A 72,089-nucleotide genomic window follows, 5' to 3' on the forward strand; every position below is an offset into this window, starting at 1 on the left:
CTTGCTGAAGTTGGGTCGCCTCCGTTTCGAGTGAGCACCTGCCCAATATTTCATAAAAGAGGTAGCAAGGAAGATTAAGTCAACATGGATTTTTCATGGTTTTCTTCTCAAAGCGAGGAACTATTACGCGTTTTCCAAATTGCCCGAGCAAATAGCAGCAATGCCGGCAATTTGTACATTACGACTTGCACCTGGAAAACCGTGGCATCCACCGGAAGAATTGAGCAAAGGATCCAGGGCGAGTAGGAGCACCCACAGCCATCCCCACCAAACTCCACATGTATTGAGTCAGCAGGGCAAGAGAAGAAAAGGTGTAGAATAGATTCATTTGTGGAACAGAATTCACAAAGAGGGTCACCCTTCCAATTTCTTTTCACCAAATTATCCTTAGTGGCAATGGCATTATGCCAAATCAGCCAGAGCCAGATTTTAATTTTCAGTGGGATTTTGCTTTTCCAAAGATGTTTGAATGATCTGTCAATCCCATTTCTGCAGATCTGCTTGTACACACTTTTTACAGTGAATTGCCTACTTTTTGTCCATTTCCACTTTGGCTTATCCTCATTGTCAGATAGACCCCTCTGATTCAGAATGTTCACCAGGCCACACCATTGTCTCTGCAAGTCTTCAGATAACCACCTCCTGAATGAAAGTCTCCAGCCCACATGAGCAGCATCAGCTACAGAAATAGTTTGCTCATTACAAATATTGTATAGGTCAGGGAATTTGTCCATCAAGGGAGTATGACCACACCAAGCATCTTTCCAGAAGCTAGTTCTATAACCATTTCCCACTGCCATCCTTCTACCACAGAGATAAATATCCCTTACCTGCATCATGTCTTTCCACAGAGGAGAATCATTTTTTCTGTGCTTAGCCCATTGTATTCCTGTATCACCCAGGTACTTTTTTCTCATGAAATGTTGCCAAGGTCCTTCCTCATTCTCCAATTTCCACCACCACTTACACATCAAGCTTATATTAAACTTGTACAAGTCTTTCACACCCAAACCACCTTTACTTTTGGGTTTACATATCCATCTCCACTTAACAAAGTGGTACTTTCTTTTGTTTGCATCACCAGCCCAGAAAAAGGCCCTGATAGGTTTTTTGATTTCTTCAATGGTAGTCTTATGCAATAATCTCATGGACATTTGATAAACAGTACTATTGGACAAGCAGGAATCAATCTTTATTAACCTACCTCCAATAGACATAGCTCCACCCATCCATCCACCCATACTTTTCTTCATTTTTTCACCCATGAAGTGCATTTCTGCCACAGATAATCTCCTGGCACACACTGGAGTACCCAAGTATTGGAATGGCCACTCCCCTTTTTGGCAATTAAACAACTCCACATATCCATCCAGTTTCCCAGCATCTTCCAGTACCAACATTGTCTCACTCTTTTCAAAGTTTATTTTCAAGCCAGACATTGTCTCAAAAATGTACAAGAGTAATTTTAAGTTCCTTGCTCCCTCCATATCATCTTGCAGAAGAAGGATAGTATCATCAGCATACTGTAAAATGGCAACCCCATTCTCTACCAAATTATCATCCAGCCCTTTAATAAGCCCATTTTTTTGAGCAGAAACAATCATTTTTGATAAACTGTTGGCAGCCATGTTAAACAGGAAAGGAGCAAAAGGATCCCCCTGTCTAACACCTTTATAGCTGCCAAAATATGGACCCACCTTGTCATTTATCTTGACACTAAGAGTACCTCTGGTCACTGCTTCTTTAATCCAAACAATCCACTTGTTACTAAATCCTTTTTGCCTGCAACAATCAATCAAGAAATTCCAGTTGACCTTATCATAAGCTTTTTCAAAATCTATTTTTAACACCACACCCTGTTTTTTCCTGGCTTTGGATTCTCTCAACACTTCTTGCAAAAGCATCACCCCATCAGCAATAAATCTCCCTTTGATGAAAGCATTTTGACAAGGATGTATCAGTTTATTCATGACAGGTTCCACCCTGATAGTCATAGTTTTTGTGAAAATCTTGAACAGGACTTGCAACAGACAAATGGGTCTATACTTCTGAATTACTTCAGCATCATCACTTTTGGGAATAAGTGTGATAATCCCATAGTTAATTCTCTCCAGGGTGATCTGATGATTATGGAAATCATTAAACATTTTGATCAAGTCATTTTTTACTATACTCCAACAGTGTTGATAGAATTCAATAGGTATTCCATCAGGGCCAGCAGCTTTATTCTTCTCCATCTGATTTATAGCATGATAAATCTCTTCCTCTGTGAAAGGAGCATTCAAAATATTTCTATCATTTTCATCCAATTTCTCATTTTCCTCCCAGATATCATCATCTAATCTCACACCAGAGTCCACAACAGGGCCAAACAAATGTTTGTAAAATTCTGTAGCATGATCCATCAGGGCAGATGTCCCCTGGATGGTTCTATCCCCATCCTTCAGAGAAAACATTGTTCTTTTTCTCTTCCTTCCATTGGCAATTCTATGAAAAAAATTAGTATTATTATCTCCTTGCAACAACCACTTTTCTCTGGATCTTTGCTGCCAAAAGGCTTCTTCTTTCTCCAGTAGAGTCAACAACTCTACCTGAATCTGTGATTTCCTGCAAGCTTGTACATTGGAAATATACCCTTTTTCCTCCAGATCTTCTAACATATCCAGTTCTATGTGTAGATCTTGTTTTTTCTTCTTGTCTTTCCCTCTGATGTTTGCTCCCCAACCTTTCAAACAATTCTTCACTTTTTTCAGTTTAATTTGTACAATCTCCAAGGAGTTCTTTGCATGTACAGGTTGTTTCCAAATATCCTCTACCTTTTCCAGGAAACCATCTTCTTTGAGCCAACTTTTTTCAAACTTAAAATTTCTACTGATCTGCTCTCTGTTTTCCAAAGTATCTAGGATGATGGGGTTATGATCAGATATTTCCCTGGATATCTTATGAACAGTTACTAAAGGAAACATTTTCTCCCACTCATTAGTCATCAAGAATCTGTCCAGCTTTTCCAGAGTAGGACTTGCTTGATTATTGGACCAAGTATACTGACCACCAGACATCTCAATTTCTCTGAGCTCATAAGTATTGATGATTGCATTAAACAAATCAGTCCATTTGCTCTTTCTCATAGCTTTGTTTTTGTCAGAAGGGAACCTCAAAATATTAAAATCTCCCCCTATCAGCATAGGCAAATTCTGATTGCAACAAATATCACCAAGTTCCCTTAAAAAATCTTCCTTGTCAGCTTCCTGTGCTGCCCCATAAACCAGCACTAATTTCCACCTCTGTTGCAACTTCAGATCTTGCAAAGTCACACCTATGTAGAATCTTCCCAGCACTGTATCAAGAACATCAAATCTGGAATTTCTGAATCCACCCAAAATGCCACCAGTCCTTCCAACAGAAGGAATCCATTTCCAGGAAAATTGATTCCCAGGATCAATTCTCCTAAAAAAGGAAGAACTATATTTTTTCTTAATAGTCTCCTGCAACCCAATGAAGTCCAGTTGCTGCTCTCTAACAAAATCTGACAAGAAAATGCTCATACCTTTCTTCCCCACTCCTCTACAATTTAAGCTGGCACCTATCATAAATATTTAGGGTTTTTCCTCCTGATCCTGGATCCAGCCACAATGCCACACACAGGGTGATCATTAGTGACTTTCTCCTGGGCAGCACACAAACCTGATTGTGCTCCCACACCCACCCTCTTCTGTCTGTTCTTCTCCAGGGATCTTTGAATCTTACAAGCAGATTTCATTCTTTTCTTAGTTTTCTTTGACAAAAAAGGAGTATACCCTTCATCATCCATCTCTTCCTCACCAAATCCCAGAAACAAAGTATGTGTACCAGCAATCTCACCTTCAGCCTCCTTATCATTTGCCTGCCTACTTATTTTCTCAGCCAAATTATGTCTAGCTATTTCAAGGGCTTTAATATGATTTATTTTTTCAAGATTAAAAGAACCAGGAGCAACCCCCATTTCTAGAGCTCTAGCACAAATATCTTCATCATCTAAAACAGCAAAGGAATTTACTGAATTAAGATTTGTACCTGGGATAGATCCAGCTTGGTTATGGAGTCTTGTGCCATCTTCAGTCCTGTTGGTTGTGGCAGGCATCCCTGCAATTCTTGAGCTTGCTCTGATGGTCTGCTCCTCTTGCACCCTTGTATTTATAGCCATATGATCTTCCTGTGTCAAACTTTCCTGCATCTCCTCCTGCATCTGTTCAATTTCAGGTTGAGGACCCTCCATAGGAATGACTACAGCTGTCCTTTCATGCTCCAGTGAAGGGGCAGCTAGTCCCATGATCACACCTTGCACATATTCCCCTTCCTCTTCCTCACCCTGTTCAACAGCTTCATCCTCACTACTTCCATAATCCACCATGTCCAGATTATCATCATCACCTCCTTGATGTTCAGGTACAGGCATCTCTTGATCCTCAATTATTGGTTCCATAGCTTTCTGGTATGTCTTTTGGTGCATGTAGACCTTGTCACTACCATTTTTTGTCAAAGTGTTCAGGAATTTCTTGAAGGACTCATTGTTATCTGGCACAGGTATCTCAGAATTGATCACAGGTAATTCCTGCACAAGAGCATTTACAACCTCTCTGTGAACCTCTTGGAGTGGAATCCTATCAGAAGGAGTTGAAGTTCTGTCAACATTTGCAGAGGATGATGTAGCATTGCCATCCATACTGACAGTGATCCCCATTGCTCTATTCACTTTTGTAGCAAAGGATTCAGATAAATCATCAGAAATACTAGCAGAGCTGACTACCACATTCTTTCCTTTTTCAGCCACAGTATTGCAAGCTCTCTGTTGATTTGCCTGTGAATTTCCACCACCAATATTGCTATTGTTTTCATTCCCAACATTATCTGTAGCACCTCTCTCTTCTTCTCTTCCAGTCCTTTGTCTTTTCGGTGAACTTTGCTGTGTACCACCATCATTATTATCTACAGCTGCAGCATAGTAATTAGCAAGGGTAGAAGAGGGATCAATGACCTCTCTAGTGAATTGGAATTCATAAAACCCCTTCTTGATGATGCCAATTCTTGAACTAGGAACCAATGCAGGGTCCTGACAACCAATTTTAACTCTCACATATGCAAAGTTTCTGAGAAAATTCATATCCAGAGCCAAAGGCAGCCCAGCCATGCTCGCAACATAGTACACTGTGGATTTATTTCTATATTTCATAGGGATTCCTTTCACCCTGAACCAAGTTTCTTCCATGACAGCAAAGGGCTCAACATCACCAGCCCATTTTTCAATCTTAATGATAGCATCGGGCACTGTCTTCATGAAGAATTTCCCAAAATGTGAGAGCTCCTCAATACATTTGGCATTAGGAAACCTAGTCACAAACTGATTCTCAGCAGCCACTTTGACATAAAACCGCCATTTGTAGCCCATGGTATCAGACCAGACCTGAAATTCATGCTCCATATCCCTGAATGTAACATCACCTCGCACAACAGTTATCTGAGCATAATTCAATAATTCAAGAGATTGCACTTCAGCTTCCACTGCAGGAATCATGTAAAAACCTTGCCCAAAATCAGGACTCCCATAATATGGCGCGCGATATTCCCATGGATCCCTTTCCTGGCAAATACTAACGTGATGATTTTTCCCACAATTCAGACAACCCAGAAACTCTTCATTCCTAACATTCTGGAAGGGTAAAGAACTCACAGGAACCTCTCTGCTAGCAGCAACAGCCGACGGAGGTACACAGGACCCCATCGGAGCTGTACTGACTAAAGGAGCAACGGAAGCTGTGTTGACAGATCTTCCTGCATTCGACTCAAGCGGATCTGAGGGCCGGGTGGGGTTAACTGAACTTACCACTGTATTTTGCTGAGGAAGAATTGATGAAGGTGCAATGGCGAAGGAGTTCGCGGAGGTGTCTGCACGCGCCCCGGCCATCTCCTGCCGATGAGCCCATCGATCTCGGTTGTTCGTTGTCGCCATCTCCTCCTTCCTTTGGCGCTCCGCCAAGGCCCGCTCCCTTGCTGTCTTCTCAGTAATGCGGATAGTTTCCGCACGACGCTGTTCTTCCTCCGACCTTCGTTCCTCACTGCGGCGGCGTTCCTCAGATCTGTGCCTCTGCTCAGCTTCAATCCTTCTATCCTCCTCCAACCGGCGATCCATCTCCCTTCTCATGTCCTCATCCCGACGTCTCTCATCCTCCCATCTCCTTTCATCTTCACGCCTTTCTCCTGCCGATCTGAACCGAGGATTGTAGGCTGGCCGCTGATATCCACCTCGCATCCCCCTGCGCGGCGGAGAACGACGGGGCGGGCGTCGATCCATCTCGCTCACCACTTGCACAAAGGATCTTCTATCACCAGATCTCACCCCTTGCCAGATCCCTGGAGGAGAAAACGATGGTGCTCGATTTCGCGGTGGATCTACGGGTTTGACGAAGACGACGCCGCACGTCGCCCTCGATCTAGGGTTTGTGGATGGGAAGTTGTGAGAGATACGGTCGGTGGCTGGTCTGATTAACCCACGAACTGGGCTCGTAGGAACAGTATTGGGCTGAGGCCTTACAGAGCAAATTTCCGCCATGACTTCTGAACGGGTTTGAAGCCCAGGAACCAAATCTCCCGCGCGTACACAGGACGGCGAGATCAATGGCGATGAACTCTGTTCCATCATGATCCGCGGACCGATCAGAGCACGATGGTTCGGGAAATCCACTGATAATCCATTCACGATTCGACGATCTCCAATTATCCTCTCAATTTCCAATCCCGCATCGTCCAGCAGGATAGAAACCCCATGATCAGTTCGGAGGACTGAGCCATACCTCCGCTGACCTTCATCGAAGTAGATCGCCTTCCAATGCCAACTCCTCGCCGTCGCGATCTCCGGTGGGCGGGGATCCTCGGCGGCGGGGCGGCGCCAGAAGTCGCCAGCGTGTCGCTCCTGAGACGTGCGACACACGGAACGGTCCATCTGTTCTCCAAACTTTACTTTATTCTTGTGCTGTATGTCGCTAGTACTTTGGGATGTTGGCAGATCGCTGGATGTGACGTTATCCTTAATGCATTTGCTCCCATATATGTAATCCTGCCTAGCAAACATATTATTTTCTTGCAAGATATAAAACTCTGAAACTGCAAGTAAATTGATTGATGTCCTATATCTTGGCTATTCCATACGCTCTGATTGTGACAAGAATGTAATCAAATCTGTAGTCACTGCTAGAAGCAGCATTATCATTGGGATCAAACCAATCAAGCAGCATAGTGTCTTTACCCATTGCCCAAGGCTGCCTAGTGTAAACTGAAACGATATCTTGCTGGTGCTCCGCTTGTTTTTCATCATAAGAAACGGAGGGAGTTAGAGCGGCATGTCACAGAGTCTCCATAGAGGCCTTGCTCCATTCCGCCAAGTAGTTTTTTTTTTTTGAAACAGAGGCAAAAGCTTTGCCTCATTCTATTAAACGGAGGCAAGTAGTATTTTTTGTGTAATTGATTGCACTATTTACCCTCAAATAGTTTGGGTCACGGTAAAATAATACATACATTTATTAACTTCTCTGTCTAACTAGACAACAATAGAGTAGCTGCAGCTTAACTTGGCGTTCCTCCAAGTCTAGCATCAGACTTCACCGGCCCAAACTTGCCTTCCAGAATCTCACAGTGAAGTGTATCTTCATTCCCCAGAGTAGCTGCAGATTTACTTGAAGTTGTTCGAAATCTAGGGTCAGACTTCATCAGGCCAATCTTGTTTTCGTTCCCCTGAGTTGTTGTACTAAACCAAGCAACAAATTCAGCTAATGTCAGTGCTATTATCTTTATTTATTGATGTTATAATGCAATTGGAAGAAAAACAGGTATGTATCTACCTACATATGCACGTGTGGGATCAGTCTTTTTACTAATTGGCAAATCTTAGTCCCCCTTTGGATAGATTTTTACAGTGCCTTTAGTATATACACTAATTTTAAAACCCTATTGTATTCTCTGTCCTCATGAAACTGTTGTCCCCAAAGAGAATATTGAACATTCTGCTATATAGCCTAGAGGTAACAAGGCTATTAATTAAAGAAAACTTCAAGTAGACCATAAATATGTAGAACATACATACCCTAGCTAGTAAAAAAAATGGATACTTCATAGAGATCAAACTGTTAATAAAACATGTTAAGGTAGTTTGCTCTGAGATATGCATACCTTGGTGCTCCAGTCGCCAAGAAGTGTATGTAAATGGCAATATTGTACCAGAGGAAGGCAACCAAGGCCATCATCAATAGCAAATGGCACAAGACGGCAAGCATCTGGGATACAAAGCAGATTGCTATGAGAGAAAGCGGCATCCCTATGAGAAGAACAGGCAGTAACCATCCCACCGGCTCTTTGAGGGGAAACTGGTGCATGTACACCAGGGTGACGATGATTATCCAGAGGGCAACATGGATCCAACCGAAATTCGAGAGGATGATAAGGACGTACAGCTCGTCGGGCACGGGCGCTACGTTGACGACCAACACCATGAGCAAAGTCCATAGTAGCACTGTAAAGGGTGCTACATTATGAAGAGTAGCGTTGAATCCTCTGATACCATTCTTGGTAGGGTAGGAGGAACTAGGCACCGTTCGGATAGCCGTCTCGGTCCCCTCGTGCAGGCGGTGCAGGGCGAGGGAGTAGCCGAGGTTTCCAGAAGCCCATGCCATGCTGAAGAGGAGGACGAAGGTGGCGGTGGTAGTTGAACCTATCCCGTAGGCGGAGTAGAAGGCGGCCATGGGGCCGTAGGAGAGCCGGTAGAAGTCAGCAAAGAAGGACCGGTTACGGCGGATGAGGAGGAGGAAGAAGAAAACGTATGAGCAAATGTTGAGCGACAAGGTCCACACTTGGGGCATAGGGTGTCCCTGGAAGTGCACCAGCAGTAAGATAGTAACGGCCACGGCCACCACCGTGAGAACCAGCCCTATGGCGGCGCGTAGACTTCCACCTCCAGTGGGTGACGTCGGCCCCTTTTCTTCGCTTCTAGCGGGCCCTTCGACGGTGGTAGAGGAAGCAGCCATGGGGGTAGGGACGGCGGCAGCGGTAGAGATGACATCGGCGGCGGCCGTCTTTTCCCCAATCTCCTCTTGTCGGGGGCTCTGAGCGGGTGACGATGTCGGCCCCTTTTCTTCGCTTCCCGCCGCTCCTTCAACGGAGGCGGAGGAAGCAATGGGGACTGTGACAGCGCCGGCGCGAGCGCCGGCGGCGGTCCTTTCCCTAATCTCATTTTGTTGGAGGCTTTGAGCGGATGGCGCCGGCAACTTTTCTGAGCTTCCGGAGGCGCCTTTGTCGAAGGCAAAGGAAGCAGCTTTGGCGATGGGCACGGCGGCGGCCGCCGCCCTTCCCCCGATCGAGCGGGTAAAGTTGGCGCTTCTCCAAATTTTGTGGACTTTGTGGAAGCCCCCCAGTAATCGGATCGAGTCACTTTTCCCAATCTTCATCGTGGATGAGGCACGTTTGCCTTTACCTGAAGCAGAGGAGGGAGCCATGGGGAAGGGCATGGCGGTAGCGGCGGAGAAACTAGGGTTTGTATCTGGGGAACGAGTCAGGATGCAGGCGGACACGTCCGTGGCATCCGTTACATTAGCCGTATAAGCCGCATTAGCTAATTTACCTGTCCGCAGCGTCCGTGTAAACAAGTTCGTATTTCCGCGGACGGCCGCCGGTCACATGCGGACGTCGCACTAGGTAGTAGTTTATGTACACACTACTGTTTATCTTTGTACCGAGCTATTACCAACATGTCAACATCACCAAATAGCATATTGAGAGCAAACCGACCGATCAGCACGTATGAAACGCACAGCGTACTACTTGATCGATCAGCCGCCGTTGACGCCGGAGCAGAGCCGACTGCTCTGACGCTGACCTCGTCGTCGGAGCCTGTCTCGACGCCAAAGCTGGTGGCTGGTGAGCCTTGCGAACAAGCCGACTCAGAGCATCTCCAGTCGCGTCCCCCAAACGGCGTTTGGGGGACGGCGGACAAGAAATGGGGAAAAAAGCTGTCCAGTCGCGTCCCCCAAAGCTAATTAGAGCCTCATTTTGTGTCCGACGTCCCCGGTAGAGACTCTATGTATATAGAGTCTCTACCGGGACGCCGGACACAAAATGAGAGCCTACATGCATGCATGCAGCCTCCTGGTCCCCACATGGTAGTCTCTTTCCTCGGACTTTCTCTCACCTACTTTTCCCACATGGGGTGGTCCACTTTATTAAAATGCATGCATCCGGACGCTGTTTGAGGAACGCGGCTGGAAAGGGCCTCTTTTTTGTACAGATTTTTGGTCTCTTTTTATCCGGCGCGGTCTCAAACGTGCCCCAAATCATTTATGCCGGACGCTTTTTGAGGGACGCGACTCGAGATGCTCTCAGCTGCAAAAAAAACCGCTCCTGGTTCTATGCGGAGGCATCCACCATGGCCTACGTCGTGGCGTTCTGCACCAGCACGTCGTTGAGGCCTGCGCTATCGTGAACTGTTTCTTTCCTGCAAGCTATCGACGGACGTCGCCGGACTAAACAAGCTATGTCCGTGAGTCCGTTTAGCTTAAGCGGCCGGTCCATGATACCGTTTAGGCTATTTATACGGCTCGGACACACGGACTCCGCGGAAATCCGCGTCCATTTGCATCCTGAGGAACGAGTCTGGTCATATGCCGTAGACTGTTATTCTACGATCCGCCTCCCATGAACGACGCAATCTCCCGCTATGTTGACGCTGGTGGCCCAAACTGCATTGCGCATCACGCTTCTTGGCCATAAAGTGCACGCAGTTCAACATTGAACACTACACGCACGCGAACACTTTCCTATTTTTTTCCAAAAAATCCACCGATCTAATAATAACCAATAAATAGGAGTATAAACATTCTAAAAAATAATAGAAATTATAAATAGATTTTTGTACCACCTAGCGATGGCTACAGATAGTAGTGCGAGCCGAAGGCGTGCCGCCATCCTTGCCTCTCCATCACCTGAGCTGGGCAAAGCTTGTCGTAGTAGAGTTTGTGATAGTAGACGGAGGGAAAATTATCGTGCTAAGGTCTCTGAGAAACAACGCACCAGAGCAACAACCATCGCTAACGAACATGAAAACAGACTGAATCGTCCTTTGTCATTGCTAGACGCAACGAGGATAGGGCGGGAGGACCTTATCCCGACTTCAAAATATAGCCATCATCTCGCCATCCTAAAAAAGACACCGAAAACAACCTAAATAAAATAGGAAACCCTCCTGCCGACGAGGGCCATGGTCCGCCACACCTTCAAGGTCCAAAGCCACCGAAGGCGGAGTGGACCGGCGGTATCAACGACGAGAGAGACGAAACCCTAGGTAGGTTTTAGTGGCCGCCTCTAGATCATCTTCTCCATCTGGTGTGCCATCACGGGGAACCCTTTCTTTGATGGCTTACCTTGTGAGGTAGCAATGTCGCGCACGTAACACCGACAGTGCCCAAACCCCAAGGTTACACAAGAGGATGCCTTAGACTACTACCTCAAAGATGTCAAAGGAGGACGGTGTCGGGCTGCTGGAGGAGGCCACGCCGGTGCCGGTTCACCATGGCCAGCGACAAGATTCGTTGTGTCGAGCTTGGAGAGGTTTTTCTTCGGACATCGACGAAAATTTGGAGAAAGTGGTTTTCTTCAATCGCAAGGGAGCTTTCATAATTCGTACAACGGCCTTGCTTGGGAGCATAATATGCGGAAGAAAACATCGGATCGGAGCGGAGCACAGTGGCCTTGCTTGGGAGCGTAATATGCGGAAGAAACTTTGCTTCATGGAAGAACCTTGAGACAAGTTCAGAAACTTGCCCATATACAGCTACCTGGACTGTACCATCCCTGTTCCTAATACACAACAACTTGCTTTTGAATTGTTGGTCAGATCAAACAAGCAGTACCTTATGTGACCCGGAAATTATGTGCTCCTCTTTTGGCTGAGTGGTCTTGAGCAAGATAAGTGATTTTCAGTGTACATTGCAATGCAAGCAGCCCTCTCTTTTCCACCTGCGTCCTCTCTCTCTCTTCTGGTCCTCCTCTTGAGAGCGCCATTCCCATCCCTGGCTCCTCTCCCCCTCCCATTCGGAGGCCTAGCCGGCTGGAGGCGACGGGGGAGAGGAGGCCGGCCCTCTGTACATAGTAGTTGTTGTTTAGGTGTGTATATATACCCATGTGGAATTTGCCCCTATGTCGTATGGAAGCTTCTTTTTGGCATCTGAGAGCGATGCTGGAAGACGGCGAGGTTCCTCTTCGTGCAAATATAGACTAGATATATACCCAAATATATGAATCTAGTAAAACCTAAAACAACTTACATTAGTGAACGGAGAGAGTATTAAGTACTGAAGATCCTTCGTCAAAGAGGCTATGTTTGATAAGGAAAAATAGGGAGTCGAACCGGGATGCACATTAACTTGTAAAGGCACCTGTTTCCCTGCATGTATTTAGATACGCCTGATGTTACCCGTTGAACTTGATGAATGAATAAAAAAAACTTCCTTTTCCTCCTCAAAACAGCAACAAAAAAAAGCATGGACTAATTATATGGCTATGCAGTCATGCAGATAACCGTCCATATCAAGCAATAACTCCACGTATATGGCAGTTACAAAAGTTTGGTGAACACACTGCCTTTTATTCTGAGCATCCTTCCACGATTCATATCTCCAAGAAATGAAGCGCTCAATCACCTGGCAACAAAAGTAAAAACATAATGTGAAGGTCTCCCAATATCCAGAGAAAAAACATGCCATCTGTGGAAGTGCAGGGGCTATTGTTTGATCTATTTTAGACTGAAATCACATAAAATGTTTCGCCTGAATAAGCGATTTCTGAGTCCTGACTACCAGACAAAATAACCAGAAGTTTTAAGTTAAGATGCAGCAAGAGCAGCAAGCCACATAATCCATGGAACACCTTAAACAGGAGACTTTTTCCTTGATGTAGTCATACTTTACAATTTAAATCACAAAGTAAATACGACGTGAGCCTAGTCAACACATGTATATCACTACATATAAAGTGTTTATTTTTATTTTAAAAGAAGTATGTGCACTTTTACCTTTTAGACATACTAAACATATTCAATCTCAAAATACAGGAAAACCTATCTAGACTTTATTCATCACCCAGGTACCATGAAAATATTTACATATCCGTAACAATGTTTCAGATAATTTGAGAAACAAAAAGTAGAGCAACAGTTCTTTAGGCGTAATTCAGAAAGAATAAAAGAAAGCAACAGTTTTCAGAAAGAAGTTATGAAGATCTTTATCATGATATTGAAAAGTGAGGGCAAATAAAGATTTATTCAGAACTATTACAAACCTGCTGGCTAAGGAGTACTGCGATATGTTCTTCTTGTAGGTGGAGAGAACTGAACACGTACATATTCTTCCTTGTAGCTAACACTTTTATCACATGATTCTCGACATGTGTACACAACTATTGTTGCCCAGTCAACGGGGTCTAGTTCATTTTCCACATGGAAGTAATAGAGCAGTTGAGAGATTAGCTGCACATGTAGTGGAAATATATTTGAATAGGGCAAAACCAAAAGCAAAATTATGTATAACTGTGTCTGTGTGCCAAGTAACAAAAACCAATTTGGTAGCGATAAAACTGTGATGTTGCCTTTTCCTTTACCAAAAGAAAGGTATTTTTTTAGGAAGTCTTAGTGTGTTCATATGTAGGAACTATGTAATCATTTGTCGTCAAACGAAAAGCAAATACGTCTATCCTAAAAAAATATCTATCTTTTGGTGCCACCAACTGTGCTAGAACTGCAGGATGGGATATTTTTCAAATACCAGATGCAGCCCAGATAGGGATCATTAGCCACAGAATCAAGTTAATGTTGATCTGGTAGGAAGGTCTGCAAGCTGCTAAATCCTCAATGGAGTATCTGCAGGAGTTTCAGGACGAAATTCCCACGTTCCAACTCAAGAATGAGACAATGAAAAGGAAGGGAGGATTCCTCTATGGAATCCCGTATAAGCAGCATCATATGACAATCCATTGAAGGAGCCAAACAAGTATATCCTGTCGCGTATAATTAGGCAAGTTCTTGACCAACTACGAGTCGAGTAATGTTATTAGGAATAAATAATACGTTAAATATAATGAATCATGCTGGGATAAAATTGTTATATTGGGATGAAGGGACTCATTCCTATTAGAGAAGAGCTGTGCATAGTCAATGTTTCTTTCCGACGTTGTAACTCCTATACAAAAGATGAAAGGCAAGCAACAGTAGAATATCTAGAGCAAGTCTCCCATGGTCTTATATCCATGTCACTCAGCACCTCATAGGTGTTTCCTAAGTGTGCACCATAGCACCAGACTGGAGAACCTTCAAGAAGATTAAGACACTGGACATGACATGGCACCTAGGCTGATTTTTGGAACACTACTCTTCCAATGGATCCTCGAGAAGTAACAGAGTGACTTTCCAAACTCCTTATGATTTGCAAAGTCATTTGCAAGGACAGTTTCCTGTCACCCGCCGAGGAACTCGCATCAATGGCAATTCAGTAATTATATACAAGAGTTACAAGGATCTAACTTCCAAAAATCAGCTTGGCGAAAAAAACAATGTAGGTTTTCCAGGGGTAGAATAAATACACCAGTAGAGATACTAAAAATGCGTATCAACACATAAATGTACTAATGAATTCAAGGAGTAGAGATGTGTTTTGATTGAAGACTTGGTATTTTTATACTATATCAATACTGATGAGAGAATGCATTTCCAAGATTTGTTCAGGATTTACTGCTTCTATATGCATCCTTACACATGTAAGGAAGAAATCAGAAGCGATGATCCTATCATGACTCCAATGTATAAGTTCTAGTCACTAGAATCTAGTGTGTTCCTCATTTCAAGGAGGTATAATATAGGAGTCTGATAATCTGGATGATAGTGAAATGACAGCAGTTACGCAAGCCTAAAATAGCAACGTCGAATGTAGATGGAGGGTGGATATTGGAGGAATGACAGGTTCTTACTTGCCCCTGGTAAGTTAGGTATGCACTATGCACAAAGGTAACTAAGCATCCAAGAATAATGTGCTTTGAGTAACACATAATTGAATCACATGACAAAAAGGTTCATAAGACATGAATATCAACATTTTTTTCTTGGACAGAAAATAATAAAATGGAATAAATCATAGAAATTGAAACCTGTCCCACCTGAAATTCATAGCCAAGCGGGCCATTACAATATATGCACAAAGGGGTATCAGTCAGAGACCCAGTTGATACTGCCCAAAGAGGTTTTGCCCCTTTTTCCGCACAGTACCTGCATGACAAAAAAAAATATTGCTATTTTTTTAGCAATGAGTGCTCAACCTAATCGTAGCCAGATCTAAGCACGAGTTTTGGCTGCATGTTAAATAACAAATCAAAATTAGAAACGTTAAATATCATCACATCAAACGCATGCTTTTTGTATAGCACAACCCGAGTCCAACGTCTCAAGGGGCAGTGTGATCTATTCTTTGAAGACTGCTTTCTCCAGTCCACACATCTCTATCTCCCCTCTCCTGTAAAAGAAAATCTCTCTATCTCAATTCCCAAGTGGTCCTTCACGTACGCATGCTGCATATTCACATTTCTCTATCTATCTCTCCACCATATACTGCTGACCCATCTCAACGTCACCAGACCAATTTCCTCACGCATCTTGTTGCACTCGGACAATGCTCCTCCTACTGGGAAGCCTCTTTTCCGGTAGTAGAGCTTGGCCCAGCCAAAAATCCCCCCAGAGTGAACCGAGGCATAGCCCGGTGGCTGGGCAGTGCTGATACTACTCGGCCCGCCCGAGTTCGAGACTCCGTTCTCGCAGCTCGGTGCGTACGCACCTCCTCTATTAAAAAGACCTGGGGCTTCTTCCCCCATGGCGTCCTTTTTAAAAAAAAATCCCCCCAGACTCAGAGGGCAACGAATGGCCGTGGGCTTGGGAGGAGGCAACGTTGGATCTCATTGAAGGACACTGAAAATACTTACAGTTATGAAGCAGTGGCGAATAGGGAGCTGTGGAGCCAACATAGCATTAGTGGTGAAGCTTTAATAAGGATTAAGGGCATCCCAATTTCATCTCATTGTGTACTAATTGTACGAGTGAAAGAGCTAATTTACAACTTTATGAGTACCTATTGGATGACAAATAGTAAATTATGAATGTTTTTTATTTGGAAACGTAGCTCCGGAAGCGTGTAGCACCTCACCATGGCCATGGAGGAGACACAAGCCACAAGGGGAATAAAGCTATGCATGAGGATGGGGATATTGACGAATAAGATTTTCTATTGCTGAGTACATAGATTTTTATTGTTGCAATAGTTTTATTTTGTTTTTGTTGCACATATTGCAAAGCCGTAGAAGTGTATTGGCATTGCAATTTCAGGAAAGAAATGTTATGAGAATCTATGGTTCTTGCGAAAGGACATCTTATTTTTCTATACATTTTTAATTCATTTATTGCACACATTTAACACACTCGTGGAAACCGCGCAAAAGTTATTGCATAATCGTACTTTTTTTATTGCAATCGCCTAGAAATCTTCTTGCAATACTAAATGGATGAAAAAAATTATGATTAGGGGGATTTTAGCACAAAATTAAGACCCAACTCTAGATTTCTCAATACAAAAGGGAAAACACAATTTATGCAAACAAAATTTTAGACTTGTTCACACTCGAACTCAAAAAAACAGAAACAAAAATTGATACTCATTCACACTCACCTCAAGACTTGAGGCTGTCTCTCAACACGGTCTGCAAAAGATGCCCAGCATGTATTGTCATCATCAGCCTGCACACAAATTGTGGAATTGCACTAAATAAACAGTAGCATTTCATTACAATTATGGAAGCATAGGCCATGCATAGCACGAAGAAAACCTCAAACTGATCCATGAATAACTGCACCACAGCATCTGGTTCGACTTCTCCTTCTACCCCAATCAGTTTTGAATTATCCTTGACAGAACTAGTCAAACATGGAAGCTCAGGTTCATGATCAATCACATATTCAGGCCACACGTGGCCAGGAAATACTGCAAATAGTCCAAACGGCAACAAATTACATGGGAGGTAAGACGAAGACCTAAACAACACTGAAATAGGCAACAACCTTTCCCTGCATCTGGCAGAATAGAAGCATCGGGTGAACCTGGTATTTGACAGCAATCATTCTCGTGACTAGTGTGCCAATGCAATTCCTGAATAACATGTTAACATTACAGAGAGAATCCCCAACAGAAATATTTCAGTACTCAAGCAGGAGAGGTAAATCGATATGGTGAGAACCTGTTTGGTACCTGATGCTTCCTAGAACAGTAGCTTGCTTCCCTACAGTGGCTGCACAAAATTTTACCTTCCCATGTACCACACCAATCACAAAGCCGAGCACGGAATGCTAACAGAAAAATACACGACTCAGTGCCTTGCTTAACATACGGTACGCCAATTCAACGACACAAGCAAATAGGTGCATAATAAAAGTAAAGAGCGTTGCGATCAAAGGCGTAATGAAGTTTGGAGGGGAAGTTGTCAGTCAATAATATTAAGGAAAACTTGGGCATACTCAGTAGCTGTCTGCACAACTTCAAAAGCTAGTTTTGTAATGTAGTTGAAACAAGGAGAATTGCAGCTCAACTGCACAGACATGTAGAACTAAAGCAAGGGAAGCTACCTCCTGAACATTGTGACCCCATGCACCCCTTAGGCTCTTCGGCTGTATAAAATGCATTAATCCTGGGCAGCTGGCACCTGAAGACCTTCACACTGCAGCACAATTCAGCATAAGCGATCATGACAAGAAATGTGAAAATTTTGGCTGACACGCTAGACAATCAAGAGCTATGCTACCGATACCTCCTTCTAGGATTTTCTGCCCTGTCCTTCCCCTGCTCACGCTGGTCTAGTTGTAAGCATGACATGGATGGACACATAAACACAAAGAATGCACGGTGGTAAGTCGTCTCCTTCCACCCATCTGGTACGTAGACCTGCACAGGGTGTGACCAAATTTTTGTTGGCAATCGTAGACATAAACAACCAGGTAGAGTTAAGCTTTAGGAATGATGAAGCAAACCTGCAAGACAAAACGCAGCGGGTCACCACAGAAGTCGCAGCAACTGGATTTTCCTGATGGTAGATTGACAGGATCAAGCCAAGCCTGAAAAAAAGCAATATGTTTCTCACAATTAGAAAAACAGTTTCAATGGTATGTGAGGCACGTGTGAAGCAAAAGGTATAGTCGTATGCACCCACCGGGGCACCGCCAGCTTTACTGGGGAAGTGTTGGGGGAGGAGAGAATGCCGTTCCTTTGGTTTCTCCAAGAAACCTATGGTTACTTCAGGCTCCAGGTCCTCATCATCATCTAGATAGTCCCCTTCAAATATGGCATCGGGGTCTGTTTCCACCTTGGTGCCGTCGTCCATCTTTCCGGGCACATCTGAGGTTATGTTGAGATTTTGAAGCTTGTCTTCCATGTTTCCTGCACTTGGCGGGTAGGGCACCAAAGTAGCTGATAAAAGAAGAAGAAAAAGGAGAATAAGAGAAAGATCACACAGCAAAAGACCAGGGCAAGTAAATCTGGAAGTTGACACTAAAGATTTTGTAGAATAAATTCCGGCCCCGCCCTGGGTTGTTCTCTAACCTATGCAGATCTCGGGTAAGTCACGGGAAAATAACGATTTTGGCTTATTGCTTATATATACAGCAAAGAAAGTTCCAACTGGAGAGAATTCACTATTGAACAATGGCAGCAAGCAAGCTACGGTTTCCTTACCAGCGAGAACGAGGTGGCTCCGTTCTTGCTTGTGTGCTTCAGCGAGGGGCGGCGGCGCTGATCGGGCGAAGAGGGGAGCTGGTCATGGGCATCCCGAATTCCTGCATTTGGCCCGCTTAGCCATATGTTGGGCCTAGTCCATCACCGTCGCAGGCCGCACAGACCTTTCCTCTTCGCAAGCGAGGACGTACATCCTCTCCTCCTCCACGCGCGCCGCCGGCCGCCGGCCACCGCGCCGCCGTGCAAATACAAAATTTCCAGACTCTGTTCCACGCAGACGCCGCCGTCCTCCATTCCGCCCCGTCCACTCCAGACACCAACTCCACCACCCGCCATCACTGCCTCACGTTCCCAAGCCCCAAATGGTATCCCCCCACCTCCCACTCCGGCTCCGCCACCTCCGCCGCCTTCTCTCCACCGCGCCCTTGTCCTCTCTCTCCTCCGCATACTACTCGCACCCCTGCTCCCCGCCGCCGAACCGCACTCGAACCCCGCCCCCGCGGCCCCATCCCCGAGACATCCCGCCGGCGCGATGGTTCTCCTCCCCCGGGCACGTCCTCCTCCCCACCAACCTCCAGGAGCAGCACGTCGCGTCTCTCTCTGACAAGATCTACGACGCGGTGACGGAGACAGAGGAGGGCTCCAACGAGGGCACGGAGGCGGCCCTCGACGCGCTGGGCGCCTCCCTGACCACCCCGCTCGTGGCCGACGTCATGCACCGCCTCCGCTACGAGGAGAAGCTGGCCTTCCGGTTCTTCGCCTGGGCCTCGCAGCAGGACAACTACCAGCACGAGCAGCGCGCCTACAACGACATGATCGACATCCTCTCCGGCACGCGCTACAAGTCCCGCCAGTTCGGCGTGCTCTGCGACGTGCTCGACCACATGAAGCGCCACGGCACCAGGTCCGTCCCGGTCGAGGACCTGCTGGCCATCCTCCGCGCGTACACGGAGAAGCACCTCGCCAACCTCAGGAAGCTGGCCAAGAAGCGCCGGGCGCGGATGCGCACGCCGCCGGAGACCGACGCGCTCAACATCCTGCTCGACTCCTTCTGCAAGTGCGGGATGGTCAGGGAGGCGGAGACGGTGTTTGGCCGCGTGAAGAGGAAGCTGCAGGGGAACGCCGAGACGTACAGCATCCTCTTCTTCGGGTGGTGCCGCGCGAGGGACCCCAAGAAGGCCATGAAGGTGCTCGAGGAAATGATCCAGATGCAGCACACCCCGGAGAACTTCACCTACATTGCTGCTATCGACTCCTTCTGCAGCGCTGGTTTGGTCTCGGAGGCAAGGGAGCTGTTTGAGTTCATGAGGACCGAGGGATCCAAGATATCGTCCCCCACTGCTAAGGCCTACTCTATTATGATTGTGGCGCTGGCAAAGGCTGATCAGATGGACGAGTGCTTCGAGCTGATTTCAGATATGACGAAACGTGGCTGCATGCCTGATGTATCAACCTTTAAAGACTTGATTGAAGGCATGTGTTTGGTGGGCAAAGTCGATGCTGCTTACTGTGTTTTGGAGGAGATGGGGAAGGCTGGGTTTCCTCCTGACATTGTCACTTACAATTGCTTTCTTGAGGTGCTTTGTAGTCTTCAAAAGCCTGATGACGCGCTCAAACTCTGTGAGAGGATGATAGAAGCACGCTGTGAGCCCAGCGTTCATACTTACAATATGCTGATGATGATGTTCTTCACGATGAGAGAGCCACATAGGGCGCTCGATATTTGGATTGAGATGGACAAAAGAGGATGTCGACGTGCTGTTGATACCTATGAAATCATGATTGATGGGCTGTTTGATTGTGGGAGAGCAGAAGATGCAACCGCTCTTCTGGATGAAGTAATAAACCATGACATGAAACTGTCGTACAAGAAGTTCGATGCTATCATGTTACAATTATCAGCTGTTGGCAACCTCGGTGCAATACATCGGCTTTCGGAGCATATGAGAAAATTTTACAATGTTGCAATGTCAAGACGTTTTTCCATCACACAGAAGAAGAAGAGCATTGGTATTAGAAGGAGATGAGTTCTGCAAGATTTATTGTTAGCACAGATAATCAATAGGTTATATGAGGTAAACTTTTCCGTGGTTTTACTTCCAGCTTTTAGTTTCATTGTACTAGAAGTGTGCTGCATTCTATACAGTTTTGGTCGTCACTACTTATTTTGCCTACTTTTCTGGGAGCGAGGAGTATCTAAGTTTTAAACAGGCGCTAATCAGGTGGAAACCATTTTACCGAAGAGCAGCCAAGAGCAAAACAGTAGTACATTAATATGATATGTGTAGTTCTACGTATAGCAAACTTAAACATTAGATTCCAAATGGTTGCTTCGATAGCAGATTAATTTTTGTAGGGAATAAATTTTTCTAGCTAACACGTGTTTTGTATATTGTTTCAATCTCTCGTATGTCTTAGAACTTGTTGGCTACCCACCCTTTTTTGAAAATCAGTTTATTGCTTGAGATAAATGCAGTTTAACCTTTGCACCACCAGTACACTGTAGATGGACCAATGTAAGCGATAAACCAGCATAGATCAGCCAACTTCAGTTTTATCCTTATATCACACCTTCATTTGCTGGTATAACTTGTTCTGCATTCCTACCCTACCCTGCTCGGAAATCAGTTCATTGCCTGACAGAAATGCAGAGAAACATATGCGACAATAGAGATAGACTAATACAAATGGCTGGGTTTTTTCTTGTTGTATTATGCTGTGGTGTAAATATTCTGGTCCTTGACCAAATTTTTTAATTTTACTTATTGAAATAGGAAAATTCATTACTTGCTTGCTGCTACTATATTAATTATTGAACACTGTCTCTTGTAAAGCCCTGAAGTTTTCTTTTACTTGTGCAAAGTGAATTGGACTTAGTTTTGAATGTAAGTTTGCTGAATGACAGGTAGCCAGCTAAACCAATCTACTGATGATTCAGTCAAAATACTGATGTCTTTTCTGTCTGCTGTAGAAAATTACAATTACGATTAATGATAATGCACTAACTCTCACTCAGTAAAATTAAAGAAATACTGATTCTTGAAAAACTTGCATACTTGAGGGCATATAAAACTAAATATCATGAAATAATTGGCATATATATCCTGTAGCTTGTTTAGAAATCCTTTTTAACCAAGAGAATGTAGGACAAGATGTCTGGTTGTAGCAGGTTTGAACAGATATAAATAACTGTAGCCTATTATCCCCATCTTGGCTGTCAGCATTATGGAGATAAGAAGTTGAGTGTTAAAAGTGATGGTCTAGTTGAAGAAGGTGTGTTAAACAGGAGAGTGCTAAGGCAGTAACTAGTTTCGTTAATGATGTCTACGATTTTCTAGTTAGCATTTAGCTCATCCATTCTGAAATTCAAGTATGGGTGGTATATGCGCTTCTGTGAGATATTCATGTTCATTTCAATGACAGCATAATATTAGCTGAACATCATTAGTTTTTTGACAAGTTCATCGATTACACTAACCAAGGACATATCACATAACTTGTAATTTATGGCCTTTACTTTGTGATTTGATTTATGGTAAGCAAGTAATCTATTTTTTAAAGTCATTTTTTACAGGGTGGTTGATACCTGCCTGCACATTTTGTCAGAGCAGTTTCCAGTGGAAGAAGCAGCATATGAACTGAAATACTTTGCAGAAAGAAACAGGTGATGTGAGTATCGTTTTATTTGCTTTACACATAGTATGTATTATACACCCTATGAAGCATTTCGATAGTCCTCCTGTGGAACCCTTTTCTTTTTTTCCTCTATGAAATGAAACACAAAGGCCCAAGACTGAATTTCTTGTCATCAAGCGTGCAGTTCCACAGAACTTTTCTCAACTCCAAGTGACATGTCTAACCAAAATCGATTCCAGATTCTCTTGAGTCTTCAGATAACAGCTTCTGTAGGAGTATGTTACTGGCAGGATTATTGCATGTAGAAATGTACTGATCTAGTTCCCAGCTTCTCTGGGAGTATGTTACTAGCAGACTTGTTTGCGAACAGAATTGTATTGACCAGTTTTTAGAACTGAAATTGGGGGATTCCAGTTTTAAAATATAAGAGGGGAATGCCAGATGCATTTATTTTCAGCAAAACATCTGCACTTCTGCCCGTGTTATTTGTACACTACAAATTATAAGAAATACCGGCACATGGCCAACTATCATATATTTTAGTAAACCAAACGACTGACGAAGAAAATGTGTTCACTTAACACTTATGTGTACGTGAAATTATTACTAACTAAATGTGCCAGGAACTACAAATGTAGCTCGGGCTACATGTAGGCCTTTTTTGAAAAAATATGAAAATTTTGAAAACAACATTTTTAGAGTTCCAAAAAAAATCTGAAAAAAAATCTAGATGTTGATAATGAGGCATTCTACCAACGTGTAAAATCTTAACTCATAAGAGCTTGTATTTTGGGCCGCACAAAAATGACAAAATCTGACAATTTTTGGAGGTTTCAAAATTTGCACTGTTCACTACTTCGGATTCCACTTTTGTTATTTTTGCACAGCCTAGAATACAAGGTATTTCAAGTTGAAATTTTGCACATTTATAGAATACATCATTACCTACATCCAGGATTTTTTTTTCAGAAATTTTTGGAACTCTAAAATGCCATTCTCAAAATTTTCAAACAAACGGCCTACATGTAGCTCGAGCTACAAAACACCGCACTCCTAAATGTGCCCCTTTCTAAAAGTTGTTAACCATCTTTGACGACTGGAGCCAGCGATAGATCAGGAACCATCTTCTCCTGGAGCATGTTTACTACCAGGCTTATCACAAATAGAATCGTACTGGTCCAGTTTTTAGAAATGAAATGAGGTGGATTCCAGTTTAAGAAATAACAGGTGAATGCCCGATGCACTTATTTTCTGCAGACCATCAGCATTTCTGCCCCTGTTATTGGTTTTTCGAGAAAACGCAGAGACTTGTGTTTCATTGCTTGAACCGAAGGCTGGGGTATGTCGAACACACACAAGTTGCTGCTATCGACTGCTTTTGCAGCAGTGGCTTGCCTACTTTTCTCGGAGCTTCTGTGAGATATTCATGTTCACTTTAATGATGGCATAATATTACCTGAACATCATTAGTTTTTGGACAAGTTCATCGATTAAACTAACCAAGGTCATAACATGCAGTCTATTACCTTCACTTTCTGATTTGATTTATAGTAAGCGAGTTATCTGTTCGTAAGACATTTTTTCCATTTCACAGGGTGGTTGATACATGCCTTCACATTTTGTCGGCACAATTTGTAGTGGAAGGAGCATATCTGAACTGAAAGTCTGAAATAGTTTGCAAAAAGAAACAGGTAATGTGAGTATCTTCTCATTTGCTTTATACATCATGTGTGCACTCCATGAAGCATTTTCCATAGTCCTCTTCTGGAACCCTTTTCTTTTGTTCCTCTCTCTCAAATGAAACACAAAGGCCCAGGAGTGAATTTCCTGTCATTAAGCATGCAGTCCACACAGCTTTCCTCAACGCCACGTGACCTGTGTAACCAAAATCAATTTCAGATTCTCTTGAGTCTCTAGATCCCAGCTTCTCTGGAGCATGTTACTAGCAGGCTTATCGCAAATAGAATCGTACTGGTCCAGTTTTTAGAACTGAAATGAGGTGGATTAGTTTAAGAAATAAGAGGTGAATGCCAGATGCACTTATTTTCTGTAGAACATCCGCATTTCTGCCCGTGTTATTCGTACACTACAAAAACAGGAAATGCCGGCACATGGCTTAACTATCGCATATTAGAGTAAACCAAACGACTGGCGAAAAAAATGTGTCACACGTAACACTTAAGTGTAGGTTGAAATTGAAATTATTACTAACTAGTGCCCCTTTTTAAAGTTGTTTACCAAGCTTTGATGATTGGAGCCAGCGACAGATCAGGTTTATGTTGCTGTCTGTCTGCTTGCTGAGGGCCTGTGGTATCTCTTATTAATGATTATACTGATCAATCTATTGGATTGACTAGCTATAGTTTGCTGTTGGAGCGGTTGATACATTCTTTTCGGTTGTCCAGCTGACGAACTTATCCATGTTTTCGAAAAATGGCAATATAGCTGCTAAATACCCCAGCTGAGGCAGCACGTTTACATTAAGCTCATATGTGAACAAAGTTTCCATCAAGCTTTACTAACAGCTATGTACTGTTTGATGCTTACAGGTGACAGCTATCGTTGAGAACACACCGGGACAAAGTTTCATGTCGGGCTTTGGCTTCCTAGCCCCATACCAGCAGTGGTGCTGTGTGACCTGTGAGCTAGTCAGCTAGGCCTAGGATGGCATAGCTGCATGTGGAGGAGCACCTGGACTGAAGTGCCCCACACGAAGTACCGGGACCGAAAGCTCGGTACACCATCGTGCAGTGCGGTGCAGACAGGGCCGGAGGACGGTGACTGCGAGCTCTCATGAGTCCCGAGGTAGCTGAATATGGGTATGGCTGGGTCTGACGGAAACGATGTCTCTGCCAAGTGATCTTCAGTTTCCATGCCATGCCCTGCGTGATTCCCTGGGTCATGTATGTGTCCTGTTTTTTTACAGTATTTGCTTTCATTTGGCTGGTTGTATTTTTTCAGACGATTTTTTGTCCGATGCGACACTTTTTGTTAGATTTTTTTTTGTATCAAGCTATCAGCAATAACCGGAGCAAGAGAATGTACCAATTGAAAAGGACGAGATCGACAAAAGAAAAATGTTGCTGCATCTTTTTAATCTGAAATGGGGCAAAAGTTTTGCAACAATCTATTAATTGTAAGAGAGTATTTGACAAGAAAACAAAAGGTGCTATTACAGCAAAGTTCTACTCTCCCTATTATTAAGTCACGGGTTGTATTTACACGTGTGGGCGTGGATGTTTCTATCACTTGTACTTAAATCGTCACTCGTACACTTGTACTTGAATCGTCACTCGTACACTCGTACTTAAATCACTCTTACACTCGTACTTAAATCACTCTTACACTCTGCGTTAGCTATGACCCAACTTTTCGCATGTTGTTTCATCTTAGCAATGTCGACTCATGTTTGTTGATGAAGACTCTGTTTCACTCCTTCCAAATTTCTCAAGAGATGAGAAGGATGAGGGGCGCAAGATCTTTTCCCCCTAGAGGGGCCGGAGATTGTCGCCAAGTGTGCCCGGGAGATTTGTTGTTCCTAAGGCTGCCATCGTGGTCGCCGCCCTCGTGCCGAGCGGCCTCGAATGGACCGGGGACGCACACTTGAGAGCCGCAGAGAGGTCGGCCTCGCCGATCGCGTGCTTCTCCAGTTGGCGCCTCGGTCGAAATTTGCTGGATTGGGAGTTGCGACCCGGCAAAGGGGAGGAGGAGGAGCGACAGCCATGGAAAAACATAGGTGAGAGACTAGGTTTGGACGGCGACAGGAGTGGAGTGGGGAGTTAAGGGAGACGGTGTGTATCCCGCGCTTCCCAATGCGTGCAAACTATCGGGCATGTTGTCTCACTAGCCAACTTTGGGTTGCTTTAAAACTCATCTTGTGCAGGAAATCCATGCGCCCAAGGCAACCAATGGCCTAACTTTTGGCCTAGTGTGTGCGGGAAATGGGCTTGCAAGCAACAAATCAGGCTGGGCTTAGCTATCGAGCTTCCGTCTTTTTCTATCCGGGGTTCGCTCGATTTGTGGAGGCCACCATTTCGGCGAGCAATTGTCTATTAGTCTAGCGACTTTAGTCCTCATCGTGGCCTAGGCCCAAAGAGTCAACAGACGAGACCACACGACCTAGGTTTCTTTTTCCTCTCTATGTGTGACTGCATGTGTTCGCAACACGATATCACGAAGCCGCGAACAGAAACAAAACCTAGTGCCACTGGTGAAGCGTACCCGCCCCCCCCCCCACCCAAATCGAGGTAGGGCAGCCGGTCGCCCGCTCTAACAGGTCCTCCGCCATTGCATTGGATTGAATTCGTTATAGTAGATATCCACCATAATTGTCTTGATACCTTAGTAAAGGAGAGAAAGGTTTGATAGTACCGTTTTGTGCCATACCGTTGCATGATTCCTTCTCGCACCTGTGTGCTGGCTCGCCCCATGCGCCTTGTCTATACATGACGCCTCTAACCCAGTTCTCTCATGCATACCATAGGCCCATCTCACCTGACTCCCACCCCCCATCCCGCCTTAGGTTATCATGCACCTCTCGCCTACCACGGTGTGATTGTGATACCATCGTCATCCCCGCTGTAAGAAATGTGTTCTAGAGGATGGTGGTGATGGACGTTGGTGAGGGAGGATGATGGTATCACCATCACACCAGAAGACACGTAGAGTTAGAAAGATCTTCGGATGATGCCCCCGTAGAACTAAGAGCCACCTCATAATCTTAGGTCATGCCACTTGAGAATTTTGAATTTTACTTGTGTGCTTATATTGCATCATGATAGTTTATTTTCTAGAAAAAAATTGCGATCAGAGTTACCAAAGATAATTGCCAACAAAGAGTAGCAAATGGGCATTTAAAAAAGAAGTGATCCCTGACTCAAGTTGCTGAAGTCCACACATGATACATGAATAATCCTCTATCATGAAACTTTTCCTCTGAAGCATTGCCCTGGTATTGAGTCTATTATGTGTTAGTAACCAGAAGATATAGGATATGGTATAGTAAATAGCATGCGGATATGGCTTATTCGATATTTAATTTGGATAACTCAAAGGTTTTTAACCAGATAATCCTATTATTGAGTGAAAAGCCAAGGCCAATTCACAAGGTTAGTAGTTATTGAGTTACCAAATTTATTTGGAGAGCATATGTTTACTCTAAATTCTATCAATTCTTGAGTTTTAGCGTAAAATGTGTCTATTTTTCCTTAATTACAGTTTGTACCATTTTGTGTTTTTGTGTACTTGTATGAGATATTGTGAAAGTAAATATATTTCGGAACTTCTTGTGCACCGTGTGAGAAGAGAGAACTCTTAATTAACATCTAAGCCTTTACCCTTTTTTTAGAACAGTTTTTTTAGGTTGCTTTTTTTAATAGCTAAGGCTTTACTTTTTTTAAGCATATCTAAGGTTTTACTTGAGCTAGCAACGTACGTTTCGTTGGGCCAGCCTGCCGATCTAACCTGAACTGCAAGGCCCGGCCCGAGCCATCAATTGGGCTGCAACCTCAGCTCATCTAAGAAGTCCATGGCGCTTGTCGAGCAGGGTCAGACCGACGACATTCCCGTCCTCCGTCCGCCGCCACCGTCCTCCGTCCTCGCTAGGCCTGAACATTTCGCGGCGCCGAGATAGTTCGCTGCCGGGAGTGTCGCCGTCCAGGAAGGTATTCACTGCACTAGTACCAATAAGACACCGGATTTTGTTTGTGATGCTTGTTTCTCATCTGCCAAACCTCAGCACTAGGGTTCTAGGCACGGGTGATCTGTAGGTGGTAGAAGATTCGTTACTAGCTGCAGGATTTCTGATCGAACTGAACCCTAACGCGAGGAACCGAAGTAATCTTGATTAGTCGCGACATGTTACAGGATTCATAGCTCGTCAGAGCGTACGGTTGGATTTGGATCGTAGAGACAACTACAGGCTAGATGGTTTCTGTAAATTCGCAAGGGAGATACCCAGATGCTTGTCGATTTTGGGAAAATTTACATATACTTGGGTGAGATTATATCCGGCAAGCCACAGGGCAAGTCGTATGACTGGATTAATATATTTGATTTGGACGAGATTACGTTCTTTGACCCATTGTCTAGTAGTTTTGCCTTGTCATTGGGTGAGGAGAACCGCGCTAGGTGCATTTGGGGGCAGCAGCTGTTAATGTAACAGCTATCAAAACACACTGATGTGTAATAGATTTTGTGTTGGTGACCCATTATCTGAGATTTTTCGTGATAACATATAATATGGTGTCATAGGTTAGGTTACTAATTGCTGTCATAAGATGGGTCAGTGGGAATGTGGGATATAAACTTTATGATAGTGCAAGGTTATGTGCAAAACCAATTAACCCTTTTGCACAGAGATAAGGGAATTGATTTCTGAACATCATACAGCTCGTGTCATCCTTTACAACAGCGCAGATTATTCATCCCTTTAGCAGGATAAAATTTCTACAGACAGAATAGAAGATTAAATAACCGGCACTGGTTGTGTAAGGTGTCGATGAAGCTAGTTAGGGAAATTTATCTCTTGATATGTCCCATTTGTATGTATTCCGTACCCAGGGAATAAATGTCACAAGTATATGTGCAGTCTGAACAAAGTATATGTGCAGTCTGAACTCTTATCTCATTACAATAACTGATAACTAGTCCATTATTGCTTGATGTTGTGAATATAGGGAGGGCATAGTGTGTCAGTCCAGAACTCGAAGATGAACAAGGGAAAGATTTTCAAGTTAGCCAAGGGATTCAGAGGAAGGGCTAAAAACTGCATAAGAATAGCTAGGGAGCGCGTGGAAAAAGCATTGCAATATTCATACAGGGATCGGCGCAACAAGAAAAGGGACATGCGATCTCTCTGGATCGAGCGCATTAATGCTGGCACACGGCTGCATGGGGTATGTATCTATTGACATATTAAGTTTTACAAGGAAATGAATTTCTTGCATTCTCATGTTACAGTGAAAATTTCAAAGAAATCATCAGTCATGTCCCACGTGTCCCCTGTGTACTAGCAGAATAAGATACCCAAGTCATGGGGTATGTATCCATTGGCATATTAAGTTCTACAAGGAAATGAATTTCTTGCATTCTCATGTTAAAATGAAAATTTTAAAAAATCATCAGCCATGTCCCATGTGTCCCTATGTACTACCAGAATAAGATACCAAGGCATAGTTCTTGGGTTATAATTTTGCTACTGTAGGCACCTGTTTTTGATATGCTGTCTTTTACTGACCATTTAGGTGAACTATGGAAACTTCATGCATGGATTGGTGAAGGAGAATGTCCAACTCAACAGGAAGGTACTTTCAGAGCTGTCAATGCATGAGCCATACAGCTTCAAGGCTCTTGTTGATGTATCTCGCACTGCATTCCCTGGGAATAGGCCGCCTGTGAAGAAGGAAGGACTAGCAAGTATTCTATAAAAAAAAGTCCTTCATCAACAATTCAATCTACTAGTTATTGTTGCATCCAAAGTGAACTGATAATGTTGCTGCTCAGCTTGTAACCTTGCAATGTACTCATGTGGTGGGTGGGTACGGCGGGATCACATTTTTATCTAGTATGTTATTATGTCTGGTAGCCTGTTGAACAAAGGTTGCATATACTGTAATTCTTGCATATCTTTTGGGATAAGTTTCTCTGTTTACTGACAATAATCCGTTAGAATTGGTTATTCGTGTCTTGTGTATAATAAAGCTAAGGTGGCAACCAAAAGACTACTCATTTTTTAAGCATGACAAAAGAAGGTACGGTCATTTAGCGTCCGACAGTTTTTCATACTTTTTTTATCGCGAAACCGCAAAAGGCTTTGTGTTCTGGTGCATTGATAGAAAAGAGAGTTATACAAATATGCACAAGCTCAGTCCTTAAAACAATATGCAGAAGCTTAGAGTGAGCCAACACCCCACCATAACCTACAGTTTTGCATACTTGCTTTCATCTAAGTCATGGAGTTTTTGCGAAGATTCGTCGAAAAGGCTGCAACATCTTCTTTTCGGAGAACATACCATCTTTAAATAGCCACTGCATGCCGATATATATCATGTGGGTGTGCAAAATTTATCATGACATTTGCTGGTCCACTTCTTGCAGGTAGCATTTCATGCACGTTTCCCCCGTTCTCTGAATTTACATCCTTTCACATGCCTGTCTCTCTAACCCTGATGGAACCTGCATCTCCTGGGGTGATTTTTGGATACTTCCCTCAATCTGAAGTCTTGGTGTCATTTATTAAGTTATGTTGCATAGGCCGCATCATCTTCTTTTGGAAGAACAGACAATCCTTAAATAGCCACTGCATGCTAATCTTATATGTATCTAGTCGATTTGCAAAAGTTACCATGACAGCTGGCCCTTCTTGCTGTTAGCGTCTCATTCACAGCTCCCCAGCTCTGTTATTTTCATCCTTTTACCTGCCCTTCTTTCTAACACTGTTGCTTTTAACTCCTCCCTTCTACTGATGGAACCTGCCAGTTCAAGCCAATTTGTTTGTTTCCGGCACCAGATTGAGAACATACATCGGTGTGTAGTACGTGTTAACCCTAGCAGCACGAGCAGTGGATTGAGAAAAAGAAAAAGGAAACTGAGAATTCTGATGAAAAGTGTCTTTGGTTCTCAATAACCGTGATCCCTTCATTTAAAAAAGGATTTGCTAGTTCTAAGTTAGCTGAGAACTAACTTCGTGCTCAGTTAAGTTTTACACCATTCAATTTGCATTGTGATTTGTGCTAGTCATGAGTTGTAACTGAACTTTGATGACATCATCTGACTGGTCACACCCGATAAAAAATCATAACTATAAGTTTTAAAAAATATGAAAACATGTCTGGGCATAGTAAATGATGCAACCTAAAAATATGCAAAATCCCAATGCGAAATTCTTTGTGGTTGTCATTTTCGTGTAGCTCAGAGCACAAGGTACCGGAGCAACGGAGTACTTAAAAATGATATTTTGCAAGTTTTTGATATATCATAATCTACATCTAGATTTATTTTCCAAAAAATGAAACTCGTAAATGTGAGCTTTGATTTTTTTAACAACGTGATCGTAGGAGCATGAGGGCCAAAAATCTCCACTTGATTTTCGAATAGACCGCCAGAGTTCGTGTGGAATAAGTGGTGAATGGGTAGGTGAGTGACTAGAGGTGGGGAAGGGGGGTGAATAAGCGCTACACAATTTTTATACTTTTTAAATTTTTATGGCGGTGTGAGAAAGTAAAGTGGGGAACTTGAATGTAGAGTTGAACCTATGTGATGCAGTGCAAACAAATATAAGGAAACAACAAGTAAAGAGAGTGGGATAAAGGTAGCGAGACTACGGGGGGGGGGGGGGGGGGGTGTGGAGACGAGACGGGGAGGTAAGTACGCCTTTGTGGTGTGCTCACGAGGAATAAGGTTACGCCTTTGTGGCGACTGGCCCCTTTGTGGCGCCACACCTCCTCAATGTAGACGTACTTTCCTTGGGAAGGAACTACGGTAAACATATCACGTCTCATCTTCGCTAGCTCCCCGGTTGCACCGCTACCCCTTCCCTTCGCTCTTTTACTTGTTTTTTCTTCCATTTTCTTGTTTTCATCGTATCATATAGGACCACGTTTCCTTTCAAAGTTGTCACCTTTACTTTACCGCTCCCGCATAAAATTGGAAAACCTAAAAACTTTTGTAGCACCTATGCACCCCACCTATAGACGCTCACGTTGCCCTTTCAATTGGTATCAGAGCCTTGGCTCTTGAATCGGGCTTCACCGCCTAAGAATTATGGGTGACGTGATGAGAAAAGAAGAGGATGGTGTGATCGTTCTCCCCGGGGACCAAGTTGCTCTACCACCTACGGCTAGCAATCTGGCTACTTTGGATGACCTCAAGAAATTGGAGTCATCCATCATGTCGCAAATGCAAGCTTTGATGGTGGGATTCCTTGGTCCCAAATAAAATCCCATTCCTAATGCCGAGGTCTCTCCCTCAAAGACTTCCGTGAAATACCAATCATTAAGTTTGTCCCCCAAAGGGAAACCCTAATGGGGAGGAAAAAAGGGGAGACTCTGACACTTCGACAAAAAAAGGGAGGAAGGTTCTGAAGAGGAGAAGAAGGATTCAGAGGATAGCCATGCGGTTCCCCCACCAAGTAGCTACACACTGAATCCTCCTATTTGTACGCCCCATATTGTCTCACAAGGACCACCACGCGCACTAGATTCCTCAAGTTTTGCAAATTGTCAATTTTTGATGTGGTCTCATATATGCAGCTCTTCCACCAAACTAAGGTGCATTATCAAGGAGGATTTCAAGCCATACAACCCGAACAATCTCACAAGGAGGAAGGTGGTGGACGACCAACTCAATGCCACCGCTCTCCACATGATACACTTGGCGGTTACTCCCAAGGTCCGGGCACACATCCGCACATGCAAGATCGCCAAGGATGCTTGGGACAAGCTTGATGCACTATTTGTCGGAAATGCAAGCATTCAAGACTCGAAGTTCGATGAGGTCCACACCGTCGCTGATGGTTTCGTGATGAATGAAGGAGAGTTCACTGAAGATATGTACTGGCACCTCTGCTCTCGCCGTGCAAATGCGAGACCTCAGAGCCTCCTATGCGGATGACAAATTGATTTTTCCGGGGAGAGGAGGAAGAAGGAGGATCGAACGTCGCGATTTATTCCGTCTCATGTACCCTATCACCGTGGCTGTATCCGACATGAGCAATCGACATGGACATCGCCAAACGAGGTACACTCGACTTCGGGGTGGCCGAGAGGGTTGTCAATGGATGGGGGGCCAGACGAAGTGCTCGATCTGTTTCATTGTAGTCTTCTTTGGTTTTGGTGTGGCCGACATGCCTGGTCAGCGTTGGCTAATCCGAATGCATATGTATTTTTTGTAAATCTCCAAAATTACATACTATTTCTGGAATTGATAAAAAATGATTTTTTTAAAAAAAATAGCGCCGAGGAAACCTGCCGGGTACTAGAATCGCCCCTGCATGCCGCCATTATTTCCCCGTGTAAATTCATGCCTATATATCGTCGTCGTGCTCCTTTCTCGGTCGTCTCCGGGCACTGTTGGTTGGTGTCGGATGCATCGCTCTCCATCCATTTCCAAACGAAGCGAGGTCGATGGGGAATAAAAAGGTGGAGCTTTGCTTGGCTCAGTCCCACTACCAGTACCAGTACCAGTACCTCGCTCGCGGACAGAGATTCAGTAACATTACAACAGCATGGCACGTTGTGCCATGATCTCTTATCCACCCTACACTTTTCATCTAACGGCTGTAATCAAGCGATCAGAAAATTTTGCTAAATTTGTCTTTTTTGCTGCGTCCAAAATACAAAGTATTTTCGATTGAAACTTTCCGTACTTACAACATGATTCGTTGGCAACATGTACATTTTTTGTTTTGAATTTTTTGATGAATTTTTAAAACAATATTAAAAATCATCAAAAAATTCAAAACAAAAAATATATGTATTGCCAACGAATCATGTTGTGAGTATGGAAAGTTTCAATCAAAAATACTTTGTATTTTAGGCGCAGCAAAAAAAACAAATTTGGCAAAAATTTCTGATTGCTTGATTGCAGCCGTTAGATGGAAATTGTAGGGTGGATAAGAGGTCATGGCACAACGTGCCATGCTGTTGTAATGTTACTGAATCTCTGTCCCTCGCTCGCTCGCTTCTCAGATCCAATCATTATTTAATCCTTTTACCTCCAGTCTCCCACATGAGCACTCCCTCCTCCTCCGCTCCGATCCCCCAGCAGCCCCCAACCCTAGCCTCCCCTGGCATGCGCGATGCGGCGGACGATTCCGACTCCCCGCCGTCCCACATGTCGGAGGACGACGACGGCTCCGGCGCCGGGGCGGGCGTCGACACCTGGGCGCCGGATCTGAGGGGCGCCAACGGCGGCAACAACGGCGGCCGGTGGGCGCCGCCGGACCAGGTGCTGGAGAACGTGCTGGAGAGCGTGCTCGAGTTCCTCACGGCGCCGCGCGACCGCAACGCGGCCTCGCTCGTCTGCCGCTCCTGGTACGCCGCCGAGGCGCAGACGCGCCGCGAGCTCTTCATCGGCAACTGCTACGCCGTCTCGCCGGCCCGCGCCGTGCAGCGCTTCGCCGGCGTGCGCGCCGTCGTGCTCAAGGGCAAGCCCCGCTTCGCGGACTTCAGCCTCGTGCCCAACGGCTGGGGCGCGCGCGTCTCGCCCTGGGTCGAGGCGCTCGGCCCCGCCTACCCGCGCCTCCAGCGCATCTGCCTCAAGCGGATGACCGTGTCAGACGACGAGCTCGCGCTCATCCCCAGGTCCTTCCCGCTCTTCAGGGAGCTCTCCCTGGTCTGCTGCGACGGGTTCACCACCCGCGGCCTCGCCGTCATCGCCGAGGGCTGCCGGTACGTCTTTCCGCTCAAAGCTCTTGTTTTTCCACACCTGAGCTGAATCTAGGCCGTGCTGCCATTGGCGCATTTGTTCACTTCTTAGCCCTGCATCCTGCAATCGCCGCTTTGTTTAATGTGCACGCCAACTCCCTTTATGCTTTTCATTTCTATTGGCCCGGCTCTGCCATGGATCAGAATCTGATCTTGGCTACACCGCTTTTATTATGGCCGTATTGGGTTCTCATCATCCCTACTACACAGAGATCTGCCCAGTTCCTGACACTTGTATTGTCACACTCGAATCTTGCTGCCATTACAATTTTTCTACTCAGTTTATAGCGGCAACGTTCTTCATGTTGTTTGGTTTATGTTCAACTTTTACCGTAACCTGAAGCATGGTATCTCATGGATCCGCATGTTTATCTTTTATAGGCATCTGCGAGTACTGGATCTGACCGAAGATTATTTCCATGAGGAGACTGAGGTAGTGGATTGGATCTCCAAGTTCCCAGAGTGCAACACGTCGCTGGAGTCGCTTGTATTTGATTGTGTTAGTGTCCCGTTCAACTTCGAGGCCCTGGAGGCGCTTGTTGCGCGGTCGCCAGCTCTGCGGCGGCTTCGTGTGAACGACCATGTGTCGATAGAGCAGCTGCGTCGTCTTATGGCAAGGGCACCCCATCTCACACACCTCGGCACCGGTTCATTCCGCTCCGAGCCAGGCTCCAGTGGTGCTTCGTCTGTCTCTGACCTCGCCACCTCTTTCGCAGCAGCAGCCAAATCGCTTGTTTGTTTGTCAGGTTTCTTGGATGTCAATGCAGAGTACCTCCCGGCAATCTACCCAGTCTGTGCCAATCTCACTTCCCTCAATTTTAGCTTTGCGAGCCTAACTTCTGAAGAGCTCATACCAGTTATTAACCACTGCGTCAATCTTCGCGTTTTCTGGGTAAGCATTATGTGAATTTCTTGTTACTACATTGATAGGCATCTCCATTTATCTACTTTGACGTTTGGCATTGGTGTTCAAATTTCTTATTCTAGGTTCTTGACACGGTGGGTGATGAAGGCCTTCGAGCTGTTGCTGAAACATGCTCAGATCTCCGCGAGCTGCGGGTTTTTCCTCTGGATGCCACCGAGGATTCTGAGGGTTCAGTCTCAGATGTTGGTCTCCAGGCAATCTCAGAGGGCTGCCGGAAGCTCGAATCAATTCTCTACTTTTGCCAGCGCATGACAAATGTAGCAGTAGTTGCCATGTCCGAGAACTGCCCTGACCTTGTGGTGTTCCGCCTCTGTATTATGGGCAGGCACCGCCCTGATCGGGTTACCGGGGAGCCCATGGATGAGGGTTTTGGGGCAATTGTGAAGAACTGCAAGAAGCTCACTAGACTTTCAGTCTCTGGCCTGCTCACCGATAAGGCGTTTGCATACATTGGGAAATACGGGAAACTAATAAAGACTCTGTCTGTTGCCTTTGCTGGGAACAGCGACATGTCTCTTCAACATGTGTTTGAGGGATGCACCAAGTTGCAGAAGCTTGAGGTCAGGGATAGCCCTTTTGGTGACAAGGGATTGCTCTCTGGCATGAACTATTTTTACAACATGAGGTTCTTTTGGATGAACTCATGCAGGCTAACAGTGAAGGGGTGTGGTGATGTAGCTCAGCAAATGCCTAATTTGGTGGTTGAAGTAATGAAGGACCATCCTGATGATGAAGGGGAGGTGGATACTGTTGATAAGTTGTACTTGTATCGATCACTTGCAGGACCAAGAACTGATGCTCCTGAATTTGTCAACATCTTGTAGTACTGCTATGAAGAAGTTTGTTGTACGGACATGTTATCTATTCTTGATTGTTTCTGCTGTATTCCTGATCAATTATGTCAGAGCTAGAGAGGAAACTCCCTGCGGATGTTTTGAAATGCAGCGGGAAATATGCACACATTATCATTCAGTTGAGCAGACCCTCAGTTATGCCAGAGCTAGAGGGGGGGTTCTTTTGTTTGATGTATCTTGATGATCAGCCCATCTAGTGAGTACCTGATGCCCAATGGTAATCTGAGTTGTTTTCTTCGGCAGCACCCGACTGATGTCTTTGTTGTACTATAGTTGAGAGTGGTAGGAACTGATTGCACGGGAACTGGCTGCATGCCGACTCCAATTCGGCGGCAGATTTTAGATGGTTCCTTTTGCCCTCAAGCCTCCAGCCATTAATGTTTTGTCACCTATTGTTTAATTTATCTGCTCAGAAGAAGGAATGTCATTGGCATATGTAACTATGTTGGAAGACTGAATGTTCCATCAACTTTTTGCCCTGTGTTTTAGAATATCTCAGCTAGATAAATTTTCCCTTGCCAGTTTTTTAGTTTCCACAAGTTGTATTTGTAGATCAATGTATCGCACTTTCTGCTGTTATTAATCAAGAAGATATTGGAGCAACTGAAATTCAATCAGCATCAATTTGTTATGGTCTCCTTCCTTCGTTGTCTGTCCTCATCACTGTTCCATTGCCATGATCATATTACTTTGAGTATGACTGCTCTGCTGCTGCTACTACTATAGCAATAAATGCCATAGCCTGTGTGTATTTGCATGATAAGGAGATGCCCAATTAATGATTTGATCTCAGAGTGGTCCTTGGTCCTTGTTCCATGTAGAGCTGCATGGCATCAAATGTCTGATGGTCATTCGCCTTTTATACTTCTTAAAACTCCGAATGGGTATATCTGCTCTTTTCACAAGAGAAGGTAATGGTTTTACTCTTGACATACTAAAATGTACTGTTATCTTTGATCTCTGCCTTCGGTGATGAGTCGCTGGTTATCATTGGATTCTCGGCTGTTATGACCTAGCAGTTATTGACTAATTCTTTGATTTGGAAAGGTTCAAGCTTGAGATAATTGATACACGGTTTACTAACCTATGCATGTCTCCATGATTTTCTTCAACTTTGTTGAGGCATTGCTCAGTTGGTGCTAGCTCAATAGTCATTACTTGCTTTGTTTGTACTCCATCCGTTCTGTTTTATAAGACGTTTTAGCCATTTTATAGTTTCACCCACTTTAGTTTGTATCTAGTCTATTTTTAGTGTGTAGATTCACTGATTTTATTTTGTATCTAGTTTATTTTGAAATATCTAAACAGTCTTGTATTAGTGAACAGAGAAGTAGTATGGAATATCCATATATCCTTAAACATCTTACGAAGTCAGCCATGATGTAACCTCAGGGCTGGATAAACACGAACCACCGTTGGTCCCTGTGCAATTGAGACTCTTATCCAAAATTCTCTAACTTTTCCTCTCAACGACTGTAGAGTAGGAAGCCGTAATGATTCTGTTGTTCCCGTACCTTTTTATGCTTTCTTAGTAGTTGGCAGTGTCAACTATTAATCTAATCCTTAGTATCTTACAAGTCAGCCTTGGATGTAATCTCAACACTGCACAGACACAATCCATCTTTTCTCGTCAGTGTGACATGAGACCCTTATCCATTGTTCTCTCAGCTTTTTGCCCAACTCAAAGCTAGAAACCCAACTGGGAAGTAGGGAACAGTGTTTGCCAGAATCATTCTGTTCATAGACCTTTTTAGGTTTACTTAGCAGTGTCAACCGTTAATATATTCTCGGCATGTCACAAATCATCCTTTTCGCTTGGTTGTAATCTCAACACTACATAAACACAAAGCACCTTTTTGCTTGTCAACATGAAATGAGACCCTTATCCATTATATTACTCCATCCGGTCCAAATTAATTGACATGAGAGACTAATTTTATTTTCTCAACTCAAAGCCAGAAAATCACCTGGAAAGTAGAAAATATCCGTTGCAAAGAGCCTTTTTGCGGAAAAAAAATCTACTGGGAAGTATATGATATCCGTTGCAACTTGCAACAAAACCTTTTTGCAACAGTGTTTCGTTATAATGACATATCAACACGGAAAATATTTCGCTGTGACAATGGCAAAGCCATGGAGTACTCGTTGTGATACGCTCCCAAAAAGAAAATTGATTATGCTTTCTACCTAACCTTACAATTTTATCTTGGATGCAATAAACTACCGTAACATCCAACACCTCCTTGCGTTAGACTATCTACGGCGACAGACAAAATTGTGGCAAGAAGATAAATTATCCCTTTATTAGAAGAAACTAAAATCAACGGCAATATCCTAACACGATGCTTTAAATTGCAGTTTTTCCAAACGAACTCAATCTCGTTGCAACAAAATGAGCCTATTGCAGCAAGGGTTGCAAGCGAGATCTTGCGAAACTCCCGCTTCTAGTCCATTTTATCATTTCTGCTTTAAAATGCACCCATACAATCTGAATTAGAAATAACAAAATGAGGGCTTTCGCGGGATCCCGCTTGCAACCCTAATTGCAACAGCAATATCTCTTTTGACTTGTTGTAAAATACAGCGATATCTAAGAGATTTGCAAAGTGCTGGCTTTTCTCGCTTGACTAAAAGCTGTGGATGGAAACCAACTTCCCCTCTCTCGTCCACGATATTTCCACAGGGCAAGTCGCTGTCTTTCGCTGAACACATCTGGCCTGATGGAAACAATCATTTGTACGAGATCGACAAACAGCTTGCCCATGATAAAAGCCCATGCCATGCCACAGTTCATCGACACACATATATTAGCTGCGTGCATCACATGTGCGACGAAGGTACGGCCAAAGTCTACCAAAGATCTTACGAGTATCTCTTGACAAGAGCTTCATGCAGATCGCGAAGCACTTTGCGGTTGCGCGACGGCTGATCGAGCGTACGTGTGATGTTGATTTGGGTTTTGGCAGCACATGGTTCCGATTTTATTTCGTGAGGAAGGGGAGAGCAAACGACGAATGCCAGATGATCAGTCACCGTCCACTGTTATCCTACGGGAGTCCTCGCCCACTCTTCTGTCGTAGGCACGAGAGTAGCACGACGGTGGCCGGCTGGTAGCTAGGATCTATCTAGGTCTAGGGTCGACGGCCTCTGCTTGGTCGGTGTCAACAACCGGGCGGCGCTGTTCGTTTTGTGGAGGAAACAACATGTGCCGATTTTGAAGAGTCGTCGTCGTTTATGCAAACTGCAAGTCAGAAAGCTCAACAATTCCGGGAATGGGCTGTGCTCCGGTGTCCCCCCTGGCGAACGACATTCAGGTGGTAAACGTGTTTTTGGTTCGTGACCAGAAAATATGGATGATACCATCCCAAAAGCCGAATATTTCTGAGAAAGGTTGGACCATATGATCCATGAATTTTATGACTAATCTCACTAGCCGCCTGAGAATCCATGGCCGTCGACGCGACTCCGACACCTGCCACCGTATGTGTGGCTCCCCAGCTCAGCGGCAGCCACCATGTCACGGCGAGCGGTGGGCTTGCTTTTCCACGTGGCTCCCCAGTTCGACATCGGCGGCCTCCAGGGCGCGGTAAGCGGCGGGCTTGATTTTCAACGTGGCTCCCTAGCTCGGCGGCGGCGGCCTCCATGGCGTGGCGAGCAACGAGCTTGCTACGCCCGCGCCACACCTAGTCGACAGAAATGACCTCGCTAAATATGTGCGGGTCGTGACCTTGCTAGGCACGGGTAGGCGGCCGCCCGCTAGGTCCGGCCTCCACCACAAAGGGAAAAGGACCCGTTAATTACATATTAACCGGTGTGTTAATGGCATATTTATCTATTTATATTAATCATTAATTAAACATATTTTATCCCATCTCATCATGTACATGTTTGTCCATGAACCAAACACATATGTGAAGTCAACCCACGAAGGGGTATCAGCAGATCCTAGCCGTCTAAATAGAACAAAGTTTAGAGGGAGGACACCGGAGCAATAGCCTCCGGGAATTCAGTTTAGCTTCCGCGTTGTTGCATGTGGTCCCTCTACCAAAAAAAACATATTTTAAAGTGTTAAAAAAATTTAACAAAAAAAATCTACATGTACATTATCATAATATATGTGCGCTTGTTAAGTTTCGTGAAAAATCGATATTATTTGTAGTCTATGTGAAAAAGGCGAATTTTTGTCTTTTTTACACACGTCACACGGCAAATCAATTTTTCATGAAACGACTTTGTAGACGCGTACCACATGAAGATGTACGTGCGAATTTTTTGTTTCAAACTTTTTAACATTTTATTTAAAACATGCCTAAGATGAACTTCAAAATCAAAGAAAACATCTCTTCTCTTTTCATGAGCCAAAACACCACTCCCCGATAATTCATGATTTCCTTCTTTTCAGATGGTTGTGTATCAACAGTGCATGATCTAGGTTAAGACAAACCTATTTATATGATTTGAATCATAAAATAAAAAACTAAAAAACGCATGTATCAATTGATGCAGAGGCTACGACCACGTGGTTACGATCAAAGAAAAGAAAGCTCAACAATAGCCGATCATGTGCCTGTTCCTACCATCGATCCTGCCATAGGCCGGATCGCGAAGCAACCCAGATCGGCTGTTGTTCGCCAACTAATAACCTTTTGCAAACTCGATCACGTGGGGGCGGTTAGACTTATCGATCTCGAGCAATGATACGCACGTTCGTTCGAGTCAGGACAAAGCTAGCAACATGCTCATCCTAGATCGAGGAGCAGAAAACTGAACATCTCAAAGAGAGAAACAGAAAACTAAACGAGGCAAGAAGCAACGCGTCGCCGCGAGCGCGCACGGCGCACCGCGGCCGGTACGCGTCGCCAGCGACGGTGCCGCGATGCGACGCGGCGCGAGTCGGCCGGCGACGTGCCGAGACGATCGAGAGTGAGATCGGAATGTGAGTAAAATCTTCCGGGATGTGACGCGCCGCGCATCGCCCGCCACCGGCCGGCCAGCCGCGGCGTGCCGACGCACCGATCCGTGCGGTCTTTTTCAGCTTTTCGGTTTGCGATCTCTCGCTGCTCGATCTTTCACCTTCGCGGCTTCCTTCACCGGTCAGGGCCGCGTTCCTGTCGAACAGTGTCGAGATATGCTCCTACTGCAAACTGACAAACTGACAAAATTCGCCCAAGTGATTCAAATTTGCATCACCACGTGCCTAGCCCAACCGTCACGCTAAACCTTCAGTCGTCCGCCCGCCGCCGCCCTGCCCTCCCCATCGATCATTGTCGACGACTAAATAGGGCCGAAATTGCTCTTTCGCCCTTCCTCACTGCTTCAGAAGGCCGCCCCTTTCAGTCGTCGACAACTAAATCGGGCCAGAATCGCTCCGCCGCCCTTTACCGATGCTCCGAATGGCCGCACTGATCGTCGTTAATGACTATAATCGGTCCAAAATCGGGATCGTAGGTTGCTGCAAATGTCGCCGCCTCTGCCCCCGCGCCACCATGTTCGCCCACGTGGTCAACTCCTCGCGCCACCCTGCTCGACGGGACACGTGGCTTCTGGAGCACCTCCTCGGTGTTGCTGAGTTTGACGCGGACGCAGGGCTCGCCAAGCTCGCGTTGCGGGAGACACGGATGCTGCCCTCGCGGAGGGAAATGTCGTTCAGGCAGAAGCCCTCTTCACAAAGGTGCGTGCGACGGTACGAGGACACCGTCTCTGACGATCATGCAGGCCCGGCGCTGAGCCGGTGCATTAGGTGCAGCCGCACTGGGCCTCCCGATCGCTAGGGCCCCTGATGAAAGTTTGGTTCAGCTGCATTTCCATTCACTTGGACTTTTCCTTTTACCCAATAAAAAATGAGCCCACGTATCCTGTCATCAGAGCCTTTGGAAGCATTTCCTATAGGTATAGGCAATGCAGTAGCTATCGCTGTAGAAAAAATAGACTGGCGACTGTCGTCTCTCTGTCCCGCATCGGCTCATCGCATCGATTTCTCTCGCTTCACGGTCCGTACAATCTCTCTTATATATATTCTTCTAGGTTAGTCATTCTTGTTTATCCGATTCGATTTGATTTTTTCTCCACTTCTCCGTCCTCGTTCCCCAATCTCCTTTGAGATAGACAAAAGTTGAAGAAATGGGGAAGGGCAATAGGGGAGTGGCGGCAGCCGCATGCATTAGGGTAGAGACCGGTGAGGCGGCGTCACTCCATGGACCATGCTCAACAGCAAGGCTGCTTTATGAATTCAACATTATTAGTTGTCGCCAATAAGATCATGAGTTTATTATTAAGTTTCTATTGAAATTATAAAAAATCGTCTATATAGGGCCTCTTTTTTTTTGTCCTGCACCGGGCCCCTAATAAGTCAGGGCCGGCCCTGCGATCATGCTTGCTCGTTGTGGTGAATTTGGTTGCGGCAACCGTGCCCTATTTTGCTTCATCTTGTAAAGAAAAACTGAACATGTGACATATATCCTAGTCTTTTGTGATGTATATATAGGGCACTAGTTTTGGGTGCCTATTATATATCATATGTTAGAGATGCTCTTTTTTTTGGAAGGCGGTGGCATTAGTTTGGGCACTCGGAAGTTAGTTGAGCAAGATCGCGTTTCGTAGGTTGGGACTTTTTGTGCAGGCTCTGTATCCCGTCGAAAATGAGCTTTGGGCCATGTTCTCCACATCGTTTAGTGGCTTGGGCTGCATCACTAGGGCCAAAAGCACCCCGTTGATTGGTTGGCCGCCGGCAACTCCAAATGGCTTTGGAGATGCAAAGCTGGTTGTTTGGTAGCATCCAAACAACTACAAGTAAGGAACGTAGCAGTTCATCGGTCCATCCATAGCTATTACGGGTCCCTAGCTAATACGAATGGCGGTTCATCAGTTTAGTTCTTAGCTACTACAATAGCAGTTTATCATCACAGTTTGTGGTAAACAAAGGAGGAGCCATAAAAAGGGAGCAAAGGTGGAGTTGACCAAGGCAGGATCTGATGGGGAGCAAAGAAGAGTGGCTGTCACCTCCATCAGCCCACATTGCGTTTACCACTCCAACCTCTTGTTCTTACAGTCTTTATTGTCGTCTTGATCCACAAATTTAATCAGGCCCAACATTGTCAACTTACCATGAGGGATTTTTAACCCATCGGGAATGTTTGCATCATGAGATATGCTCCTACTGTAAACTGACAAAAGGCACCGGGGGGGCTAGGAGTATGAGACGTTTTTTTCGGTTTAGGGCATGTTTGATTCGCACAAACATAGGAATAGAAAAAAAATACATGAATAGGATAGGAATGTACGTGTAATCCCATAAGGTTGTAAAAGTACATGAATTTGCGAACTTGCGTGTTTGATTTGTAGGAATATGAAAGATACGGGAATCCTTAAAACCATAATTAAATCATGATTAAAATAAATATAAAGATTAGATTAGATCATTATCATGCAACTTATGATGTTTGTCTCGTTCTTTGTGCATACAAATGTAAAAAATGGTTTGAGTGGATTGTGGAATTTCTTTGATTTCCCTATGAAACCTAAACCAAAGAAAAATATTCCTACACTTTTCCTATACCTCATTCCTTTGAATCAAATGGATGAATAGTACCACCAAAGAAAAGATTCCTATTCTATAATTTTGCTCCAACATTCCTATGAATCAAACAGGCCTTTACTGAAAAGGAAGAAGAAAAGAAACGTTTCTTTCGTGCAATGTGCACCGAACCGTATCTCTAAGATTGGATATTTCTTATTTCTGCTAAATGACTGGTGTGCTTGAACTGCTGAACTTCATTTGGCTGTTACCGATATCAGCTTCGAGACAATTTCTCCGCGTGCCATCAGAATCGTTTGGCAGGAAAGAAAAGAAGACGCAGTAGGTGATGTAGACCTGTAGTCGAACGAAGGGAGGATAGGAAAACCCAGCAGCGGAGTTGGCCTGCTCGCCGGTGAGACGCGTTCCTTGGTTAACGGGGTATCTTGAGTGTCCGTGCCTGAGATGTCACATTCGGGTCACAGGAAACTAACTTTTTCTGAATGTAGGAAACTAACTTTTTCTGAATGTAGGAAACTAAATTCGTTTTCAAATTTTCTCAGTAATCCATACATAACATCAACTGTGAATATTTGATATCTGTTTGTCTCATCCTTGAAAACTGAAACCGCGTGCCATCCTACTCCCTCGGCTCGCTGATATAAAACTGAAACCGTCATCCTGCTCCCGCCGTTCCTACGCTGATGCCTGTAGCCTCCAGGTTTTCAACCAGGTTTTCCCTTTTCAGTTGAGTGAGAAGCAGCTATATACATGCACCTAATAACCAGATGAGGTATCATCCGGCCATGCTCGGCTTGCTCTGAACTAAACAATTTATCTTTGGGCAGGACTGAAACATTTACATCACCATAGCTGAAGCAAAAGTTAATTTATACTGCTCAATCAAGATGTGGTGAAACAAAAGCTGGTCGCCTATTCGCAGTCGCAACCAAAATAAATAAACTCGGAGAATACACCAGTGATAAAAGATCATGCATAGATCAGGATATCTTGTACTGCACCATACTAGCAAGTTGAGAGCAATTTGGCGCTAAAGAATATATTGTACTACTATACACCAACAACAGAGATCCCCTCGCAAAACAAATTAATAAATAAGAAACTGAATATGGCACCTAAAAACATTGCCAGGAGAAAGAGAAAGAAGACATGAAGCAGAACGGACACATTACAAAGGAAGATAACACTACTACACTCTTCGGAAAACCACTGGAGCCAGGGGGTAAAGGAGAGGCTGTACAACTCCACCACATACTCTATCTACACCAGATGCAGCAGATCCAGCTATACTCTGGAGGGGTCAAAGTCTATCAGCCGCTACCACATACAACACGTGTATGCAAGATCAGATCTGCATAACTTAACTAATTTCTTCTAGCTGCATAAGCACCCAACTAATCTGAAAGAATCTGCTCAAGCTCATAATCCTCCCGTCTGACAAAAGAATTGTCGTCGGGCTCGGTGTCAACTGCCTATCCGGTCGCAGCAGGATCATCTTCAGGAATCATCTCTTCTCTCACCTCATAGTGTGATCATCTTCAGTAATCATCTCTTGATCATCTTCAGAGTCCGATCCATCCGCCTCTTCGTCAATATAAATAGGATATGCTGGTTCACCGATGGCCTTATTCCGGTGCTATCGGCTGTTGCCTGTTCTTGTTAACCATTTATTCCCAAACTGAACTCCATGTACGGGCCTGGCCGGAGGCTGGAGCACTTCCCGCATGCCTGTCAAGGTGGCAGGTGCCCAATCCCCCAGCGTCGGGAATCCTGTCTTAACTGTTTTTACCCAAACACAAAAACAAATATTACCAAGTTTCAGCTGCCCGAGGGAGAGCACCTTTCTCCGAACAACACTATTTTGTTAAGCTCCCAATATCTGAAATATTCAAATACAGTGACCTGCATTTTGAATTAAGAATTCTTAGCTTGCTCTATTCTCCCAACATTAAACATTGCATCAATTATTATAGTGCGAGTTATAATATCAAACTTAAGGTTCATTGCTTGCAATTTCTCAAACATCATGATTGCTTCATTTCCACAACTATTTTTGCAAAGCATGCCGAGAATTATATTGCATCTACGAATGGATAACCTCACTCCACTTTTGATCATCTCATGGAACATTTTCTTTGCAGCAACAATTCTACCAGCCTTAAACAACCCGTCCAGTACGATCCCATAAGAGTATCTGGTTTAGCTGTCATACCTGACATTTCTTTGAATAGAGTCAACGCAGCATCCACCATTCTTTTTTTAAAGTATCCATCAATAAGTGTACACTTAGAGGCATCAGGCTGAATGCCAACTGATACCATATCATCACGTACTCTGGATGCTTTCTTACTAAGCAGTATCCCCCAATCAATGAATTGAATGTGACAATGTCAGGCTTCTCACCTATATGTACCACCATAAAGTCAAAGATATCTTGTGTATCTGTCACCCTTCCTTCTTTGCATAGGTTGTTTATTATTGAGCTAAAGAATATAACGCCAGGGCAACGGATGCCTTTTCCCATCATTTCATAAACCAATTCAGTAGCTCTTGCTAAATGACCATGTGTTGACGATAAGGTTGTTTGCCTTCAGGCCCGCGCTAAGGAAGAATGCGAGCGCTAGGCATGGCTGCCGCCGGCAGCACCAGTCGAGCAGGATGCCATACGTGTGGACTGTGGGCGACGCAACCGGCAGGCCATCTCCTCGAGGAATGCGGTTGAAGAGGGTGACGGCGAGCGCGAGACCGTCGTCGCGGGCAGCGGAGGCCGGCGAGAAAGCCGTTCAGGGTGCACCTCAGGACCGGAGTGTCCTCGCGCAACAATTCGTCGAACAGGTGGTGTGCGTCCTCAGCACTGAGCGTCCTGAAGCGTAGTCGAACAGGTGGTGTGCGTCCTCAGCACTGAGCGTCCTGAAGCGTACGCGCTCCACGGCGGCGGCAATGGCGATGTGGGGAGACAGGCGTGAGGTTGAGGTGGAAGAGGGGCGCCGGAGGAGGTAGATTGGCGCAGTCGAGTAGAGGCGAGACATGGGTTTTGTGTCGCCGCGCGGCCTGGAGAAATTTTGCTGTGAAATCGGCTACTGGTTTGTCGTGCGGCCAACCGCTGGTCAGAGAGCAGGTACTAGCTATTCAGCACAAATACGTCATATGTGAAGCCTCAAAAAAATCTGAAATAAATTTGTGGATATTCACAAGATATGTGTTGACAATCCTCGAAACTTACACAACAAAATTTGAAATACATGCAGAGAAACAAAAAAAGATAAATCAAACATAAATAGTGTCACAAAAAAACAAAATATAAAATGACTCAATTCACATAGTAGCAATTTAGCATTTTATGGTTCACTGTGTATTTCGAATTTTGTTCTGAATATGGGATGTAAAAAAAATCTAGTAGCAACCACAAATTTGTTTTATATTTTCTTTGATACTTACAAATTTAAATTTTGAGAAGTGGTATCATGGTATCACTAGATAGTTCCCCCTAGTACCACACCTTGAAGCATGAAGCAACAATGCTGAATTACAACAATGGAAAGCTAAAATACAACACTGGAAATGTTCTGTCAGATATCCGCACTGTTAGATGGTAAAATCGTTTTTGGAATTTGGAGCTACTTTGTCGGCTGTCCGATGGTAAATCGTGTGGAATTGCTTGCCAATACACACACAGTATGTCACAGGAAGCAGCCGCGAAGCTTCGGCGTGCGTGTTGACACTACAAAGAGATTTCGTGCATTGCGATCTGACTACAGCAAGGTTTGGTTTATTCAAACGTAGTACTACAGAGAACAACGTCTCTGCTTTACTGACAAGCATAACCGATTAGTCGTCTCAGCCTCCAGACAACTTTGGTTCACTGGTGACAATAATACTGTACGACGTCAAAATCAACAAGCAGCTAAGAGAACCAAAGACGACACATAGTGAGCTCCGTAAACTGGTACAGACAATGAAATCAACAACCTGTGGACCAGCTACAAACACCTAAATCAAAGCCAATACACAAGAATTGGCATCAGCAAGTTTTAAGTTAGTCCATACATAAAAAGCAGCAAAATCAAGAGAAACTGGAGCGAATGCAGATATAACTGAAGGGGCATTGTCAATGGATACATCTTCCAGATCAATAAAAGGATACTTATCTTGGCAGCACCACCAATAAGTATGGAGAAAAAAGAAGACATGACAACGATCAATTTGTGGAACATATCCATTTCAACAAGATATATCGCGATCTGATACAACTTTAAAGTTTACAGGGCATGGAAGAGCCTATGGCATATGTAAACAACCTAGTTCATGGATCCTGCCACAAAAAGATATACAACATACAAGCATCACAGGATCCAAGTAGATACACTGTTCAACAAGCGCGCCGAAAATATAATAAGCAGATGATGTATGGCGGTATCTTAAACATCAGGTACTTACTTATGCAAGAAAGTTCACATTCTTGAAGGAAATTCTTCAGGATGATATTGGAAAATGCACTGAGAACCTGCAAATCACGGAAGATAACATGCATTGCATATACCTCAGCGGCCTCCTCTTTCAAAGTTAATGCGAGACCTCCCAGATCCACCATCGTAATCATCCCTATTCGAGGACCCACCACTTGCCTTCATGGTTCCTCCGCCTCCAATCTTGTCCACAGCTTTCTTTCCTTTCTTCACCTCAGTCAAGAACTGATCAAGACCGAATGGATCGTTCTCCTCTTGCTTATCAAACTCCACGGGTCTGTCTCTTTTGCCAGACCTCTCCGAAGCACCAGAAAATGCCTTGTCAGGCTTGAACCTCTCGGTCTTCATAACCTTGTCCAACTGTTCATCAGCATCACCACCATATACTTCAGAATCACCATCCTTCGTGGGCCTGTAAAGCTGGGACATGCCGGACTGTCCGTTGAACAGCCCCTTGGTGTAGATGTTGTACTCATCATCACCAGCGAAGCCAGAGTTCATTCCCTTGTCCTGGTTAAAGAGCCTCTGGTCATACATGACTTCCCCGCCCTTGGCAGCATTGGTGCTTGCCATACCCAGGGCAATCTTCTCACTCACGTCGCGGTCCCTGTCTCTAGTGAGCTTACTCTTTTTACCCATTGCAGCATCCTTGGCCTCCAGCCTCCTCTCCCTCTCCCTCTCACGTTTGCGCTCCTCGCGGATCCTGTCACGCTCAATCCTCGCCTCCCTCTCTTCTCTAGTCTCCCTGCGCTGCTCACGTGGTTGCTCCAAATCCATATCCGCATCCCCGTCATCAACCCTCTCCCTCTCCCTTCCACCTGCAGCAGGCGCAGCGACAGATGGAGGTGGAGCACCAGACCTTTCCATGCGCGCCTTCTGTGCAAGTGCCCTCAGCTCTTGCTCCTTCCTCTCCTTCTCCTTGAGCATTAGCTCCCTCTGCACCTTGGAGCGCATCTGCACTGCTTCCCTGGCCTTCTGCTCTGCAACATAGAGTGATTCCGAAAGCTTTGCAAAGTTGTCATTAATCTGAACCTCCTGCAGACCCCTGCCATCAGCTGCCAGCCTCTTATCCAGCGGAATTGTGTACCCCTTGGGATTCTTCCAATTTGAGATGCAAGGTGGGATCTTCCAGTCCTGCTGATCCTTGACTGTCACTGGCCGTGGCGGCGAGTGCATCACCGGCACAGGGGGCGACCCAGACGCACGGGGCACTCGCTTATGCTTGAACTTTGGCGGGTCGAGAGGATCCGACGCCATCTCCGACATCCTAATAATCCTCTCCTTAGCACCCGAATTGAACGCCGCCGACTGCTGCGACGGCTTATACTTGATGAACTTTGACCCCGAATCGTGCGTGGGCACGTTCTTGGGCTGCGCGGCGGAGAGGCGGACGTTGACAATCTTCTCGAGGGCGGCCTTGGTCCGGTCGGTGGTCTCCTCGACCAGCTTCTCGTACTCCTCGTCCTCGAGGGCCTCGGAGTCGGCGGTGGCGATCTTGGGCACGATGTCGCTGTGCTTGGAGTAGACGATCTTGGAGGCGTTCTCGCCCTGCTTGACGACGGCGTCGAAGGCGACGCTGCCGCGCGCGTCGACGGTGAGCGCGAGGATCTTGGAGCCGCCCTTGTCGTCGCGGCGGCCCATGCCGAGCGGGTACTGCGCGACGAGGATCTCGGGGAAGGCGCCGCCATCGCCGAAGTCCTCGGGGCGACGGGGCACGAAGCCGGTGCGCTTGCCGTAGGGCGGCACGAACTTGCCGGGGCCCGTCGGCTTCCCGGCGTCGTCCTCCGCGGCCTCGTCGCCGTACCGCTCCTTGAACCACGGGTCGCTGCTGTGGTCGTAGTAGGTGGACGCCGACTTCTTGGCCGGAGGGAGGTTGTCCCGGAGGCCCATGGCTGGCGCGGCGGGGAGGGTGGATCCGGGGGGCAGGGTTCCGGCGAGTCGCCGGATGGGGATCCGGGGTGGAAGAGGAGAAGCTAGGGTTTGGTTCGATTTGCGATTTAATTTGGAGGAAAGGGATTGAGACTAGGACGGCGGGTTACGTCGGCAGCTGCGTGGGCCGAGCCCTCCTGGGATTCGTAGAAGGCCTCGTTCCGGACTCCGGAGGGCAATCCAAACGGAAGAATTCTCAGTTTCCCAATTCGCTTAAAAAAAGCAACTTAAAAAATATTCAAGTTTCTTTAATTGATTTGATAAAAAAATGTTTGTAATAAGGCAACAATATCGGAAATTCAATTCGGAACATGGGACCATATGCTCCTGCCACCGGACAAATATTTTGAAATGTTCAAAAAATTCGAACAAAAAATTTCTTGCTTACGTATCAACATTTTACGTGTGCAGACCAAGTCTTGCGAAAAAACGACATTTTCTGTGACTTGTGCGAAAAAGATAAACAAAACGTCTCATACAGAACCATTTTTTACAGAAAAATTTGTCTTTTTTACAGATGACACTCAAAATGTCGGTTTTCTGTGGAACCACTTTGTGAACATGTAAAATTTCGAGATGTATCTACTAAATTTTGTGTTCAAATTTTTCAACATTTTAAAAGTGCATTTAAAATGAAGTTTAAAAACCGGGAGCATATGCTCCCGGGTGCCAAAACGCCACTCCCCAACAATATCATCATTTTTTATTTAATGCTTAAATCAATGGGAGGTCTCAAATTTTTTATTATTATCCTCAAGCATGACTACATGATATACTCATGTACACCGGGCATGGAAAACATTGTGGCAATATTAAATATTTCACGCTAAAGCATGCCAATATATGCAATGTATTGACAAAATTATGGACAGCTAGGGAAATTTGTTCTCGGGATCAACAAGAGCCAACCATCACAACATAATATGCAATACACGCATGAAGGTATTATGATTCAGGAGTAAAGTTGTTGGCTTGACCTTGTTCCACCCTAACCTTCAGTCCTTTATGTTCACTTCGTTCTTGTTTAAAAAAAGTTCACTTGGCAAGCATCTAGCTTTATTTACCTAGCTTGTCGTACAACCGGTAATAACACTAACCCTACCCGCACAATATGCCTACCTCAACGACAACCGGTTTGAATACATCTTTGATGACTTCTTCTCTATGCTCGACAACCTCGTCTAGATCTTCCTTGGCGACAGATTGCTCAACATGTCATCCGAATATTGGATGTTGCCGGTTAGCTTGATCGTGTACAACCTCATCGGCAACATATCGAAGTGCCTAGGCTCGCTAAAATGCCTGAAGGTGCCCATGTTGTCCGACAACTGTCTTTTTGTATCAGTCCTAGCCATGCTCAATGCCTCCAACATACATATGAGAAGCTCTCTCTGACACAATTTTGAAGGGAGGGGGACGTCCCCCCACTCCCACTCATGTTATCTCTCTGACACATGGAAATAAAATATGTAATCAATTAGTGTGGGTTGTTAAGGTTCATGCACTAGCCACTTGAACCAAAAGTCCGAACTGATGGAAAGGGATAGGCAATCTACTTATACACGTCAACACCCCCTCTCACGTGTGACGGGAAGAAGAGAAGACAAGTCAACACGTGTAGAGAGTCAAAGAGGCAGCGCCGGGACAACACACCACACGGCAAGAGGCCGCGGGAGAATTTAGAATAAATTGTGAAAGCCAGGATTTAAACTCGAGACCTGGGGCTCCGATACCATGTTAAGGTTCATGCACTAGCCACTTGAACCAAAATTCCGAACTGATGGAAAGGTCTACTTATACACGGCAACAAGGGTGATGCAAAACGAATAAGAAATGTTGAGTACAACATAAAACATGATCAGATGTACTCCCTCCGTTCAAAATAAATGAGCCATCTTTATGTACATATAAATACATCCATATCTAGACAAAGTTGAGTTACTTATTGGGGATGGGAGAGTAGAAACGGTTAGCTCTAGGTATGCAATTTACAACCAGAAGACCATGAGCCACTAGTAGGAAAAAAAACCTATCAGTCGCGTGGCAATTTGGGCTACCAGTCGCGGGCCGCCCGCGACTGGTACCTCGCCAGTGGTATTATCTACTAGTCGCTTGCGCACTTGGCACGCGACTAGTACTTCCAGTACCGGTCGCGTGCATACGGAATGTTGTCACTAACTTTACTGGCAGCGCACATGGCGGCATGCGACTAGTATGCCACATCTGCGTGGCTGTATATTTCTTCTGGCATATCCCCCTAACTTACACAGGCGTATAATATTGCAAACATATATAACACAAATTACCAGTCAGCAACAAATACACAAATATATAATAGCCAAGTGATCAAATCATTAATAACACTACAAAGTCGTCGCAAGTGATCAAGTCATTACATGCATTGAGGATAATATATAGATCAAATCATTACACTAGCTAAAACCAAGCAAGCTAGTGTCCAAGTCATTATATACAATGAGCACAATAGCCAAGTGACCAAATCACTCCTCCGGCTCCGGCTCCACGGGTAGGTAATGAACAACGACCCCATCAAATCCCTTGGGTTGTGGAACTCACTATCAGATGAGGAGGCGTCATCCCGCTGTTTGTAGTGGAAGAAGGTCTCCCTGTATAAGCCATCCAAGTAGAAATATAACTTAGTTCCTAGCTCCATCCCGTAGCATTCTATCATCTCCTTCCAACGCCTGTGGAAATATGTTTGATTCGCCTCATTGGTGACTTCAACAACAAAGATTTTGTCCGTTGTGGGAAATGTCTTCTGCTAGATGATAACTTCAAACGTTCCCACCTTGTTAATGTTTCTATGTATATGCTTGATGTCTACGCACGCTTCTATTCCTGTAGACAGTGTTGGGCCTCCAAGAGCAGAGGTTTGTAGAACAGCAGCAAGTTTCCCTTAAGTGGATCACCCAAGGTTTATCGAACTCAGGGAGGTAGAGGTCAAAGATAGTCCTCTCAAGCAACCCTGCAATTAAGATACAAGAAGTCTCTTGTGTCCCCAACACACCTAATACACTTGTCAGATGTATAGGTGCACTAGTTCAGCGAAGAGATAGTAAAACACAGGTGGTATAGATGGTAGTAAACAGTAATTGCGATATGAAATAAATATTGCAGCAAGCGAACATGTAGCAGAACTTGTTGGAAACGGTGTTTCAATGCTTAGAAACAAGGCCTAGGGATCATACTTTCACTAGTGGACACTCTCAACAATGCAATCATAATTGAATATAAATATAAGCACTTCACTATGCTATTCTGAATCACTCTCTGGCTGGATAACGAACACTAATTCACCATGTAGGGATGCAAAAGCAAACCTTAAAGATGTATTCCCAAGTACTAATAAACACCCCACACTGAGCATTCATAGGAGGTACTAACACACCACAATTTCATAGAGACATCCAACTCAAATCATAACCCAGTGAACAAGTATTCTGTGAAATATAGCCTAAGAGACCCACACGGTGCACACACTGTCACCTTTACACACGTGGGACAAGGAGTCTCCGGAGATCACATAAGTAAAATTCACTTGAATAGCATAACTACATCTAGATTACAAAGCTCATCATATGGATCTCAATCATGTAAGGCAGCTCATGAGATCATTGTATTGAGATACATGAGAGAGAGATTAACCACATAGCTACCGGTAGAGCCCTTAGCCTCGAGGGAGAACTACTCCCTCCTCATCATGGGAGACAGCAACGGCGATGAAGATGGCGGTGGAGATGGTTTCCGGGGGCAATTCCCCGTCCCGGCGGCATGCCGGAACAGAGACTTCTGTCCCCCGAACTTGACTTCGCGATGGCGGCGGCTGCGTAACTTTTCTCGTCTCGTGGCTTATATTTTAAGGGTTTTCGAGTCGGAGAGACTTTATAGGTGGAAGGGCAGCCTCGGAGGGTACCTGGTGGTCCCACACCATAGGGGGGCGCGCCCAGGGGCCAGGCCGCGCCGCCCTGTGGGGTGGGGCCCCCAGGGCTCCCCTCTGGTCCCTCTCTGGCTCTCTGGAAGCTTCCGCGAAATATAAGACCCTGGGCGTTGATTTCGTCCAATTCCGAGGATATTACCTTTGTAGGATTTCTGAAACCAAAAACAGCAGAAAACAGGAACTGGCGCTTCAACATCTTGTTAATAGGTTAGTGCCGGAAAATGCATCAAAACATCATAAAGTGTGAACAAAACATGTAGGTATTGTCATAAAACTAGCATGGAACATAAGAAATTATAGATACGTTGGCGACGTATCAAGCATCCCCAAGCTTAGTTCCTACTCGCCCTCGAGTAGGTAAACGATAACAACAATAATTTCTGAAGTGACATGCTACCAACATAATCTTGATCAACATTATTGTAAAGCATATGAGATGAATGGAGTGATTCGAAGCAATAGATTGCTAACAAAAGACAATGACTAAACAACTGAATCATATAGCAAAACTTTTCATGAATAGTACTTTCAAGACAAGTATCAAAAAGACTTGCATAAGAGCTAACTCATAAAGCAATAGATTCAAAGTAGAAGGCATTGAATCAACACAAAGGATGATTAAGTTTCAGCAATTGCTTTCAACTTGTAACATGTATATCTCATGGATATTTGTCAACATAGAGTAATATAACAAGTGCAATAAGTAAACATGTAAGAATCAATGCACACAGTTGACACAAGTGTTTGCTTCTAGGATAGAAAGAAGTAGGTAAACTGACTCAACATAAAGTAAAAGAAAGGCCATTCGCAGAGGGAAGCATGGATTACTATTTTTGTGCAAGAGCCTTTTATTTTGAAAACATAGAAACAGTTTTGTCAACGGTAGTAATAATTCATATGTGTTATGCATGAAACTTCCTACAAGTTGCAAGCCTCATGCATCGAATACCAATAGTTCCCGCACCTTGTCCTAATTAGCTTGTATTTACATGGATTATCATTGCATAACATATGTTTCAACCAAGTGTCACAAAGGGGTACCTCTATGCCGCCTGTACAAAGGTCCAAGGAGATAAATCGCATTTGATTCTCGTTTTTAATAGATCTCAACTTAGGACATCCATACCGGGACAACATAGAAAACAGATAATGGACTCCTCTTTAATGCATAAGCATTCAACAACAGATAATATTCTCATAAGAGATTGAGGATGAATGTCCAAACTGAAAACTTCCACCATGATACATGGCTTTGGTTAGCGGCCCAATGTTCTTCTCTAACAATATGCATACTTAAACCATTTGATCATGATAAATCACCCTTACTTCAGACAAGAAGAACATGCATAGCAACTCACATGATATTCAACAAAGGTGTAAAAAGTTGATGGCGTCCCTAGAAACATGGTTACCGCTCAACAAGCAACTTATAAGAATTAAAACACATAGCTACATATTCATCACCACAATAGTTTTTAAGCTATTTTCCCATGAGCTATATATTGCAAAGACAAAGGAATGAAATTTTAAAGGTAGCACTCAAGTAATTTACTTTGGAATGGCATAAAAATACCACATAGTAGGTAGATATGGTGGACACAAATGGCATGAGTTTTGGCTCAAGGTGTTTGGATGCCCGAGAAGCATTTCCTCTCAGTACAAGGCTTTGGCTAGCAAGGTTCTTTGAAGCAAACACAAGTATGAACAGGTACAGCAAAACTTACACAAGAACATATTGCAAGCATTATAAGACTCTACACTGCCTTCCTTGTTGTTCAAACACTTTTACCAGAAAATATCTAGACCTTAGAGAGACCAATCATGCAAACCAAATTTCAACAAGCTCTACGGTAGTTCTCCACTAATAGATTTAAACTACATGATGCAAGATCTTAAACATGATCTATGAGAGCTCAAAACAATTGCCAAGTATCAAGTTATTCAAAACCATATGAAGCATTTTCTGATTCCAACCAAATAGCAATTAACGAAGCAATTTTCAGCCTTCGCCATGAACATTAAAGCACAACTAAGAACACAAGTGTTCCATATGAAAAAGCGGAGCGTAATATCTCCAATACAAGGATGGTGGGATCCAACTTTATTCATATCAAAACAAAAACAAAAACAAACAGACGCTCCAAGTAAAGAACATAAGATGTGATGGAATAAAAATATAGTTTCACTAGAAGTAACCTGATAAGTTGTCGATGAAGAAGGGGATGCCTTGGGTATCCCCAAGCTTAGATGCTTGAGTCTTGTTAAAATATGCAGGGATGAACCACGGGGGCATCCCCAAGCTTAGACTTTTCACTCTTCTTGATCATATTGTATCATCCTCTTCTCTTGACCCTTGAAAACTTCCTCCACACCAAACTTAAAGCAAACTCATTAGAGGGTTAGTGCATAATCATAAATTCACATATTCAGAGGTGACATAATCATTCTTAACACTTCTGGACATTGCACAAAGCTACTAAAAGTTAATGGAACAAAGAAATTCATTCAACATAGCAAAAGAGGCAATGCGAAATAAAAGGCAGAATCTGTCAAAATAGAACAGTACGTAAAGACGATTTTTTCTGAGGCACTTAACTTGCTCAGATGGAAAAACTCAAAACTAATGAAAGTTGCGTACATATCTGAGGATCACGCACGTAAATTGGCAGATTTTTTTGATTTTTCTACAGAGAGATCTAAGCAAATTCGTGACAGACAGCGAATTCTGTTTCAAGCGCAGTAATCCAAATCTAGTATCAACTTTACCATAGAGACTTTACTTGGCACAAAAACATGATAAGGAGAGGTTGCTACAGTAGTAACAACTTCCAAGACTCAACAAAACAGTATAAAAATAAACACATGGGTTATCTCCCAAGAAGTGCTTTCTTTATAGCCATTAAGATGGGCTCAGTAATTTTAATGATGCTCTCATGAAAATAGAAAATAAAGCAAAAGGAGCATCAAGAAGCAAATTCAAAACACATTTAAGCCTAACCCACTTCCTATGAAAAGGAATCTTGTACACAAATAAATTCATGAAGAACAAAGTGACAAGCATAGGAAGATAAAACACGAGTAACTTCAAGATTCTCAACATAAAGAGGGGAAATTTAATATTATTAAGATGTATATAACCATGTTTCCCTCTCTCATAATAACTTTCAGTAGCATCATGAACAAACTCAGCAATATAACTATCACATACAACATTCTTGTCATGAGCTACATGCATAAAATTATTACTCTCCACATAAGCATAATCATTACTATTAATTGTAGTGGGAGCAAATTTAATAAAATAGCTATCATTATTCTTATCACCATAATCATCATATATAGGAGGCATATTGTAATCATAATTAATTTTCTCCTCAATAGTAGGTGGACTGAAAATATCATATTCATCATTGCAAACATCATATATAGGAGGTAAAGTATCATCAAAGTAAATTTTCTCCTCAATGCTTGGGGGACTAAAAATATCATGCTCCTCAAAACTAGCTTCCCCAAGCTTAAATTCTTCCATAGCCTTAGCAATAATAGTGTTCAAAGAGTTCATGCTAAAAACATTGCTACAACTATTTTGCAAACAAAGTTCCATGGGTTTTTTAATTTTCTCTTCAAACACCTCATGTCCTAATTCAAGATAAAGTTCATAAAGATCTCTATTTTTTTGTTGTTTTCCATTAAGCCTAACTGGTGAAAATAAAAACAAGAAACAAAAAGATATAATTGCAGGATCTAAAGGAGATAGCTTCGAGCACTCACACACAGGCAATAGTGCTAGGAAATAGCTTAGTAGTCGGAGGATGTGAATACCTTTTACCTTACCTCCCCGGCAACGGCGCCAGAAAATAGCTTGATGTCTACTCACGCTTCTATTTCTGTAGACAGAGTTGGGCCTCCAAGAGCGAGAGGTTTGTAGAACAGCGACAAGTTTCCCTTAAGTGGATCACCCAAGGTTTATCGAACTCAGGGAGGTAGAGGTCAAAGATACTCCTCTCAAGCAACCCTGCAATTAAGATATAAGAAGTCTCTTGTGTCCCCAACACACCTAATACACTTGTGAGATGTATAGGTGCACTAGTTCGGCGAAGAGATAGTAAAACACAGGTGGTATAGATGGTAGTAAATAGTATTTGCGATCTGAAATAAATATTGCAGCAAGCGAACATGTAGCAGAACTTGTTGGAAACAGTGTTTCAATGCTTAGAAACAAGGCCTAGGGATCATACTTTCACTAGTGGACACTGATACGTCTCAAACGTATCTATAATTTCTTATGTTCCATGCTACTTTATTGATGATACCTACATGTTTTATGCACATTATATGTCATATTCGTGCATTTTCTGGAACTAACCTATTAACAAGATGCCGAAGTGCCAGTTCCTGTTTTCACGCTGTTTTTGGTTTCAGAAATCCTAGTAACGAAATATTCTCGGAATTGGACGAAATCAACGCCCAGGTTCCTATTTTTCCCGGAAGCATCCAGAACACCCGAGAGCCACCAGAGGAGGGCCATGTGGGCCCCAGATGATAGGGTGGCGCGGCATGGGCCCTGGCCGCGCCAGCCTATGGTGTCGTCGCCCCTTCGACCCTCTGACGCCTAGGCTGCCGGACGGGGAAGTGCCCCCGGAAGGCTTCTCCATCGACACCGCTGCCATCTCCACCGCCATCTTCATCAACGTTGCTGCTCCCATGAAGAGGGAGTAGTTCTCCATTGAGGCTCGGGGCATGTACCGGTAGCTATGTGGTTCATCTCTCTCCTATGTACTTCAATACAATAATCTCATGAGCTGCCTTACATGATTGAGATTCATATGATGATGCTTGTAATCTAGATGTCATTGTGCTAGTCAAGTGAGTTTTACTTATGTGATCTCAGGAGACTCCTTGTCCCACGTGTGTAAAGGTGACGAGTGTGTGCACCGTGTGGGTCTCTTAGGCTATATTTCACAGAATACTTATTCACTGTTATGAATGGCGTAGTGAAGTGCTTATTTATATCTCTTTATGATTGCAATATGTTTTGTATCACAATTTATCTATGTGCTACTCTAGCAATGTTATTAAAGTAGTTTTATTCCTCCTGCACGATGTAATGGTGACAGTGTGTGCATCCGTGTTAGTACTTGGTTTATGCTATGATCATGATCTCTTGTAGATTGCGAAGTTAACTATTGCTATGATAGTATTGATGTGTATTATTCCTCCTACATAAGCATGAAGGTGACGGTGTGCATGCTATGTTAGTACTTGGTTTAGTCGTATCGATCTTTCATGCACTCTAAGGTTATTTAAATATGAACATTGAATTGTGGAGCTTGTTAACTCCGGCATTGAGGGTTCGTGTAATCCTACGCAATGTGTTCATCATCCAACAAGAGAGTGTAGAGTATGCATTTATCTATTCCGTTATGTGATCAATGTTGAGAGTGTCCACTAGTGAAAGTCTAATCCCTAGGCCTTGTTCCTAAATACGCTATCGTCTTGCTTGTTCTTGTTTTCTTTGCGTTACTACTGATGAGTTACTACTTGCTTGTTTACTTCCCGCAATATTACTACCATCAGCTGCACGCCGGCAAGCACTTTTACGGCGCCGTACTCTTGCTCATATTCATTCATACCACTTGTATTTCACTATCTCTTCGCCGAACTAGTGCACCTATTAGGTGTGTTGGGGACACAAGAGACTTCTTGCTTTGTGGTTGCGGGGTTGCATGAGAGGGATATCTTTGACCTCTTCCTCCCTGAGTTCGATAAACCTTGGGTGATCCACTTAAGGGAAAACTTGCTGCTGTTCTACAAACCTCTGCTCTTGGAGGCCCAACACTGTCTACAAGAATAGAAGCACCCGTAGACATCAGACACTCTCAACAATGCAATCATAATTGAATATAAATATAAGCACTTCACTATGCTATTCTGAATTACTCTCTGATGCGCGTGATGTACACATCCGTTGGGAACCCCAAGAGGAAGGTGTGATGCGCATAGCAGCAAGTTTTCCCTCAGAAAGAAACCAAGGTTATCGAACCAGTAGGATCCAAGAAGCACGTGAAGGTTGTTGGTGGAGGAGTGTAGTGCGGCGCAACAACAGTGAAACTGGCGCCAACGTGGAACCTGCACAACACAATCAAGATACTTTGCCCCAACGTAATAGTGAGGTTGTCAATCTCACCGGCTTGCTGAAAACAAAGGATTAAGCGTATCGAGTGGAAGATGGTGTTTGTTTGCAAAGAACGATAAGGAACAATGATTGCGGTGGATTGTATTCAGATGTAAAAGAATGGACCGGGGTCCACGGTTTACTAGTGGTGTCTCTCCAATAAGATAACTAACATGCTTGGGTGAACAAATTACGGGTGGGCAATTGTCAAATAAAGATTCAATACATATCAATGATGATTACTATGAGACTTAATCGGGGCATTACGACAAAGTACATAGACCGCTATCCGGCATGCATCTATGCCTAAATAATCCACCTTCGGGTTAGCATACGCACCCCTCCGGTATTAAGTTGTAAACAATAGATAATTGCATTAAGTATGGTGCGTAATGTAATCAACACAAATATCCTTAGACAAAGCATCGATGTTTTATCCCTAGTAGCAACGACACATCCACAACCTTAGAACTTTACGTCACTTGTCCCAGATTAAATGGAGGCATGAACCCACTATCGAGCATAAATACTCCCTCTTGGAGTTACAAGTATCAACTTGGCCGAGCCTCTACTAGCAACGGAGAGCATGCAAGAACATAAACAACACATATATGATAGATTGATAATCAACTTGACATAATATTCTAGATTCATCGGATCCCACCAAACACAACATGTAGCATTACAAATAGATGATCTTGATCATGTTAGGCAGCTCACAAGATCTAAACAATGATAGCACAAGCGGAGAAGACAACCATCTAGCTACTGCTATGGACCCATAGTCCAAGGATGAACTACTCACGTATCAATCCGGAGGCGGGCATGATGATGTAGAGCCCTCCGGTGATGATTCCCCTCTCCGGTAGGGTGCCGGAGGCGATCTCCTGAATCCCCCGAGATGGGATTGGCGGTGGCGGCTCTGGAAGGTTTTCCGTATCGTGGCTCTCGGTACAGAGGGTTTCGCGACGAAGGCTTTAAGTAGGCGGAAGGGCGGAGTCGGAGGGGTCACGGCGGCCCCACACGCTAGGGCCGCGCGGGCCCCCCTAGGCCGCGCCGCCCTAGTGTGGCGGCGCCCCGTGGCCCCACTTCCTTTCCCCCTCGGTCTTATGGAAGCTTCGTGGAAAAATAGGACCCTGAGCGTTGATTTCGTCCAATTCCGAGAATATTTCCTTTGTAGGATTTCTGAAACCAAAAACAGCGAAAACGACAAGCTGGCGCTTCGGCACCTTGTTAATAGGTTAGTGCCGGAAAATGTATAATAATGATGTAAAGTATGTATAAAACATTCAAGTATTGTCATAAAAGTAGGATGGAACATAAGAAATTATAGATACATTTGAGACGTATCAAGCATCCCCAAGCTTAGTTCCTACTCGCCCTCGAGTAGGTAAACGATAACACAAATAATTTCTGAAGTGACATGCTACCAACATAACCTTGATCAACATTATTGTAAAGCATATGAGATGGATGGAGTGATCTCAAGCAAAAGATTGCTAACAAAAGATGATGACTAAACAAATGAATCATATAGCAAAACTTTTCATGAATAGTACTTTCAAGACAAGCATCAATAAGACTTGCAAAAGATCTAACTCATAAGCAATAAATTCTAAGTAGAATGCATTGAAGCAACACAAAGGATGATTAAGTTTCAGCAATTGCTTTCAACATGTAACATGTATATCTCATGGATATTTGTCAACATAGAGTAATATAACGAGTGCAATAAGTAAACATGTAAGAATCAATGCACACGAGTTAACACAAGTGTTTGCTTCTAAGATAGAAAGAAGTGGGTAAACTGACTCAACATAAAGTAAAAGAATGGCCTTTCGCGAGAGGAAGCATGGATTACTATTTTTGTGCTAGAGCTTTTATTTTGAAAACATAGAAACAATTTTGTCAACGGTAGTAATAATTCATATGTGCTATGCATAATACTTCCTACAAGTTGCAAGTCTCATGCATAGAGTACTAATAGTGCTCGCACCTTGTCCTAATCAGCTCGGATAACACGGATTATCATTGCATGACATATGTTTCAACCAAGTGTCACAAAGGGGTAGTTCTATGCCTCCTGTACAAAGGTCTAAGGAGAAAGCACGCATTGGATTTCTCGCTTTTGATTATTCTCAACTTAGACATCCATACCGGGACAACATAGACAACAGATAATGGACTCCTCTTTTAATGCTTAAGCATTCAACAACAGATAATATTCTCATAAGATATTGAGGTTGTATGTCCAAACTGAAAACTTCCACCATGATACATGGCTTTGGTTAGCGGCCCAATGTTCTTATCTAACACATGCATACTCAAACCATTTGATCATGAAATCGCACTTACTTCAGACAAGACGAACATGCATAGCATCTCACATGATATCCAACAAAGGTAAAAATTTGATGGCGTCCCCAGAAACATGGTTACCGCTCAACAAGCAACTTATAAGAACTAAAACACATAACTACATATTCATCACCACAATAGTTTTTAAGCTATTTGTCCCATGAGCTATATATTGCAAAGATAAAGGAATGAAATTTTAAAGGTAGCACTCAAGTAATTTACTTTGGAATGGCGAGAAAAATACCACATAGTAGGTAGATATGGTGGACACAAATGGCATGGGTTTTGGCTCAAGGTGTTTGGATGCACGAGAAGCATTTCCTCTCAGTACAAGGTTTGGGCTAGCAAGGTTGTTTGAAGCAAACACAAGTATGAAAAGGTACATCAAAACTTACACAAGAACATATTGCAAGCATTATAAGAATCTACACTGTCTTCCTTGTTGTTCAAACAATTTACCAGAAAATATCTACACTTAGAGAGACCAATCATGCAAACCAAATTTTAACAAGCTCTACGGTAGTTCTCCATTAATAGATTAAACTACATGATGCAAGAGCTTAAACATGATCTATGAGAGCTCAAAACAATTGCCCAGTTATTCCAAACCATATGAAGCATTTTCTGATTCCAACCAAATAGCAATCAATGAAGCAATTTCAGCCTTCGCCATGAACATTAAAGCACAACTAAGAACACAAGTGTTCCATATGAAAAAGCGGAGCTGTTACCTGCCAAAACCCACCGGCGGGCAATGGTTAAGCAACACGAAGAGCCGGGAGGCTCCCAAGGCCGCTTAGTGGACCCTGGCACCTCGCGTCGTCCCGCAAGTCTTCCGGCCCACGTCTCGGCGGTTGCTAGGGCGTGCCACCTGACCTAGACCCGATCAGGAAGGTGTTAGATTGCTTCGATTGTTCCTGCATGGTAGACACGTAAACATTAAATACGAGCCCTATCGGCTCTCAGGTTGCCCTGTGGATCGGCTCAAAGAGCTGATCGCCCCATGGTTCACGTTGGATTTGCAATGACATGGGGATCATGCTTGATCAAAACAAAGCTAAACCGATCTACGACAGTTTAGGGTTTTCACCGCATAACCGGAACATCCTATGTGCAGTCGGGCCTAGCAGATACGGAAGATGATGCAAACTACTCCTACAAGAGGCCTAAAAACCAACATTACGTCAATTCCCGGAACATCCCTTGTAGGAACGGTAAACAACACCTAACGCACTACCGGATCGTCCAGACCCCGGCATAAGGCCTAACTATGCGGATATTAAACTAATCCTTGTGGAACAAGGAGCAACTATAACAGATCGGATCTACTAAGTAACGAACAAGCAAGATGCTCGCCCTTACACCCGAGATAGGTGTAAGGGCAGCTAGGTGTCGAGGACGGCATTGCCACGCGAGATATGCACGAGAAAGCACCAATGCAAGCCCCTAAACACCTAATGATAAGTAGTACTTGCTCGCCATCAACAACGCTTCGAGCACGAGCGGTACAAGGTAGACGAATAGACGTGTCTTGCCTAGATCGCGAGATGCGATCTAGGCGACATGATGCTTACCGGAAGAAACCCTCGAAGGAAGGGGTGGCGATGCGCCTGATTTGTGTTTGTTGTGAACGTGATTGTCCTCCTTTATCGATAACCCTAGATACATATTTATAGTCCAAGGGACTTTCTAATTGAGGCGTGCACCTAACCGTGCACGGGCCAGACTCTATCTTTTAATTCTAAACACGATGTGATCTACTATATTACAGATACATAGGCAGTTAAGCCCAAACTCTTCGCGCGAGGCCGCTTCAAAGATGCTCCACGTGTAATCTTCAAAGCCCATCTTCACTTACGGCCCATCTCCTGATTTGGCCAAAATCGGGTGATAACACATGCCCCCCTGGTTTTGGTAATGATAATTTCAAAACCATCCGTTTTTCCTTCGAGGGGTCATGTCGTGGCAGAGCAGAACCATCGCAATACTCTTCAGGAATCACCAATTTGACCAAACATCAACACGAGCTGAGACGCAAACAGCCGACGGCACATCTCGGCTTTTACCACAAAGTGCTTGCCGATTGTCAACTGCGAGTCAACGCGTGAAGAGCCGATGACAAAACGTCGGCCCTTATCACAGAACGCGAACGAGGCCGGCCCAGCCGCCTGTTTCAAACGGTAACTTGCGCCTTCGTCGACAATAGCAAACTCAGATCCCCAAATCTCCGCTCGCACAGATCCAACTTCCAGCCACGCAACTCTTAGATCCCAATCGCACAGACTCCTCTACGACGACTCCAATGGCGAAATCATTCAACACCAACACTGAGGTCTCGGGATTGAAGGTAATCCCCCATCGCTCCTCTCCATCCGAGTAAATTGCTGGAATTATCAACAAAACACCTGAATTAATGTCTCATTTCACCATTAATTCTTTAGGTATCAGATATTCTGCTGCCGCATCCTTCCCTTCCGAATTCTCTTTGCCTCGGTCCTCGTTCCACCGAGAGACCTGTCCATCTGATTTCGTGCGAGGCCAATAGGATCCCCTTTGTAAACCAGGACTTGGATCTTTCCACTTGGGCCGACTGCTTGCGCGCCTGGCCTAATCCTCCTGAGGATTGGGTTCCATGGTATAACAGGATGGCCAAGACCCACCAATCTACCTGGGAGACTTCGGGAATAGCCGATGCTTTAGCTTTATCACTGTCTCCATTGGAGAAACATGAGAACCTCCTGAAAACCATCGGCTACTTCTGGTCTGATGCTTTGAACTGTTTCATGTTCGGCCACGGTCCCATGACCCCAACCCTACTGGACGTGGTCATGATCAACGAGTCTAGATATCGCATCCCCAAGCCCTTCTGCTTTCAGGCTGCCCAAGGTTCCTTTCCAGCTTTCCTCCAAAAAGGAATGCACAAACTGGGGTGCTTATCTCCGACGCTACATGAAAACTAAAGGCCCTGTAACGGAGAAAGAACACACGACCTTCTTAAACTTCTGGTTGGAGCACTTCATATTTTGTGGCCCGTCCCTTGCTCCCACCAAAAATTACCTTTCTTTAGCCTATGAACTTGCCAGAGGCACCAAGCTTGGTATTGGCAAACTGTTCCTTGGGGAGGTCTACAGATACCTCCAACTGATGTTTGTCAAACTGTTTTCTCAAAAGACAGTCAAAACAGGAGGCCCTTGGTGGTTCATTCAGCTATGGGCCCAACTATACTTTCAGCACCACATCCCAAACTTCCCTCGCCTGGCGACCTGCACCTTTCCAGATGCCACTGGGAAGCAAATCCGATGTACCAGCTACGGCCAAGCTTTATACAGTCTCCCAGGTAGTAAGCTGATTCCCCAAGAAGCCTCAAAGTGGTTTCGTGTCTTCTTCCAAGGCCTGGACAACCCCCTTTTCTTTCCTTACACGGAGTCTGAACACTTCGAGAACCCAGTCCTCTTCAGGTTAGATAGCTTTGCCGATGACACCAGCACCCGGCAATTGTTCTCTATCATGATTCGCCCCTGCTTTCTTCCGGTAGGTATGAGTAACTCCAACAGGATCATCAAACCTGGCTATGAGTCCTATCAGCCGGTCATAGCAGCTCGGCAATTTGGTCTGGGGCAGGTGTCCCCCCACTTCTTTCTCCACTTCCTAACAGAAAGTAGGGCTGACTTGCCCGATGTCCTCACTGGCCAGAGGTGTTACTCTTTCTTTGATGCCCTGGTCGTTCCCATTCCCCAAAACCTCTCTTTCACCTCATCAACGGATGACTTCGATGCCTGGTGGGGAATGTGGAAGACTCATGTCTTCCGAAGGGCTCTAGGTCCATTGCTAAAACAACTTGATGCTGAATACAATATTCCTGCAGAACAGGTACCACCCCTCATAATTTTGTCTTGAAGTGGCCTATCGTGATTCTTCTTTTACAACCCTGCTCCGTTTTCTTACAGCAACAAGACGGTCCAGAGCCTGTCCATGATGACGGCTCCTCTCTCACACTCCACCCACCAGCTCCAGTGGTCCTCTTCTGCAAAAATTCACCATCTTTGAAGAAGGTCGTGATGCAGAACCAGCCGATTTCACCCAAATCGGCTTCCCAAAGCGGAGTGCCAGCTGCCCCCCGAGCCTCAGCGAGGACAGCCGTGAGGAAAGTAGCTGCTAGGAAGACCTTGGGGCGCCACACCTCTTCTCCAGCTCAACAAATCCCGCACGTAAGCTTATCCGTTCCTTGGCTGGTTTCATTCGCTCATCTAGGATTTTGTAATGGCTTCATATTCCTTTTTCAGATCTCTACTGAAGAAATCTCGAGCGAGGATACTCAGTCCGGTCGAGAGGAATCAAGCTCAGGCACCTCCGGGAAGGACACCGCCCCAAGCGAATCAGACTTACCACCGTCGTCTTCCAAGAAAAGGTCAGCCTCCCAGGTTACCCCAACAGCGGGACAAGGTGGCCGTCGCATAAAGAGTCGATGTATGAAGAGAACTCGCAAGGCGCCACAGACCTCTTCATCAGACCAGGATCCTTCGAACGTAATTGTTCTTTTATTCCTTTTGACTTTCATCCTGCGCTAACCCATCATTGTTCTTATCGGCCGATTGTTCCCCTTTTCAGACCGATGACACCTCGAGTGGGGAAGCCAAGGAAGTAATGATGCCATCCACCACCCTGGACCTGGCAGCTTCGATGGGAGTAGCTGACCAAGTGGCTAACCTGGCCATGCCTCCGGAAAAGCCGATTATCAACACATCGGCCGCTCCTCTCGCTTTGGGAGAGGTACACTCTACTCCCTCGGTTCTACCTTTTCCTGTGTTGTATACTCATACCGCTTTCATTCGTCTGTCAGGGATGCGATCTTTCAAGCTGGCTGACGTTCGATCCTGAATCCATCGAGCCAGCTACCTCCAAAGCAGGTGAAGTGTCAAGCCCTGGCACAGTCTATGGTCCGCTTCAGCGTCTCAAGACTTTACTATCCTCCTCAATCGAGACCCTGGTTGAAAACCCTGAGGCAGTCACGGGCCTCCTTGTAGGAATCCAGTCCCAACTCCCATTGCCACTACAGGTGAAGCTCTGGCCAGCTGTGACCCTGTCGGCCTTCAGACCAAGAGTGCAGTCGGCGCGTCAAAGAATTACCCTTCGTCATGCCCAGCTCCCCACGAGAGCCGATATTGCGGAGAAGTGTCGACGGCTCAATGAGAGAAAGGCTGCTCTAGACGCCAAGACTGACACCTCTGTCCATAGCGCCGAACTCGAGACCCTGCGAAAGGAACCGGGGAACCTTGAAGAGAGAGTTAGGATGACCAAGCAGCTTATCCAAGAGAAGGAGACCCTCATTGCCCACTCTCGAGAGGAAGCACAAGGCCTCACAGCCGATCTGAAGACTGATCTAGCTGAAATTCGTGCCCTGAGCAGTCAGCTGGTGACAGGCAAAGACGAGGACGACGAGGCTGAGATCGCCGAAGTGGATCGTATCCGTGCTGACGTTCTTCACGCTCTCGACGAATTTCTTCAGAAGAACCCCTCTGTGTAGACTAACTAATGTTGTACTAAACTTGTACCTTCGAATTTTTTAGCCGATCGATCTCATGAATCGGCTTCCCCTGGGTACATACTTTGTGGCCTTGTGCCTCTTCTGCGTGTATGCCCCCGAGCCGAATCCTTCAAGTGATTGAAGATATCGGCTTTTCAGCCAATTCAAGCCTGTCTCACCACTCACCATGCGAAATAGCACACGAGAGGTCACGGGTGGTGGTGTAATTTTAGCCGATTGCTAGAATCGGCTCCTTTGTGGTTGTTGGTCCGACTATTTACAGATTGTTGAGATTTCGAAAATCTATGGCAACGCGCCATCGGCCATCCTTTTTCTCCACAGGTATTACATTAGAACTCCATTCAGCGTACCTGCATGGCCTGGTGAGCTCAGCGTTCACCAACTTCTTGATCTCCTCAATCTGCTCTAGCTCGTCAGCTGATGTAAACCCATCACCCCGCTTTCCATCGCCTGCCAGGTCAATGTTGAACAAAGGCAAAGCGTATGTTGAGGATAATACTGGCCGATCGCTAAAATCGGCCTCCTTTTCCATCGTAATGCTTAATGAGGGTTTACAACTTCTTGGTCTCTTATTATGGTGACGTGACTTGCTGGGGGTGTGTTCACCATGTCTTGGGTCATAAATCTCTGACGAGATCCTGGACACTGTGTTTGTACCAGCCGATGTTTCTGCATCGGCATCAGCCGATGCCTGTGCATCGGCTTTCGTCTGTTTAGGGCGCCATACTTTCTTTGGCGGGCGCGCCCTCGTCTCCAATGTTTGTTGAATTTTCACGACCAGATCGGGCCGCGCCTTCATCAACGTGTACAGGTACTGTGCCTCGGCTTCCTCCAGGTTTCGCAGCCGCTGCACCCTACACTTTTGTGAATGGCTGAGTCCATCAGGGCACCACCTTGGCCGGTGATACCTATCCTCTTCTCCACCTGACTCCTCAAAGTCTTCTTCTTGAGATGACTCAGCTCGTTTATTATGAGGCGGGAGAGGCCCTAGACGTTCGAACACTGAAACCTCATTTGTCCTTCTCCTTTGTTGTTTGCATTCTGGGAAGTTCTCGATTGTTGGCAATCGGCTCATTCCAGAGTCCCAGCAGTGTTTGAAGAAAGGACAGTCCCAGTGCTTATCCATGTTGTCTTGCTCCCTTGACCTCCCTCTAGCGCGACGCTCGTACCCGTCGTTGTTTCTATCATGCTGACGATACCTCCTGTCTTCTGCGTCAGACCGACGATATCTTTCATCATCTTCGTCGTAGCGCCGACGTCGGTCGTACTGCCGCTCGTATTTGTTGAGGAGATGTACGGAGAGTGGGCGTTGATACCGTATGCTTCTCACCTCCTCCTCGGTCAGGTATCGTCTATCATCATCTTGGGGCCGGTCGCATGGAACGGCCTCCTCTTTATCTTTGCCACGAGAGTGGCTGCTCTCTGCTTGATCTTTGCCATGGCGGCTCACAAGCCCTGCCATATTGACATCAAAAGAGAACCCTGGCTCCCTTATGGAGTGGCTTAGGTCCACCATGTTGACGCCACGCAACGGACGCGTGTTTCCTTTGAACTTGATGCCGTATGACCGGGTCCTCTCAAAGGAGCCGATGAGCTCGGCTTCACCGATGGCCTTCAGCTCATCGTATTTCTTCTTGTGCTCCGCAAGGAGATCCTCGTATTTGATCTGTTCCTCTGCCATCTCGGATGTCGGTGTTGACGTAGATGTTGCAGAAGAGTGTCCCACCGGGCGTGCCGAGAATGTGTTACCTGCCAAAACCCACCGGCGGGCAATGGTTAAGCAACACGAAGAGCCGGGAGGCTCCCAAGGCCGCTTAGTGGACCCCGGCACCTCGCGTCGTCCCGCAAGTCTTCCGGCCACGTCCCGGCGGTTGCTAGGGCGTGCCACCGGACCTAAACCCGATCAGGAAGGTGTTAGATTGCTTCGATTGTTCCTGCATGGTAGACACGTAAACATTAAATACGAGCCCTATCGGCTCTCAGGTTGCCCTGTGGATCGGCTCAAAGAGCCGATCGCCCCATGGTTCACGTTGGATTTGCAATGACATGGGGATCCTGCTTGATCAAAACAAAGCTAAACCGATCTACGACAGTTTAGGGTTTTCACCGCATAACCGGAACATCCTACGTGCGGTCGGGCCTAGCAGATACGGAAGATGATGCAAACTACTCCTACAAGAGGCCTAAAAACCAACATTACGTCAATTCCCGGAACATCCCTTGTAGGAACGGTAAACAACACCTAACGCACTACCGGATCGTCCGACCCCGACATAAGGCCTAACTATGCGGATATTAAACTAATCCTTGCGGAACAAGGAGCAACTATAACGAGATCGGATCTACTAAGTAACGAACAAGCAAGATGCTGCCCTTACACCCGAGATAGGTGTAAGGGCAGCTAGATGTCGAGGGACGGCATTGCCACGCGAGATATGCACGAGAAAGCACCAATGCAAGCCCCTAAACACCTAATGATAAGTAGTACTTGCTCGCCATCAACAACGCTTCGACACGAGCGGTACAAGGTAGACGAATAAACGTGTCTTGCCTAGATCGCGAGATGCGATCTAGGCGACATGATGCTTACCGGAAGAAACCCTCGAAGGAAGGGGTGGCGATGCGCACGATTTGTGTTTGTTGTGAACGTGATTGTCCTCCTTTCTCGATAACCCTAGATACATATTTATAGTCCAAGGGACTTTCTAATTGAGGCGTGCACCTAACCGTGCACGGGCCAGACTCTATCTGTTAATTCTAAACACGATGTGATCTACTATATTACAGATACATAGGCAGTTAAGCCCAAACTCTTCGCGCGAGGCCGCTTCAAAGATGCTCCACGTGTAATCTTCAAAGCCCATCTTCACTTACGGCCCATCTCCTGATTTGGCCAAAATCGGGTGATAACAGGAGCGTAATATCTCCAATATAAGGATGGTGGGATCCAACTTTATTCAAACCAAAACAAAAATAAAAGCAAAAGACGCTCCAAGTAAAGAACATAAGATGTGATGGAATAAAAATATAGTTTCACTAGAAGTGACCGATAAGTTGTCGATGAAGAAGGGGATGCCTTGGGCATCCCCAAGCTTAGATTCTTGAGTCTTCTTAAAATATGCAGGGATGAACCACCGGGGCATCCCCAAGCTTAGACCTTTCACTCTTCTTGATCATAGTATATCATTAGAGGGTTAGTGCATAATCAAAAATTCATATATTCAGAGGTGACATAATCATTCTTAACATTTTTGGACATTGCACAAAGCTTCTGAAAGTTAATGGAACAAAGAAACTCATTCAACATAGCAAAAGCGGCAATGCGAAATAAAAGGCAGAATCTGTCAAAACAGAACAGTCCGTAAAGACGAATTTTGCAGGGGCACTTAACTTGCTCAAACGGAAAAACTCAAAACTAATGAAAGTTGCGTACTGATACGTCTCAAACGTATCTATA

At 44.8% G+C, this 72,089-nt stretch overlaps 4 protein-coding genes and 1 pseudogene across 9 annotated transcripts; 3 read left to right on the forward strand and 2 right to left on the reverse strand.

The window, feature by feature from the left end:
* Positions 1–13,357: 13,357 nt before the first annotated feature.
* LOC124688432 lies at positions 13,358–18,558 on the reverse strand (annotated as a pseudogene).
* Positions 18,559–19,189: 631 nt separating this feature from the next.
* On the forward strand, positions 19,190–25,597 carry LOC124688430 (pentatricopeptide repeat-containing protein At1g73400, mitochondrial-like). 6 transcript variants are annotated; one of them, XR_006998529.1, is made up of 5 exons: positions 19,190–20,902; positions 22,389–22,496; positions 23,851–23,967; positions 24,058–24,154; positions 25,013–25,597. XR_006998529.1 is itself a non-coding variant. In XM_047222113.1 (2 exons), exon 1 carries the CDS (start codon positions 19,190–19,192, stop codon positions 20,852–20,854), a length of 1,665 nt encoding a protein of 554 aa, XP_047078069.1. In that variant the 3' UTR covers positions 20,855–20,902; positions 22,402–22,997. The 6 variants fall into 6 exon arrangements, 1 of the variants encoding a protein (XP_047078069.1); XR_006998528.1 differs by having other exon boundaries at positions 22,402–22,496; XR_006998527.1 differs by lacking the exon at positions 23,851–23,967 and having other exon boundaries at positions 22,402–22,496; positions 24,058–24,159.
* Positions 25,598–28,022: 2,425 nt separating this feature from the next.
* Positions 28,023–30,141, forward strand: LOC124688433 (50S ribosomal protein L20-like). Its single transcript, XM_047222114.1, has 3 exons — positions 28,023–28,126; positions 29,141–29,359; positions 29,708–30,141. The coding sequence occupies exons 2-3, from the start codon at positions 29,174–29,176 to the stop codon at positions 29,888–29,890; spliced, it is 369 nt and encodes a 122-aa protein (XP_047078070.1). The 5' UTR covers positions 28,023–28,126; positions 29,141–29,173; the 3' UTR covers positions 29,891–30,141.
* Positions 30,142–33,535: 3,394 nt separating this feature from the next.
* On the forward strand, positions 33,536–37,276 carry LOC124693194 (transport inhibitor response 1-like protein). Its single transcript, XM_047226658.1, has 4 exons — positions 33,536–33,643; positions 34,135–34,852; positions 35,270–35,780; positions 35,876–37,276. The coding sequence occupies exons 2-4, from the start codon at positions 34,191–34,193 to the stop codon at positions 36,635–36,637; spliced, it is 1,935 nt and encodes a 644-aa protein (XP_047082614.1). The 5' UTR covers positions 33,536–33,643; positions 34,135–34,190; the 3' UTR covers positions 36,638–37,276.
* Positions 37,277–48,403: 11,127 nt separating this feature from the next.
* On the reverse strand, positions 48,404–50,668 carry LOC124693195 (SNW/SKI-interacting protein A). Its single transcript, XM_047226659.1, has one exon. The coding sequence runs from the start codon at positions 50,555–50,557 to the stop codon at positions 48,743–48,745; it is 1,815 nt and encodes a 604-aa protein (XP_047082615.1). The 5' UTR covers positions 50,558–50,668; the 3' UTR covers positions 48,404–48,742.
* Positions 50,669–72,089: the final 21,421 nt, after the last annotated feature.

The sequence above is a fragment of the Lolium rigidum genome, chromosome 2, assembly GCF_022539505.1.
Source record: "Lolium rigidum isolate FL_2022 chromosome 2, APGP_CSIRO_Lrig_0.1, whole genome shotgun sequence".
NCBI lineage: Eukaryota > Viridiplantae > Streptophyta > Magnoliopsida > Poales > Poaceae > Lolium > Lolium rigidum.

Coding starts and splice junctions, on each gene's coding strand:
- LOC124693194 (XM_047226658.1), top strand. CDS start 34,191: ATGAGCACTCCCTCCTCCTCCGCTCCGATCCCCCAGCAGCCCCCAACC. Junction 34,853..35,269: donor GTCATCGCCGAGGGCTGCCG/GTACGTCTTTCC, acceptor TATCTTTTATAG/GCATCTGCGAGTACTGGATC. Junction 35,781..35,875: donor TCAATCTTCGCGTTTTCTGG/GTAAGCATTATG, acceptor TTCTTATTCTAG/GTTCTTGACACGGTGGGTGA.
- LOC124688430 (XM_047222113.1), top strand. CDS start 19,190: ATGGTATCCCCCCACCTCCCACTCCGGCTCCGCCACCTCCGCCGCCTT.
- LOC124688433 (XM_047222114.1), top strand. CDS start 29,174: ATGAACAAGGGAAAGATTTTCAAGTTAGCCAAGGGATTCAGAGGAAGG. Junction 29,360..29,707: donor CTGGCACACGGCTGCATGGG/GTATGTATCTAT, acceptor CTGACCATTTAG/GTGAACTATGGAAACTTCAT.
- LOC124693195 (XM_047226659.1), bottom strand. CDS start 50,557: ATGGGCCTCCGGGACAACCTCCCTCCGGCCAAGAAGTCGGCGTCCACC.